This window comes from Cupressus sempervirens, chromosome 11, assembly GCF_028749045.1.
Source record: "Cupressus sempervirens isolate cs-2001-9-10 chromosome 11, ASM2874904v1, whole genome shotgun sequence".
Taxonomy (NCBI): Eukaryota; Viridiplantae; Streptophyta; class Pinopsida; order Cupressales; family Cupressaceae; genus Cupressus; species Cupressus sempervirens.
The window spans coordinates 443,604,877-443,676,965 of NC_143128.1; the positions used below are offsets into that span (position 1 = coordinate 443,604,877).

The 72,089-nt window shown below is 33.8% G+C and overlaps 1 pseudogene; it reads right to left on the reverse strand.

Moving 5' to 3' along the window:
- Positions 1-38,002: 38,002 nt before the first annotated feature.
- Positions 38,003-53,440, reverse strand: LOC149530332 (uncharacterized; annotated as a pseudogene).
- Between the last annotated feature and the right edge of the window lie 18,649 nt (positions 53,441-72,089).

Sequence of the window (72,089 nt, forward strand, 5' to 3'; positions counted from 1 at the left end):
ATCAAATCTATGAATAAATTAAGTCAAGCACCACACATGGGTTTCCAATTAGACATCTAACCATTAAAGAAAAGGATAACCAAAGTGATGTGATTAAGAAGCCAAGATAAAAGCTCAAGAATGTCTTCAATAAAATTAACAATAACTTGGGAATTTATGAGATAACTACCAACTCCAAATGTATATGTAGTAAGAATAAATATTTGTTGTCCAATGGTATTCCTTGCAAGAACTACAGATGCCAACGAAGGAAAAATTTTGATTGCATACCAAATAGATAAAGCATAGATCGGAACAAAATCAACTTTTCTTTTTGTTTACTTATCTACCTTGTAATTGTTCGATTCATTGGATCCCGAATAATCAAGAGAGAATTTGCACCTTAAGAAGTGTAAAACCAATATAAGTTGTGGAATAACATCATCTTTCTTCCATTGATTGCATGAAAAGAAAAACAATTGTAGCTAGTTCACTTTTTCTTGTCAATATTTGGCAAAGGTGAGTTTATTGAAATTTTTTATCTAGGAAGTCTTATGATGAAAGTCCATATTATGAAAAAGGGAAGAGCACTGATCAGGTCAATTATGCCTATAAATGATATGATATAGTAAAGGTGAATTGGTGCACTACCACAAAGGAGAAACAATTACATCATTTCTTCCACATGACAAATATTTATAAGATATGATTTAATTCAATGAATATAGAATTTTGGTTACTCGATGGGCATAAAAGTAGCACACAAGTGAAATCCCATTTCTCACCTATAAAGTTTCACTATTAGTCCAACACAAAGAAAGAAGTGCATGTGATTCTTAAGACTTAAATAGGATGATGAAATTCTGAAGTGTGTCTGTTAAAAATCACTGATATTAAGTCCTTAGGAATAACAAAAAAATCTAACTCAAGGTTAATAGATTTCTACTCCAAATATCTAATAATTCCCTTTATGAAAGATATGATGCATTATAACAAAAAAATTAGAATTTCGAAATTACATATGTTGACCTCATGTAAAGGGAAATAAGTATGAGAGCTACTGGAGATTCCACCTGCGAAAAATTCCACAAGCATGATAAACTCAGAGTTACAATAGAAGCCTATCCTGACTATATGTGATTACAATGAAAGCATAAGATATCTAAAGCTAACACAAGGAAACTAATAACAAGATCCTTGCACTAACCTAGATAAGGAGAGGACTCCATTTTCCACCTCGAATAGGAGCATAGACTTTAATTGTTGGCACTACTTTTCCATAGAGATAAGAATCATGGTAATTGAATAGGACATCCTACATCCCCAAGAAAAATGTACTAAAATAGTAAAATATAGTGCAGATTGGTTCAAGAAATACCTTATTTGCATGTATGATCTTATCCTTACTTTTTTTCTTTAGCATCAGAGACCTTTTAGGGTTAAAGTTGGGCTATTGTATCGATTCCTCTTCATTTTCAATGACTAGATAGCATTAACCACCAAGAGGTATAAGTAGAGTTTGGGAATGGGTGAATTTATTCTCAATAGAAGAATTATATCCCCTATCTTGGTCAACTACTGGATCATCAAAGGTTTGAACACATATTTCTAGTGGATTCCCATCCTCAAGGCTTCCATGTTTACTTCCGCCAAAAGAAAATCAAGTCAGGATTGCATATGTTGCACACAAACTATCTTTTATCTCAAATAAAATTTTCAATTATTGTGTGTGCGCATGTGTTTGTATGTGTGTATTTGTGTGTGTTTGTATGTATGTGTCAACTAATTAGGTAATGAGAGTTTATGTTCAATGTCATTTTCAAGAAATAATGAAAAGGTGGGGAGACATTGGAAACCAATAATGTTCATATGTGACATTAATTAGTATAATTCACAATCATCAATAAATTATGTGTTAACCATATTTTCCCTCCTGCCAAATATTTAAATTCAAATGATAAGTCCACCCAATGGTCACATTCCATATTTAAATATTCAAACGCCAAAAGGAAATACAAAATAAATTAAATAAAAACTTTATTATATTTCCATATAAGCCTAAATTTATTTCACAACCCCTACAACTTTCTCTAATGTCAAATCCTAGCAGATCTACAATGGTCATTTTCCTGTATTCTAACACTACTCAAACATTAAGTAATGTAGGGAAGTGACATTGTGTTGCGTGGACATGTGGGACCTATTTCCATTATGGGCCATAAGTAAGAAAGCTATCAGGATGATTTGGTGTACGACAGGTATTTCATTGGCTAAGGCATTGACATGGAGAATGAAGTTGGTTGCATGTTTTTGGGTTGTCAGATGTAAGAGGATCAACAATCATCACTTCCCAACTTTATGGAACCACTTGAACTTTATAGAATGTAGGGAAGTGAGGCCTCAACATGTGGATTTCATGCTTTCATCTCCCTTTTGGGCTGCAAAATAATCTTATCAGAATAGCTTAGTAGGTTGGTAGGTTTTGATTGGTCAAGATGTTGACTATGTAGTGAGGTGGGCTAGTTTATGTTTTTGGGCTATCAAATGTAAGAGGATCAACAATCATCACTTCCCCACTTTATGGAGCCACTTGAACTTTATAGAATGTAGGGAAGTGAGGCCTCAACATGTGAATTTCATGCTATCATCTCCCTTGTGGGCCGCAAAAGAATCTTGTCAGAATAGCTTAGCAGGTTGGTAGGTTTTGATTGGTCAAGATGTTGACTATGCAGTGAGGTGGGCTAGTTTATTTTATTGCCGTTAGATGCAGGAGGATCTACAATTGCCACTTTTTTGCATTTTGAAGATGCAACATCTTTATACAATATGGGAAAGTGAAAGTCCACCTTGTGTACACGACAAACCTAGTTTAGAAGATAACAACATAGTTAGCTACAGTGGTTAAGTTTTCACTGGTCATAGGGTTATGGACTTTTTATGTTTAAAAGATTTTAAGCAAAAACTGAGCGATCTATAGTTTAAAAAGTTGGTCATGGTTTTGTAGGATATTTTATGTTATGTCCCTTTAAGCTATGAAGCTGCGATCCAAGGTATTCTAGTTATCACTCGGTTGTTGTGGTTAGAAGGAAATGTTAATGGCAAGCTGTGATTGTGATAAGGCTATCAAACCCACAAAGACTATTGGTCCATGTGGCTCATCTTGGTTGTTTGACCTAGTTGACTGCTAACTTTTATTGATTTGTCGAGCTAGAAGCAAAGAAAGTGTCTTTTTTTTGCATAATCTAATCCCCATGATCGATTTCAACCACTCCCAAATAAATGCAGGGCTAGAAACAATGAAAGAGAAATTTACTATCCCTAATTTTATCCATCTACCCATTAGAGGCATTAATAGCACCATTTTTGTCTTCTTAGGGTGTTCTTTTGGCAAAATATTGGACTTTCATGCATCTGGATGTATACCAAGATTAGATTTTCTCCAGATTTGCATGATTGTTCTTTGCAACTTTAATTGTAGTGGTTTTACATGGCTTATTTATGAAGTTATCTTAATTATTCTTAAGCTATAAAAGAACAATTTGTAGTCTTTTGAAGGGACAAATCTTCTCTATTTTCTCTGATATTGCTCTGCAAGTTCACTATAAATTCCCTTTTCCCTTTGGACCTAATGACATTCTATCTTATCTCTTTCAACCATTGATGACTATAAAAATCCATTTGTCTCTCTCAATGTTTTGTAGCTGTTTGCAATTTGCATGATTGTATCTCTTTTGACCTATGAATGATATAAGTGAACTTTTCTCTTCCTTGTTTTATTCACTTTGGTTGTCTAATCTACATGTGATTGTTAGATTTAAACAAGTTTGAATCTATATACATTTAGTGTAATAATAGTTCAAGTGTGCATATATGGGAAAAGTTTGGTTTGAAAACTCTATTTTGGTGCATCACCTCCTTAGAATAGATTAGGTAGTTTACTTTCATGTACTCCTCCTCTCTTTTCCTCTCCAAGAGTAGTTGGGTGCACCCTGATAGAAAAGAAAGCCAATTTTCTCTGGAGAATCAACCTCATAGTTCAAGTCCCATAGCTTGGAGGTTATTTCTATGTTTCACAAGGTTGTCCTTAGGTAAAAACTTTGGACAAGGGTGCAAGATTTTGTGACAATAGTTTTTGGCACTACTGACAGGATTGATAGTAAAAGACTCCATAAAGTTTTCAGAACCTCCATTAGTCATACCACAATTTTTGGCATGCCTAGTAGGACAAGAAGATTCAACTACATAAGTCTGTTGGTTAGCCAATTGATCTAAATCCATTGAGAAATTGGGTGTTTTTCTCATTTTCATTAGCCTTTGGAGGCATTCAATCCAAAACCATGGTGACTTTGGTATACATCTTTTGGTTGCATATAGACATAGTGTTGGTATGTAAAGATCAAGCTTGATTTTTGTTTTTGTGTTTTCAAGAGTTTCTATGAGATTGTAGTTTTTATGAAGCTCTAAAAATGGACCCATTTCATCGAAATAGCTACTATTCCACTGACCCCCCCCCCCCCCCCCCCCCATCATGAAGAGGCTATTCCTCAGCCCTCATATTGCCAATTTCAATCTCAACCCCAAGTTGTTCATAGCCAATCTACTCAAATTTATTACTCTCCTTCTACCCCTACTCCTTCAATCCCAACATCCCCATATAAATATGTTAAGGATATAGTGTTGGAATTCCAAAGGAGTGTGGAGGCCAAGCTTCATGAACAAGATAAACATTTGTTGGCCTAGGATAGGTAGCTTGAGGAGATTAATGGGAAGCTTGATGAGGTTTCAAGATAATAAGAATTAGAGAGACAAAAGGAGGAGATGGCATACTAGGCCCATCTCCAAGAAGAAGAAGAAGAGAGGGAGAGACAAAGATATCTTGAGGAGAACCTTGCAAGGAAAGTTGTTGCAGCAAGAGAGGAGGAAATGAGGCTCTAGTTAGCTCAATTTCAAACCAAGGAAGCAAAGGTAGCCCCTTCTCCAAGGTTTTTTCATTCCAAGCTTCAAGAAGCCCCCCCCCCATTACAAGATTCTATTGTTGTAACTTCTCCACTCCTTGTGTGAGAAAGTTGGGTTAGTCACAAGCCCCCTAGACCTGTTACTATTTCTCTATTTCAAGATGAATTGGTTGTATGGAGTCCTGATGGTCCAAAATGGAGTTTTGGGAGAATGAAAACAAGCCCACAAAGCTTCCATGAGAGGAGTTGCAGCCTACTATGGAAAGCAAGGAGGTAGCTATTGAAAAGAAGGAAGAGGATCCAATCCTCTTATTTGAAGATCTTCCCTCCTTTGTTGAGGAAGAAGAATATAACAAGGTTGTTCCTCCCCTTAAGGAACAAATAATGTCTTTTCAGCCTTTCAAAAGAAACAAAGATTTACTACTAGACAAGGAAGAAGATCATTTGTTGCAGCAGATAGTCCTCCATGATGTGGAAGATGGAAAAGGGGGCCTCAAAGATAGCTTTTTCCTTGAGGAGGAACATGTTGATATGCATGAGGTTGTCCCTCAATCTATGCATATTTCTACAATAGAGCAAGAAGATTCTAATAATGAGACTTTTTGGGATGAGCTAGAGATGTTTTGTTCATCCTTGGACATGAAATAGTTCACCCCTTCATCAAATAATCATGAGTTGTAGTAGCAACAAGTGGAGAGTCACAACATACTAGTAGCTCCCAAGGAGGTGACTCATGAACACAATGAAGACAAGGTGGATATTATTTCCTCACAAGAAGAGGAGGAGGCACCTCCAAACTAGTAATATGCCACTATTGATGAGCACAATCAAGTGGTCAAAGATGTTCCTTCTAACTCTATACCATCAAGAGGCTTCCCTATAAGGAACCTAGCTCTACAAAAATGAAATTTGTCCCCAATCATGCTCACTCTAGAGTATGAGGGAGAATTCTACAAGGAAGAGAGAGCATGATTTTCTCAAGGCCAAGGTGTCCCAATGTTGGAGACTATTTTCATTGTTTTTAGCATTGGGAAGAAATTTTTTTACATGACAGTATGCTTGTCATGTTTGCTAATCTTTTCAATTGCCCTTATGCCAGGAAGGAAACATCAACTGGTGAGGAAGGCCATCTACTTCAACAAGCTACTCAATGGCTTTTTTTGATCTTATTTTTTGTAAATACTTGTACATAGTAGAGTAGTTTTTTCAATTCTTTCCTATTTTCCAAGAAGTGCACAAGCATAGGGTTTCTCTTTGTGAGATAGCCAAGTTTTGAGGTTATAGAGAAGACAAAGGTAGGGTTAGGGTTTCATAATGCATAAGATCCATGTTTTTCATGACTCTATAATCCAATTAATGCTTTAGGTCACTGGTCTTGTGCATAGTAGGCTTGCATCCCCTCTAAGTTGCCAGAAATGTTAACCATATTTTCCCTCCCACCAAATATTTAAATTCAACTGATAAGTTCACCCAACAATAAAATTCCATATTTAAATCTTAAAATGCTGAATGGAAGTAAAAAATAAATTAAATAAAAACCTTATTATATTTCCATATAAGCTTAAGTTTATTTCACGGCCCTCGCAACATTCTGTACTCTCAGATCTTGGCAGATCTATGACAGTCACTTTGCCATATTCTGCCATTGCTTGAACTTTAAGCAATTTTAGGAAGTGACATCATACTATGTGGACATGTGGGAACTATTTCTATTGTGGGCCACAAGTAGGAAAGCTTTCAGGATGAGTTGGTGTATGATAAAAATTTCATTGGCTAAGGTACTGACATGGAGAATGAAGTTGGTTACATGTTTTCAGGTTGTCACATGTAAGAAGATCAAGGATTGTTGCTTCCCTACTTTATGGAACTGCTCACACTTTAGAGAATGCAAGGAGGTAAGGACTTGACATGTGGATTTTATGATGTCATCTCCCTTGTGGGCTACAAAAGAAGCTTATCAAAATAACCTGGCAGGTCGACAGGTTTTGATTGGTCAAGATGCTAACTATGCAGTAAGGTGGGCCAGTTTATGTTTTCCCTATCAGATGCAAGAAGGTCTACGATTGTTTCTTTTTCACATTTTGAAGATGCAAGGTCTTTATACAATGTGGGAAAGTGAGAGTCCACCACATATATATGGTGGGCCCAGTTTAGAAGGTAACAATGTAGTTAGCCATGACGGTTAAGTCTTCATTGATCACAGGGTTGCAAACCTTTTATGTTTAAAAGATTTTTAAAAATGATTGAGTGATCTTCAATTTGAGAAGTTGATTGTAGTTTTACAAGATATTTAATGTTATGTCCCTTTAAGCTACGAATTTGCAATCCAAGGTATTCTAGTTATCACCTGGTCACCACGGTTAGAAGGAAATGTTAATGGCAAGCTAAGACTATGATAAGGTGGTCAAACTCACAAAGACTCTCTGAGGTGGTGAAAATAAATAATATTATTGGTCCACATGGCTCATCTTAGTTGTTTGACCTAGTTGTCTACTAACTTATGCTGAATTGTTGAGCCAAAAGCAAAGAAAGTTGTCTTTTTTCTGCACAATCTAATCCCCATGATTGATTTCAACCATTACCAAATGAATGTAGGGCTAGAAATAGTGAACGAGCACTCCATTGTCCCTCATTTTATCCATCTACCCACCATAGGCATTAATGGTACCATTTTTATGTCTTCTCAAGGTGTTCTTTTGGCAAAATATTAGATTTTCATACATCTGGATGTGTACCAAGATCAAATTTTCTCTAGATTTGCATGATTGTTCTCTACAACTTCAATTGTAGTAGTTGTATTTGGCTTCTTTTTGAAGTTATCTCAGTTATGCTTAAGCTATAGAATAACATTTTGTATTCTTTTGAATGGTTGGCTCTTCTCTATTTTCTATAATATTTCTCTACAAGTTCACTATAAATTCCCTTTACCCTTTGGATCTAGTGACACTCTATCTTATCTCTTTCAGCCATTGATGACTATGCAAGATCTATTTGCCTCTCTCAATGTTTTGTGGTTGTCTCCAATTTTGCATGATTGTATCTCTTTTGACCTATGAATGATATATAAGTGAACTCTTCTCTTCCTTGTGTTATTCACTTTGGTTGTCTGACGTGCATGTAATTGTTGGATTTAAACAAGTCTGAATCTATATATCTTTGGTGTCATAATAGTTCAATTGTGTATGTATGGGAAAAGGTTGGTTTGAAAACTCTATTTTGGTGCATCACCTCCATAGAATAGATTAAGTAGTTTACTTTCATGTTCTCCTCTCTTTTCCTCTCCAAGAGTAGTTAGGTGCACCCTGATAGCAAAGGAAGCCAGCCTTCTCTGGAGACTTAACCTCATCATTCAAGTCCCACAGTTTGGAGGTTATTTCCATGTTTCACTAGGTTTTTCTTAGGTTGTTGAGATGGAATAAATAAGTTAATAACCATCTAGAATAAATGCAATAGATTATTGTTAATCATGGTAGCTGAGAGTAGAGGGAGTGGTAGATATCCTTTGCACCATTGATTCCAAGCTATTGGCTCATCCAACATTTTCTTTTTGTTTGTGACTAATGTTCCCCTTATCTATCATTCTATTTCTCTTTCAAAGAACACTATATAGAGCTATTTTCATACTCTCCTCGCTGATTTCAAACCTTCCCATTCAAGGAATCCAATGATTTAAAAAACCCCTTAACAAAATAGACAACTTCAAAATTGCTCCTTAAAAATTAGTTGTTTCATACTGCTATTTCACTCAAGGTACTTTGAACATGACAACTCCATAATGAATCCTTTTGTCAATAAGTTTTCATTTTTTGGATCCTTACACATCATAATATGTCAACCACTGAAAGAAACAAATGTGACAGTAGAGGAGCAAAAATGATTTCCTTAGCTATGAAGAATTTCTTGGCAACATGGTCTCCCCAATTTACTAAAACTTGTTTCATGAATCTCAATGGCTTCTATTGAATATTGGTAAGGAAAAATATGTCTTAGAAAGTTAGGGAGGTAATAATTCTTAAATCGCTAATCTTATTTGCTGAAAATCCATATCTTGAAGTCTTGTACAAATGTGTTCCTTTGAATGATGTTTGATACCCTCCTAACACACAATTGAAAAGGCCCTAAGAGTTTAGTTAAAATTTGCTAAGTTTACAATTCTAGTGCAAAGATGGATATGTTGTGGGGTTTGGGGTATGTTGGTACAACAAAAAAAAATTCTTAGGTTCAGACAACAGGGTATATGTAATATAGGTTTATAATTTATTTTTTGAAAATGTGTAGAATTTATGTTAGCATGATACTTAAACATTACTCAATGATATTATGATAGCCATAAAGATAATTGTCTAAGTTTTCAATTTTGGTCTCCACTACCAGACCCTTTCATTGAAATCAAGTCTCTTATGTGATAGGACCAATAAATAATGGGGGCTTGGAGAGGAGACCACAATAAGTAGGAGGGATAAGAAAATTTCACCCACTTAAAAATCTTACCAAGAAATATTGTCATGATGTATTTAAGAAAATAGAGGATTCTATAGGCACATCTTATGTGCCTTTAGATACATCCTCAAGAGAGACAATATTAATTGTCATTTTCATCAAGCTTTAACAATTTTACTACTCTTGGACAAAAGATGGGTTGCAAAAACACTCCATTTAAAATTAAGTCCTTCAAGTGTTATTATGTATGGTTATTTTTTGATAAAACCAATCAATCAAATTCTTACCCTATAAAAGAAGAAGTTAGAGCTTTTTGAAGTGGTTAAGATTAGAATCAATAAATAAGGAACTAGTTTGACAATATAATATGTTGGAAAGTGGGAATGGAAGAGCCTTGAATATAAAGCTAGGAATAAGAAAGTTAGTAAACAAGTTCAGTCACTTTGTAAACCAAACACAAACCAATAACTTTGTAAAATTTATGCATTCATACCTCAAAAATATGTTTTTCTTCTATGCAACTATGTGCAAGAATTACTTTACACAATGGGTTGCATTTAGAAAGTAATATATTAGAAACCCTCTCTTTACCTTAAATTCATTATTTAAAGAGACTAAATTATACATTAGACTAATGGTGTTGAATGTTATTTTAGAGTACAAAACATATCAGACTAAAAGACATATGAAATAAGAAGGGTTGTTGCAACTAGTAGACCATGAGCTAGTGTTTAAATCAAGAGATTGTCATAATAATGACACAATTTCAAGTCACACAAGCATGTTGTGTCTATTATGTAGAAATGGAATACATCTTACCCTTGGGCATATTAAAAGAAACCCATTAGATGTGGTTTCTTTGAATTAAAGTGATTTATTTAAGGCACATTCCACTATACTAATGGTCCAATTACCTCATATTCAAGGTGCATCCAATCCTATTATTGTGTTATTCTCTCATGTGCCCCAAATTAACATAGACTAACTTATAGTATATTAGAGGTACTAAAGCCATCAAATTAGGAGATAGTTGAGTACATTTTCTTGCTAAAGGTCATTTCAAATAATTAAGCTAATCACCACTAGTGATTTAAGTACACCTCACTTCTTTCTTGTATCACTTTCATCTTAAGATCTGTCTCCTCCAAAAAAAATGGTACATTATATAAAGCATAGAAGGAGGATTCTCTTGTTGCATTGTACAAGGTAAAGAATATCCTTGATATCAGAACAAACAATGTCTTTTCTAGTGCCTAAGGTCCTTACCCTAGCTCTCATAGATTTGAGTAGGTGAAGTTTTGATGCAAGAGCATCCATGGTCTATAGGTTATCCAACATAAACCAAAAATATATATATTTATTTTCTAGCTTGGTATATATTTTTTTAAGGTTGTTAGTATTTAATAAGTGCCAAACATTTGTTAAAATAAATGGGCACATTTCATTTCAATATATTGCTCCTAGCATGATTGGATATTTAGTAGTACATTACATTTGGAATGAGGAAATTAAGCCTTCATTGGAATTTTTCAAGTTTAAGACATGTAGAAGTAATTTTAGTTGATTCCTTTTCACAAGTCAATGATTTAGCTCATGTGGTTGGCAAGTCAAATCATAAATCCTATTAACAATTTAATCTAGGCTATGAAAAAAGTTATGCTCTATATTCATAGATGCATATGATGAAGGACATCTTCTTGATGACTAAATAGAACATTAATTTTAGGATCCTAGAAAAGTTATCTAAAAGGCAAAGATCTAGTCAATACCTTGAGGATAAGATACAAGTGATCAACATGAGGTGGACTACTCATGTCATGTGATTTATTTATTAGATATGGCTATTCTATTAACATCCAAGGTATAGGTAAGAAGAAGTGAAACAAAAAACTATCAGATGAAGTTGTACCCCTTATCTCATGTATAGTGCTTTTGAAGGGTGTGGGAAAGATAATGTAGAATATGGATATTATAGAATTTGATATTCTCAAGAAGTTTGGGTGTACCTACGACTTGTGATTCAATTGTAGGAGAGGTAGATGCATGGGTGCATATAGATGAGTGTGTTATAGATTGGTGTTCAGAGAACTAATAATTCAGGAAAGTAAAATAGAAGATATTTTGGCTGGAAGTATTTGGTGTTTATTATTGTGGTGCACCACTTTAAATTGAGCTACATTTATAGAAATGAAGAGTTACAATCAGAATGTTACCAATTGGTTTATTGTAATGAGAGGGTTATACAAGCTATCACCAAAGTAGTGACTACAAAACTAGGAGGAAGAGTGAGTGTTTTTTTATAATAATTTGGTTCCTTTCATAGACGTGGTTGTCTTGAAGGAGAGTTGGCTATTATCTAGTACTGTAGTGAGATTGGAAGAATTTGGTGAAGTTTTAGCTGAAACATTGAATGATTTTAAAGATAAATAGATGGTGGTGGCTTCTTGTTAGTTATGGATCATTTATATATTTTTTAGGATCTAATAGAAGATATCTATATAGAATTATGGTTTAGAGGGTTCCTATAAAGCTTTTTGGAGCTAGGTTTAGAATTTTCAAGTATTTGGCTATGTAATTTAGAACATAGTCAAGTACTATGATCATACTATTCTAGGGTCTGGGCTAGTATGTGTCTAGGGGAAACATATAATTCTATCTTGATAGGATGATTAGGTATTTATTCATGATGTAACACTTATTTATATATTGACATAATGTTTAGGTCTATCAACATTTTACCTCAAGGAAAAGTATAGATCATGTTTCTCAATCACATATGCTAGTTTACTTCAAAGCCAAATTATAATGCACATCATACCTTATAAGAATCATAAAATCCCATTATCAAGATAATATTAAATCTTTGATGGTGATTCCAAATTATTTTCCATGTTTTCTTCATCCTTGAACTAATTTGGAAACAATTCACTACAAATATACTAACAATCAATAAGAACCTTATAGTTATATGAATCAAGATAAATTTCAAAAATACATGTGATTAGTTATAATCTTTTCAAGAGAAACCAATTTTAGTTGGAGGGAATCATCCTTCAAATGATGTTTAGGATTAACATTAGTTATTTATTTGGAGTAGGAACAAATAAATCAAGTTTATCCCAATTCATCAATGTATATACCTATGTGGATATGTCATATTAGTGTAATTAAAATAAATATATAGATGAAAGGTAATAGTACTCAATTGTCACATTTGAAAAAAAATTACAAATAATTGTTCAAGAACAAATTTGCAATTACCTTTTAATTTAGGATTCCTTCAAGTCTAGCAAATTGGTCATCATAATTTACGTTTTGAGAAATACCTAAAAAATTAATTATAAACATTATTAACATCATAGTACAATTGGTATCATGTTATGAACCATGTTAAGTCTATATAAAAGGGTGTTAAAATCCAAGTACAGTAAAAAAAGTTGAGAACATAGTGGCTTAAGTAATGGTGAATTCTAATTGCATATAGTCCATTGCAAAACAAGCCGTAGATTTCATCCACAAACTATGCATAAAACCTTGTTTTATCATATGATCCTAATTACTTTACACTAATCCAAAATACATATTATGAAAGAAATACAATGATACAAAAAAATGGATATTATAAAAACAATATAATATCAATAAAGGTCCACTATTTACTCATGATATAGAATAGGCCATATGGTATCTCAAATTAGAATTCTTAACTCATTAGTTCCTTAGCTCTTATAGGTAAAGTCCCCAATCACACAAAATAAGAAAATTGACAAATTTCCTAATGTGCACAAGCTAAAATAGATGTAAAATACAAATATAGATATGCCAAATCCAAGTGAAATTAAATTTGACAAGCAATATAAATTAGAAGATTATAAATACAACAAATATGCAATAAAAATCTTCCTTAAATTGAGATTTTTGAATTTTTCTCTCATCAAGAGTCCATTTCAAAATGGATTAGTCTAAATTGGGAGGGGGTGGTTGATTCTTTTATTTTAGATGGTGGGGAAGGAATTTTTTTTTCTACCTAAGAACAAAGCATTAAGGGAAAAAGTTGACAAATAGAAGGGTTAGTTTTTATTTGGGAGGGGTTGGTTATCCTGATATGGTTTCCAAATTTTATTCACTTTCAGCAGATGTTTTCATTTATCCCAACCTAGATTTCCCTTCCTTCATTACCTGTAGAATATTGGAATTTGGATATTCTCCAAGATATAGGTAACTCTTTGGGCATTTTCATGACGATTGACTTATGCTCCTTCAAAGAAAGACACCTTCTAGTCAGAATATGTATCCTTAAAGACCTTAGAAATAACTTTATTTCAAAGATCATTCTTAGATCCAAGTTTGGAGATCTAGCACAAATGTTACAAATTGACTCTCTAGACATAGTTAGTGATAAAAAAATCAACCTTGGTCACCTTTCCTTAGAATTTAGGGTAGAGTCAGATGGTTCACATAGATTTTTTTTAGACTTGTCCTCTCTCGCTTGTAAATTCTCATTGTTCCCAGAAGAGGAAAAATAATATGTTCCATCTCCAGTTGTGCAATATATGAATTAGGATATAGTTTTAGCCAATGATATTTCTTTGATGAATGAAGGTCAAGCCACTATTTTGGTGGAAAACCACTTAGAGGTAGACTATTCTATACAATCACTCCAAAATGATATTAAAGTCATCCCCAATCTCTGTATGGATAGGCCCTAGGAAACAACACCCTTTCATGTTGTCCACACCCTTTCCAATTTCTCTCATGCAAAAAAGTTAGAGAATCAATTGTGTCATAGTGCTAATCAGGGGAAGAGGGATTCAAAGGTTGTGGTTGATATGGGACTATTTTTGGATTAGACATTTTCCTCTCATCAAGATTTTGTGGTAGCAAATTCTGAGAATTTGGGAACCTTTTAATTCAATTCACCTGAAACTAGACATTTTGGTGAGGAAAAGTCTGATCACGTTAAAAAATCATCTCATGGAGCTTTCTCCCCTTCACCAAGACTTCCAAATTTGGCCATAATACATAGAGAGGCTCAAGCCCCTAAAGATGAGCAGGTTCTAGATATCAAAACTAGGATGGATCAGGTCACACAAATTTTCCTTCCACATTCTCCATCAATAATTGTTGAGTGTTAGTGACTAGGTGATAAGAATAGGTAGTAATCTTATTAATGGAAATGTGCCCCATCCCATACTTAAATCTTGGGAATCTATGATAATTGGTCTAGATATAGGACCTCTTACAACTTCTATATGAGGCCTCACTATTTCTCATAATGTGATTTCATCAAGCCTCTTAGATAAGCATCACATAAACCTTAACACTTAGGGTATTTTAGAGATAGACTTGGAAAATTTAATAGACAATTGTATTTTTGAAGTTTCTCATGAGAAAATTAATGAGATTGTTATAGACGTGTCTTTAGAATATAATGAGTTTTCAAATCATAGTTCAAATTTATTATCGCTAGAAGGAAAAGACAAGACATTTACTATTGAGTTTCCTCTATCTATCTCCCAGTCAGATGCATATTTTTCAAAAATTGGTGTTTTTTCTTTGGTAAAAAAAACTAGAGGTAAAAAATCTAGTTTTCATATAATCAAAGCTGAAATTACCTCAAGTGTTTAGCCCACTCTAAACTTTGAGTTGTCCCCAAGGAAATGCAAAGGGGCAACCACTGCCCAAATATCTAAGTGGATCAATATTAAAAGGAGATCAAATGGCTCTCCAAGATTTCAATGAGGATCTTAACCTAGAATGTTAGAGGATTAAATTCCTCTAACAAATCTCAACTTATTGAAGATCAAATCTTGATGAGTGGGAAAAACTTAGTGTTATTACAAGAAACAAAGTTAACATCAGAGTCAGGTGCAAAATAGTTCAATACATGTGCTTGGCCAAAGAAAGGGATCAAAATACTACAACAATGGACTACTTAATCTAGGATTGGACATCCCAAGTATTTCTAACCCAACTCATTTGGACTCATTTAATTTATCAACCAAGGATGTAAACTTGAAATGGTGTCTGCAAAGTATATGCTTCAAACTTCTCTCAACTTAAGAATTACTCTACGAAAATTCAAATGATTATGCTACAAGAAATCTATGCTAAAGCTAAGAATCAAATCTATTTCAACAAAACATGAAAATACAACTGAGAACTACTTCAACTGCCTATGCTACAAGAACAACCCACTAATTTTACTATCATGGCTACAAGAACAATAGTGTCTACTCTAGTTCTATGAACTGAAGGTAAATCCTATGCTAACTAATTAGTTCACTCTCTGTGTGGGCCCCCATAGAGAAGTGAAGTAGAACTACTTAGAGATGGAAACCTAAAATGATATTTTTATTCATAACAATAGTAAATGTACATATTGATAAATAGAAAGATTACATTTAGTACTCAAAAACTCAGAAAATTCTTCTTTCTACTAAAAGCCACTAATTAATTATCTCCCTAGAACACAGACTTCCAGTTATTTAAGCACAAACTAGCCTAGATTTTAGACTCCATTAACTACTAAAACAATGGATGACATTGAATATTACAATAGATGAATTAGATTTGGTGCCAAATGGAACATGAATTTAGGAGCTCACAACCCTTGGATTTCTCACTTTTACTCTTGTTTCCCTGAAAATAGGTACTAGCCATTATGGATGAAATGATTGGTGATGTGGAAGGTCATTAATGAAATCTACCACCATTTGCTTGGGTTGCTAACTCCACTTAGCTGATTTAACTTCACCTTTAAGTCTAAAAAATATTAGTGCCTACAAAATAATAACATACATAAAGAATAATTCAAAATATGTCATCTAAATTAGTTTACCCTATGTCACATTACTACAGGAGAACTACCCAACCTAGTTAAGGAAGAAAAACATCATTCTCACTTTTTTGTAATCAAATGACATATCATTTCATAGCATATTCATTTTAGTCTTGGAAAGTAATTATGCACACATCTATCTAAAATTATCATGTTCTTAAACATCAAAGTCTTTATAAAGTTTCCAAATTCAACTAAAAATGAAATGATAAAATAGACCATATTCTGGTCTCATCATTCCCCCCAACTGAAACTTTGACTTGTCCTCAAGAATTAATGAAAATTTTCACCCTTGCAGTCATCCTAAAATCTTAGGGAACAATTTGTCCTTTACCTCCAATAGTGTAGTTCTAATAAAAATGTTTAGTCTTTCTGTACCCTTCCCACCTGTGGAGCTCTTCTATCATATCAAATTTCTCTAAATTTTGCTTATTAGTAAGCATTGGGGACAATAGCAGTGGAGGCTAAAAAGGGATCTAATCAATTTTTCTTTGTTCCTGTAGCTTTATGTACCAGGGTGCTCAGTGAGTAGCCATGATAAGATTCAATGGAGAATGAGGTTCCTTCTTCTACAGGTCTTCACTCAATGCTATCTAGTGCCATTGCTTTCCTTGCTTTATTGTAGGAAGATTTGTTTTTGCCATAGCTATATATTCTTGATAGGCTGCCTCCCTTAAAGGAGAATTAATCTAGTTTCCATATTTTGATTGAGAAACTTTCAACCAATTATAGTATAGTGTTCTAGCATCCTTAGCTTCAAGCCTGAGAAAAAGTGGAATCTCATACTTTAATTCTCTGTACTAGTGGGTTTGGTTTTCTCTACTAACTTCATTTTAGATCTAAGATATCAATGCCCTAAGTTGAATATCACCCACATAAAGAAGAGGGTTCCAATCTCTATTGTTAGGGACTACTAAATTATGTAACAAGAGTTCACAGAGTAAATTTTTGATGGCTACATGGGCAATATGAAAAGCTTGGAAGAATATCTAAGGAGTATTCAATGTTAAAATTTTACCTTGCATTACACAGGTCATCTAATAATTGACAAATTGTTCTTTCAAAATGAGAGCATAAATAGGAAAAAGAGAGTGACAAGACATCAATTCAAAAATCATGGTAGTGACTTTTGTAAGTTTAGCACTTAATTGTTCAATATCTTCATCCCTTTCAATCAAATCTTGAGTTTGATTGAAGATGGTTTTGTCAAGGCTCTCTCTCTCTCTCTCTCTCTCTCTCTATTTTCCATTCTTCCCTCTCCTGAATTAACTGATTAGATAACTATGAAATAATACTTAACAATGAAACATTGGAACTAGGATGGTGAGTAACATGTGACATAGGTGAAGGACCGAGAGGAACAACTCGCTAGACTGTGGATGCTAAAGCATCAAGTCCTTGTGAAAGAATCTATTCAACAATAATGTTAACTACATCCAAATTTATTCCAATATCTTTTTCATGAAATTTTCCCCTCTGAAGAATAGGAGGAGAGTCTAAAACTCCAACAGATACATTTTTGTCATTGTTTGAGTCTATGCAAATGATGGGCGGCTAGACAGAGGATGTTCTTGCTGCTGTAGGCATACATTCTACACTTTCTTCATTTGAACCATCTTCAATGATGATCTTATTCTCATCAAAAGAGGATTGCTCCTTTTTAATAGTTACATTTTTAGACACAGGGGCTTAGCTCCTTTGAGTTCTATGCCCGAGGGGTACTTCTACTGCCTTTGAAGCTATAGGAAGTTCTAGAGATGTTTCCTATACATTTCCCTTCTTCTTATAAACCCTAGGAATTGTAGGAGAGTGAGTATTTGGGGAAAATTTAATTTTTCATTTACCCTTATCAGATGTTGGACCCAAACTAGAGGTAGAAGCTATAGGAGTGGAAATTGGGGTTCTTTGTGACCTCCTAGGTCTGAACGAGGAAGAACCTGGTGCTGGGTTTACAAGATTTTCCTAAGGTTCCTTTTCCTCCTTAATTTTCTTTTCAGGCTGCCTAACAGGGTTTTGCACATTGTTTGAAATAAAATCATTCCAAGATATCCCAAGTTGTTCCTTGAAGGCCTTTTCTATGATGAGCTTAATAAAAAAGTGGTGTGAAACATCTTTCAACATTCCTTTTTGCACTACAACAACTCTTTTTAACAAAACGTGATATATAAAATAAGGAACATTTAAAGGGCAATCATCATGTCTTAAGCAGCTCAAAAATTTGAAATGTGTGGCATGCAAATATGAATGTCTCCCCTCAGAAGTAAAACATCTAACAATAGAGACAACACATTGGTTAAATATTTTTGGTAAAGATGTGTAGATTGTACCTTTTTTTGGTCTATCTGAATTCATGGGTTTGTGTGCATTGTAAATTGGGATCTAGCCAAAACTGGGTCCAATGTGTTTGAAAAATCCTCTCCTACTAGAGATATATTCCATTATCTCAGCTATAATTTTAAGGTGAAAATAGAACCCTTATTCCTCTGACTATGGAAAAACTATCCCTCAACATCTATAAAAATTCTAAGGAAAGCTCCTCATTCCATGTAGACAATTTGAACATGTAATTCGTCCACACCCTAGCTTGAAATATAGGTAAACAAACTAGGTCTCCCAACAATGTTGCATGGTCATCTAGTTCTCTTCTTCTCAAATCCCCCCCATTGTTCTTCTAGAGTGATTACATGAGTAATTTAAAAAATGGAAAAGATTGGAACATGATGAGAAGACAAGTGATAGTAATTTTTAAGTAGCTGACATTTTAGCATTTACGATCACTTAATTCTGCATTAAGTACCTCAGCTAGAACTCATACTTTCTAGTTTGCAAAAATGTGTGACATAAAGGTAAATGTCACATCACATTATTCTTTTTATCTTGTGGTGGCATATAAAGAATAGCATGAACATTTAATGATCACAAAAAAAATGAATGAAATATAATACCCCTCCCCCCAACTAAATTAGGCAATAGCTTCTACAATTGCTAGTGACAAAGGTAACTAAAAGTAGAACAACACATTAAGAAAAAGATTTAACTTGAGTATGTGTACAAAAATTATAATTCATGTTGTCACATGATACCATTATGCAGGTTGATGAAGGATGAGGTGAGGTGGAAGAGAAGAAAGAGTGGAGTGAGGTGGAATTATTATGGAGAAAATACTTTCACTAGGAAAGTAGTTTATTATGATGAGTGAAATGTGCTTAGAGAGAGGATGACAAATGAGTGGGAAAATCATCTGTAGTTGTTACAGAAATTGTAGGATCAATAGATGGTTGGAATTGATGTAGGAACTCTTCATGACTAGATAACTTATGATAAAGTTTTAAGTAGTGTCCATTAACAAGCAGTTCAAGTGAACAAGATCAATGATAGAGAGCTGCACTGCACCATTCTCAAACACAGAAATAATTTCATAGGGTCCAAGCCAACACATTTATAATTTTCCTAGAGTTTGTTGATAATGGGAATCATATAGTAGGGTCCAGTCTCTAATAGAAAACTTCTTGTCATGGATGAGCTTATCATGCCATTTCTTTCACTGTTGTTGGATTATCTTAGTATTATTCAAGATAGATTTGTGGTATTCATCAAGGGAATTCAATTGAAATAACATATCTTCTTGGGCCTTTGAAAGATCATCATCCAATTCCAAAGTAGTTTTTAAAGTCTTGTGCTCAAATTTTATAGGCATGGAAGCAAATTTTCTATGAAGTAATTCAAATGGTGTAAATCTAGCGGTGCTCTTCCATGTAGTCCTATAAGCCCAAATTGCTTCAAGAAGTTGAGTAACCTAGTCCTACTTGTGAATAGCATATATTTTTGTGAGGATTGCTTCTATCTCTCTATTTTTTATTTCTACCTAACCATTAGCTTGAGGATGGTATGGCGAAGATATGCCATGATGGATCATTTACTTCTTCATGAGTTCTGCAATCAGGTCAGAAGTGAATTGAGCTCCTTGATCTATGAAAATTTCTCTAGGTACTCCAAATTTGGTAAATATGAATCTGTGACTTTGTGATCTTTGACATGTTTCATAGCTTGTGCTTCAACTCATTTAGTTGCATAACCAATACATACTAAGATGTATGATTTTCCATGAGAATAGGGTTCTATTGGATCGACAAAGTTAATATCCCACTTGTCAAAAGCGCGTGACTACCACCTATGATTGTAAGGGCATTTCATTAGATTTAGTGGGCCTTCCCATGTGTTGGCATTGATCACATCACCTTGTATACTTTGTTTCATCTTTGTGGAGAGTAGGCCAGTAATATCCAGTTGTCAAAATCTTGTAAGTTGTTCTCGTTGCTGCAAAATGACCCCCACATGGTTCATAATGACATGCCCGTAGGATGTCATAGGTTTCATCTTCCCTCACACATCGGTGAGTTACTTGATTTGGTCTAGTGTAGAACATCAACCGAGCTATTCATGAGAAATTGAAACTCTTCTCCACCAATAGATAGTGCTGCTTAGGTGAAAAGTGTGATGGTGTTCTTCCTATAGTGAGGTAATTTGCTATACCTAGGAACCATGGCTTATAGATTTCTATTGAAAATAGATGCTCATCAGGGAAGCTATCATCTATGGCTATAGGATCATCAAGTACTTGGAGTCTTGATAGAAAATTTGCTACTACATTGGCTTGACCTGGTTTATCTATTATCTTCACATTAAACTTCTACATGAGGAGTAGCCAACGTGCTAATCTACTGGAAATAATAGGTTTGTTCATAAAATGTTTTATAGTAGAGTGATCAATGTAGACAAAAATCTCATAGCTTATGATATAATGCCAAAACTTAGTAAGTGCATAAACAACAACAAGAAATTCTTTTCCAATGATAGTATAATTTAGCTTAGCACCTTGCAAATTCTTACTAATATAGTAAATGGCATGCTCAATAGTACCTTCTTTTTGTCCCAGAACTACTCCTAAAGTACTATCAGATGCATCAATATAAATGTGGAAAGGTAGCTTCCAATCAAGTCCTCTAAGAATAGGTATTATAGTCAAAACATCCTTCAATTTCTGGAATGTTGCTTCACATTCTTCTTTCCACTCAAATTCAGTTGTCTTCTTGAGTAAGTTTTACAAGGGGCAGCAAGCTTACTAAAGTCTTTGATGAACATCTTGTAGTAACCATGTCCAAGAAAGCTTCTGACATTTGTTTTCTTGGTTAGTGTTGGTATATTAGTAATTACAACAATCTTTGTAGGGTTCACTTGAATTCCAAAAGAGGAAAGGTAGTGGCCAAGAACAACTCCTTCTTCCATCATGAAATAACACTTCTTACTATTAAGAGAAAGGTTGTATTCTTGACATCTTTTTAGTACCTTCTCCAAGTTGGCATTAGCTTGTTCAAATGTGTCACCATAAGTGGTGAGATCATCCATATAGATCTCAACACAATCAGTAGCTATGTTAGAAAATATGCTAAGTATTGCTTATTGAAAAGTTGTAGGTGCATTATCTAATCCAAATGGTAAGATAGTATAAGAAAATGTTCCCCATGGATAGGTGAACATTGTCTTATCTTGATCTTCTGGAGAGATTTGGATTTGATTATATCCACTAAAACCATCTAGAAATGAAAAATATCTCCTTCCTACTAAGTTATCTAGTACTTGATCAATAAATAGCAGAGGAAAGTGATCCTTCTCAGTAGCTTTATTAAGCTCCTTGTAGTCTACACATACTCTCCATTTTCCTCCCTTCTTGGAACAATAACTAGAGGTGACACCCACTAGCTACTAGAAATAGGATAGATAAATCCAACACTAAGAAGTTTTTGTAACTCTACTTTGACTATAACTTTTAATGTCGGGTTTACTCTCCTCCGGGGTTGTCTCACTGGATTACATTTTGAGTTAATAAATATCCTATGTGTACAAAGACTAGGATCTAAACCCTTTATGTCAGTATAGTCCCATGTAAAGGCTTGCTGACTATCTTGCAATAGTTCAATGAGACTTGTCATCTGAGATGTAGTAAGGTCATTATTGATATTTAGTTCTTTTCCTGCAGCAATCTTAGCTCTCTTTACCTTGTCCATCATTATAACCTCTACTATTGATGGAGATTTAATTTCATGAGGTAATAATGTATGAAGACAATTAGGTTCTATAGGAGATTTAGGTACATCATGTTTAGGCAATATAGTTTGTAAGGATCTAGTAGAATTTTCAGAAGTGGGCTCCTCAGAATCATACTAATTAGTAAAGATTGCAGCCAATATATCATCTTCTTCTAAGATACAATAAATGAGTTTCTCTCAAGAATCATGAGTTGTTGAACATAATTAGCTTCTGAAAGATCATCACCAAGGTCTAGCCAAGAAACTTGGTCAAGATCTTGTTGTGGTTATGTAGGAGAGTACAGAGTTAACTTTTTAGTCTTGGCACCATCTGATATTATCATTTTTCTTGATCAACATGCAATGCATGCATTTTTAGTGGCCAACCAATGTCTTCCTAAGATTAATGGATATCCTCCGAGGGTGCCTCTAGGTGATATCACAACAAAGGCTGAAAGAAAATCTAGGGAATCAAAGGTTACAATGATATCTTCTATCATGCCATTAGGCTTGACAATTGAGTTGACTGCTAACTAAAGTATTGTAGGAGCATTCCTTAATCCAGTAATGCTAAGTCTTATCAAGACTTCTCTAGTTATGACATTAATTAACACTCCTAAATCAATCAAAACATTATGAATTTGGATATCATTTATGTGTATGGTAACCACAGGACTGCCTAGGGTAGAATACTTAGGCGTTAAGGCTTTACTCAACATTAAATCGGAAAGTTGTCCCAACACATGGATAGTAGGAGGATCCTTTTTCTTTCTACTATACTACTTGACACATGCTTCCTTTAAAGCTTTATTATAAATGGGAATCTCCTTAAATGCATCCAATAAGGGAATCGAGATAGTCATTTTCTTAAGCTAGTCTAGGATATTAGTTTCTATAGGATTTGGTTTGGATGGAGCTATAGGAGAAAACCTTTGTGGATATGGAGGAGTAGATGCTTGTACAAATGGGGGAATTAGCGCATCAATTGGTTGACTTGTTGGAACATTTTCAGTATGAGTGATCTCAATTATTATAGGTTCTTTGGGTGTAGGAATCTTAGTTTTTAACCTTAGATAAATATCATTTATCTGCAAAGAATAAGCCTATTGCTTATTGTTGGGATTTGGTGCTGGTTGACCAGGAAGTTGTGGCTGTCTTTGTGGGCTAGCATTGGTTGTAGGAGGCAAAGGCATTAGGGCTTGTTGCAAAGGCGAAGGCATCGGGGCTTGCTGCTAAGGTGGTTGGCTAGACCCCCATTGAGGTGGTTGCTACCAATTCCCCTAATATAGAGGTTGTTGGTTAAGGCCCCACTGAGGATACTTGTTATTTTTTGAGTCTATTGATTATATTTTTGGGGATACTAAGGTAGTTTTTGGTAGGCTTAGTTTTACTATGCCTACTAGTTAGGCCAATTATTGTTCTAATTCTATCCTTGAGGGGTAGAATTTTGAGGAATAGTGCCTTACCACTGATTATTATTATAACCAAAATTATTTAGAGGGTCTTGAGGCATACCTTGTCTCTAATCCCATGGTCATCTTTGAGAAACATAAATCACTTCTCCTATATCCTAATCAATTGCTTTGAACTCAATGAGCATTAGATGTGCATTCACAGCTGCAACGGTCTTGCATGTGCAGTTCTTCTTCCTTTCTCTGCAACAAGAGCAAAATTTAGTCAGCATAGCATCAACTTCATCCTTTTTCCTTTAGGCTTGCATGGTATCCAAATAAGTATTGACATCATTAATGATATCTTGTTTGAAGTCAGATAGTAAGTTAGATAACTCCATCTTAGATACTCCTGACCCACCATTGGTCTTATGTGGTAGGCTCCTTAGTCCTCTACCTTTCTTCACAGTAGCTCATGAATAGTTTTGACATATCTCCTTGATTTTACTCCAAGTACTTTGTGTACCATCTCCTCCATCCATTAGGTCCAAGGCTTTCGTGCTTTCTTCTTGCACACCTCTTAGAAAAAGATACTTTTTAGATTCTTCATTTAAGTTATGATGTGTATTCCACTGCACATTGAACAAGAATCTAGAAACATATTCTTCCAAGGTTTCACCCTCCTTCAATGAAAGTTTAAAAATGTCATCCCCCTTCATATCTTGACCTCTACAATATTGTTTATATTTTTGAAGAAAAAGATTATTCATTTTAGTCCAGTTCACTACAACATTTGCACCTAACCCCATGAACCATCTTAGAGAAGCCTCATTCAGAGTAGAGGGAAATAACTTCAACTTATGGGCATCACTTATGTAGTCATAGATCCTACAGAGAATATCAAACTCAAAGAGAAAGGTTTTAGGGTCTTTTGTAATAAAGCCATAGAATTTTGGAAGGGCAGCAGTAGGTATGTTCTTCAAATTTTGATTCCCTTTCTAAGGTGGAATAGGAAAAGGAAAGGTAGCCATAGCCATTCTTGGAGGAAGAGATGGTGCTTGATATATAACAATGGCTAGTGGATTATCTTGATATGCTGGCTCAACAAAAAGTTCATTCAAGTGGAGTGATTCTTCTGAAGATGAAGAAGGTATTTCAGCTTGAATATCAACAAATAAATTTTCAAAAGGTTCATCTTTGTCATTCTCTCTTTGGGGTTCATCTAGTTCAAGATAAAAATCATTGGATGGTTCTTCTTGATTATCATGAGGAAGGAATCTCCCAAGGTGATCTCTTCTTCTATGTATAACATGCTTTTTTAACACTAAACTCTATTCTACAAGGAATAAAAATGCAACTACAAAGATTGGTTTAAATTAACACCATCCCTGACAATGACATCAAAAATTCTTATCCAAAGAAATGGATCAAAATACTATAGCAATGCACTACTTAATCTAGGATTAGAGATCCTGAGTGATTCTAACCCAACTCATTTGGACTCATTTAATTTATCAACCAAGGACATAAACTTGAAATAGTGTCTGCAAAGTATAGGAAGGAAACTCTGTAGTTAAGCGCGCTCAGGCTGGAGTAGTACTGGGATGGGTGACCTCCCGGGAAGTCCCGATGCTTCACCCCTATGAGCATCACCTAGATCCAATGAGTGCTAAGTGTTCCATTTATTCTCATGAGAGATGGATTCGTGTTGAATCACTACTCATGAAACATGGGTCAATGAGTTTGACTCAAAATCACGCAGTTAAATCCTGATATTCACATCACAATTTGACTTGCTGTGGAAATTATCTCCTACTTATCAATTGATGAGCTTAAGGGGCTTTCTAATAAATGGTTCATAAGGCACAACACTTGGTGAAGGTTTTGCAAATGGGGTTGCAAGCTTTGGGTTTAACTATGGAGGAAACTCTGTAGTTAAGCGTGCTCAGGCTGGAGTAGTACTGGGATGGGTGACCTCCCGGGAAGTCCCGGTGCTTCACCCCTGTGAGCATCACCTAGATCCAATGAGTGCTAAGTGTTCCATTTATTCTCATGAGAGATGGATTCGTGTTGAATCACTACTCATGAAACATGGGTCAATGAGTTTGACTCAAAATCACACAGTTAAATCCTGATATTCACATCACAATTTGACTTGCTGTGGAAATTATCTCCTACTTATCAATTGATGAGCTTAAGGGGCTTTCTAATAAATGGTTCATAAGGCACAACACTTGGTGAAGGTTTTGCAAATGGGGTTGCAAGCTTTGGGTTTAACTATGGAGGAAACTCTGTAGTTAAGCACGCTCAGGCTGGAGTAGTACTGGGATGGGTGACCTCTCGGGAAGTTTCGGTGCTTCACCCCTGTGAGCATCACCTAGATCCAATGAGTGCTAAGTGTTCCATTTATTCTCATGAGAGATGGATTCGTGTTGAATCACTACTCATGAAACATGGGTCAATGAGTTTGACTCAAAATCACACAGTTAAATCCTGATATTCACATCACAATTTGACTTGCTGTGGAAATTATCTCCTACTTATCAATTGATGAGCTTAAGGGGCTTTCTAATAAATGGTTCATAAGGCACAACACTTGGTGAAGGTTTTGCAAATGGGGTTGCAAGCTTTGGGTTTAACTATGGAGGAAACTCTGTAGTTAAGCGCGCTCAGGCTGGAGTAGTACTGGGATGGGTGACCTCCCAGGAAGTCTCGGTGCTTCACCCCTGTGAGCATCACCTAGATCCAATGAGTGCTAAGTGTTCCATTTATTCTCATGAGAGATGGATTCGTGTTGAATCACTACTCATGAAACATGGGTCAATGAGTTTGACTCAAAATCACACAGTTAAATCCTGATATTCACATCACAAAGTATATCCTTTAAACTTCTCTCAACTTAAGAAATACTCTACAAAAATTCAAATGATTATGCTATAGGAAATCTACACTAAAGCTGAGAATCAAATCTATTTCAACAAAGTATGAAAATATAGCTGAGAACTACTTCAACTGCCTATGTTGTAGGAACAACCCACTAATTCTGCTATCAGTGGCTGCAAGAACAACAAAGTCTATTCTAGTTCTACGAGCTAAAGGTAAATTGTATGCTACCTAATTAGTTCACTCCCTATGTGGGCCCCCACATAGAAGTGAAGTGGAACTACTCAAAGATGGAAACTTAAAATGATTTTTTATTCATAACAATAGTAAATGTACATATTGATAAATGAAAAGATTACATTCAATACTCAAAAACTCAAAAAAAAATTCTTTCTACTAAAAACCACTAATTAATTTTTGTTGGATACAATTGATTAATTGTGTGTTGTCCTTGATGTTACACAAATGTCATATCAGTTGACAAATAGTGCATGCCAAGCTCACTTGGTTAATGAAGATAGTTTTCCTAGTCTACCGAGCATTCCTGAGTTTACTCTATACAGAAGGTAGTTTATCGAGCTCACTCAAGCGTTGAAGGAAGTTAAGCTAAAAGGAATGTTAACTGAGCTCACTTAGTTAATGAAGGGAAATTTGAACAAAGTCAATGCTAACCAAGTTCACTTAGTTTTCAAAAGAATTTATCGAGCTCACTCAAGCATTGAAGGAAGGTAAGCTAAAAAGAATGTTAACTGAGCTCACTCAGTTAATGAAGGGAAAGTTGAACAGAGTCAATGCTAACCAAGTTCACTTAGTTTTCAAAGGAATTTTGTAACTTCATAGTGTTAACCGAGCTTTTGTTGGTTAACACAAGAAATCACTTTGGAATCAATTTCTACCGAGCTGGGTTGGCTACCAAAGGATTTTTCTTTTTTTGGCATATAAAGCGTAATTATTTTACCTATTGATTCTAGTCGACTAAGGTGATGAATATTGGGTATTTTAATTTGTATTTGAACCAACTTGACAATCTAAAAGGTATAAATAAAAGGTCAATTTGTGATTTCGAGCATGAGTAAAGATGTGTGCAAGTTGAATGATTTGAAAAGAGATAAGAAGAGGAAGCAAACTTGAAGGATAAGTAGGTATCCTTGTGGAGTAGAAAAGTGTTATTCAATCAAGAAGGATCAAGTATGAACCAACACAAAGATCTGTAATCAGCAATTCACTTGCATCACAATTAGGTCATTTCATTGTTACTCTCTAACCATTGTAGCAATGATCTAAAATCTCTTAACAAAGTTGGTTTAACAACCATTTGTAAATCCTCTAATAAGGTGGAAATTCATTTGAATTCTTTCAAGACCTTTTGCAAGGCCACTCCTAATAGGGTGATTAAATCCTTTAATAGGGTCACACCTAATAGTGTATTTTGTAACCTTTAATAGTGTTGGCTCCTAATAGGGCTCACTTCAGAAGAGTGAAAAATAGTAACTAGTTACATTTGTGGTTTTTCCCAAATTGGATTGCCACATTAAATCCTAGTGTCTCATGTGTTCATGTTATTTCTTTCATGCTTGCAAGTAATTACTGATAACATCTTAATATTCATTAAATTAATTCACACTCTACATTTACCGAGTTCCAACAATTTCTCTGTGTTTATCGAGTAACAACAATAATTTGTTTTATCAGTCTAAATTTTATAGTTGACATCTAAGGGATCTAGGATATATTTTAGTGGTAACTGATTCACCCCCCTCTCAATTACTCATCTTATATTTACAACAATTGGTATTAGAGCTTTGGTGCTTTCAGAGAAGGTTTCAAGGACATAAGCTAATAAAGATTAGGATGTCTTACAAGAGAGAGATTCTAAAGCTAAATAGAGATAACTTTGTAGCACGACAAGGACTTATGAGGCTCATCTGGCTACCATCAATGATTCAAGATGCAAATATCTTGATGAAGAATATAAAACTCTCACTAGAATATTATTAGTTGATGACATTGCTGAGAAGAAGAAACATAACATCATGATTATTGACATTGCATCTGCTCTTAGTTATGCTAAATTTGAAGTCAAAGACTATAAAACTACTTTTGATATGTGCAACAAGCTAAAATAAATCTATGGAGGAGATTAAAATGTAAGAAGAGTCAAAGCTGAATTCATAAGAAGACATAGATCTAGATGAATTCATCAGATTCATTTGAATTCATCTAGTTTATAGATTCATAAGGAACTCAATAGATTCATTTGAACTCATCTAGTTTCATTTGAATTCATTAGATTCATTTGAATTCATCTAGTTTCAGCATTGAATTCAAAGATGAAGAGTCAATGCTGAAACTAGAAATCTGAGGAGATGAATTCATTTGAGATGAATTCAACAATCTTTGCATTGAAAGAGGAATCAAAAGACAAATATCAGCCTGTGGTACTCCTGAGTAGAATGGAATAGCTAAAAGAAGACATAGATCCATCATGGATTGTGCAAGGACACTAATGATTGAGAAAAATGTTGCTATCAAATACTGGAAGGAAGCTACCAACACTGCAGTTCATACTTTGAATTGAGTTCAGTTGAAGAACTCAAACAAAACTCCCTACGAACTATGGTATGGCTACAAACCCAATGTAAGTTACTCGAAAGTATTTGGTAGCAAATGTTGTATCTTAAAAGAATCAAGAAAAGGAAAATTTGATGTAAAAGGTGATGAAAGTATATTTCTAGGATATTCCTGCAGAAGTAAAGCATAAAAATGTCTAAATTTGTTTACTCACAAAATCATAGAAAGTGCACATGTGAGAATTGATGAGTTTGATGAGTAGACAAAAGATTTGTCTACTATGAACCTGATACACTACCAAACACATTTGAAAAAAAGGAGACTTCATCTCCCAATATGACCAAATTTCCATCAGCTATTGAGTTATAGGAAGTTCAAATTGAGTTACAGGGACCCAAGTCACATTCAGAGTCTATCGAGTTAGTGCATACTGAATCTAAAGAACTTGAGCTATAGACATAAGGACCCAAGCTAGAAGTTGAAATTCAAAATAAAGATAGTGTAGTTCATTCAAAAGCCAAAGAATCTTTATTGGCTAAATATGTTAGAAGGCATCATGCACCTAATCAAATCATTAGAGATAAATTTGATGGAACAATGCCAAGAAGAAAACTAAAAGGTACATGTTTACTTGCTGAATTTGAACCTAGAAGTGTTAAAGATGCATTAGAAAAAGAAAGTTTGATCAAGGTGATGAATGAAGAAATAGAATACATAAAAAATAACAAAACTTGGACTCTTGTACCTAGGCCCAAAGACAAAAATGTGATTGGTACAAAATGGGTATTCAGAAATAAGCTGAATGAAGATGGAAAAGTGTCAAGAAACAAAGCAAGATTGGTATGTAAAGGATATTATCAAGAAAAGGTATTGATTACGTTAAAATTTTTGCCCCCATTGCAAGATTAGAAGGTGTTAGGACTTTATTGGTTTATGCAGCTTATAGAGGATTCAAAGTATATCGGATGGATGTTAAATCTACATTCTTAAATGGAGTTCTCGATGAAGAAGTCTACATTGAGCAACCAGAAGGTTTTGTTGATCTAGAAAAAAGGGACATGGTCTGCAAATTACACAAAGCCCTATATGGTCTGAAACAAGCTCCTAGAGCCTGGTATGAAAGACTACATAACTACTTGATATAGATTGGTTTTCAAAGAACAAATGATAACAAAAACCTATACATCAAGGAACGACTAGACAAGAAGATTGTATTGGTAGAAATATTTGTGGATGACACTCTATTCACAGGAAATGATGATTTATGCAAAGCATTTTTAGAAAAAATGAATAAGGAATTTGAGATGTCCATGTTTGGAGAAATAAATTTCTTTGTTGGGTTGCAGATACAATAGAATAGAAATGGTATCTATATCACTCAATCTAAGTACATCAAAGAGATACTCAAGAAATTTGGAATGGAAGATTCAAAACTAGTTGGAACCCCCATGTGTACTAGACTCAAGCTTACATAGGATGATGACTCCAAAGAAGTAGATCAGACCTTATACAGTTCAATGATTGGGAAACTATAGTATGTGGTACATACAAGGCTTGACATTGCCTTAGCAGTTGGGATAGTGGCAAGATTCTTAGCTAAACCTAGAGAAAACCACATGATGGCAATAAAAAGAATCTTAAGATATTTGAAAGGCACTAAAGACTATGGCTTATGCTACAAAATTGGAGGAAACCTTGACTTAAAAGTATTTACTGATGCTGATTGGGCAAGAAATCTTGATGACAAAAAAAGCACTCGTGTTGGAGCATTTTTTCTTGGTTAAAGGCTAGTATCTTGGACAAGTAAGAAGCAAAACTACACATCTCAATCTACAAAAAAAGCTAAATATGTAGCAATAGCAGTGAATTGTTCTAACATTGTTTGGTTCAAAGAATTATTGGAAGGAATGAAAGTTGAAATTAAAGATCCAATAGTGATGTATTGTGATAACACCAGTGCAATCAACATATCAAAGAATCCAGTGATGCACTCCAAAACAAAGCACATTGCTATCAAATATCAATTTTTAAGAGAATTAGTACAATACAAAGAAATTAGATTGGAATATGTACATACAAAAGAATAAATTATAGATATATTCACAAAGCCTTTACCTAAGGATACATTCTTGCATCTAAGAGGTAAGTTAGGGGTCATTCCCCTATTTGAAGCTCACTAATTAAATTTTAGTGATGCATCAACAAAAACCAAGTTGAAGACCAATCAGTTGATGCAGTAGTGAAAAAGGACATATTATAGTTGAATTTGTACTCAAGGTACATTGGCACTAATCATAATTATCTTTGGCATGTGTTGTCAAAGAGGGAGAAGTCTCCTATCATATCTTTCTAAAATTTTGCAGTTCCTTCATAGAGGGAGAACACTATAAGAGAAGTTTTCTACACAAAATCAAAGAGGGAGAAACTTTTTGATAGAGGGAGTCTTGTTCTCAAGTTTTCATTGTGCTATGACATGTTGTGTTTCCATCAATGCCAAAGAGGGAGATTGTTGGATACAATTGATTAATTGTGTGTTGTCCTTGATGTTACACAAATGTCATATCAACTGACAGACAATGCATACTAAGCTCACTTGGTTAATGAAGATAGTTTTCTTAGTCTACCGAGTGTTCTTGAGTTTACTCTATACAAAAGGTAGTTTCTACCAAGCTCACTCAGGCATTGAAGGAAGTTAAGCTAAAAAGAGTGTTAACTGAGCTCACTTGATTAACGAAGGGAAAGTTGAATAGAGTCAGTGCTAACCGAGTTCACTCAGTTACCAAAGGAATTTTGTAAGTTTGCAGTGTTAATTGAGCTTCTATAGGTTAATACAAGAAATTGCTTCAGAATTAGTTTTTATCGAGCTGGGTTGGCTACCAAAGGATTTTTCTTATTTTGGCATATAAAGCTTAATTATTTTACCTATTGATTCTAACTAAATGAGGAGATGCATATTGGCTATTCTAATTTTTATTTGAGCCAAGTTGACAATTTGAAAGGTATAAGTAAAAGGTCAAGTTGTGATTTCAAGCATGAGTAAAAATATGTGCAAGTTGAATGAGTTGAAAAGAGATAAGAAGAGGAAGCAAAATTGAAGGATAAGAAGGTATCCTTGTGGAGCAGAAAAGTGTTATTCGATTAGGAAGGATCAAGTATGAACTAGAGCAGAGATCTGTAATCAACAATTCAGTTGCATCACAATTAGGTCATTTCATTGTTACTCTCTAATCATTGTAGCAGTGATCTAAAATCTCTTAATAGAGTTGGTTTAACAACCATTTGTAAATCCTCTAACATGGTGGCAATTCCATTGAATTGTTTCAAGACCTTTTGCAAGGCCACTCCTAATAGGGTGATTAAATCATTTAACAAGGTCACACCTAATAGTGTGTTTTGTAACCTTTAATAGGGTTGGCTCCTAACAGGGCTCACTTTGGAAGAGTGAAAAACAATAACTAGTTACATTGGTGGTTTTTCCCAAATTGGGTTTCCACGTTAAATCCTAGTGTCTCATGCATTCATGTTATTTCTTTCATTCTTGCAAGTAATTACTGATAACATCTTAAGATTCACTAAAGTAATTCAAACTCTACATTTACTGAGTTACATCAATTTCTGTGTGTTTACCGAGTAATAATAGTAATCTATTTTATCAGTCTGAATTTTATAGTTGACATCTAAGGGATTTGGGATATATTTTAGTGGTAATTGATTCACCCCCCCAGTTACTCTTCTTATATTTCCAACAATTATCTCCTTGGAACATAGACTTCCAGTTATTTAAGCACAAACTAGCACAAACTAGGAACATAATTCCTAGATTTTAGACTCCACAAACTACTGAAACAATGGACGACATTGAATATTAAAATAGATGAATTAACTTTTGCACCAAATGGAATAGGAATTTAGGAGCTCACGACCCTTGGATTTCTTTCTTTGACTCTCATTTCCTTGAAAATAGGTATTGGATATTATGGATGAAATAGTTGGTGATGTGGAAGGTCATTAACAAAATCTACCACTATTTGCTTTGGTTGTTGACTCTACTTAGCTAAGTTGACTTCACCTTTAAGTTTGAAAAATATTAGTATCTCCAAAGTAATAACATACATCAAGACTAATTCAAAATATGTCATCTAAATTAGTTTACCCTATGTCACAATGTTGTTGGAGAACTACCCAACCTAGCTAAGGAAGAAAAACATCATTGTCACTATTATGTAGTCAAATGACATATCATTTCATAGCATATTCATTTTAGTCTTGGAAAGTAATTATGCACACATCTATCTAAAATTATCATGTTCTTAAACATCAAAGTCTTTAGAAAGTTTGAAAATTCAACTAAAAATGAAATGATAAAATAGACCATGTTCTAGTCTCATCAACATGGAAAAATTGGTCTTATCTTATATCTCCCTTGACAGGAGCTTTAGGTGGTCTATCAATATTGTGGCAAGATAGAAAGTGTGATGTTCAATTGGTAAGTTCAAAGGATAATTGGATGGTTGGGAATGTTTTTTGTTTTGATCTTGGTTTCACAATTATAAATGTGTATGGTCCAACTTTAATTATTAATAAACACGGATTTTGGGGAGCCCTATTAAATATTTTGTACAATATTTTGAGGGATCAAAAAGTAATTTTGGGGGGCAATTTCAATGCCACTCTTGGCCTATAGGACAAATTTGGAGGCAACATTTCTTCTCCTAAAGTCATTCAAGCCTTCAAGGACTTCATGGATAGTAATGCCTTGACTTATTGTTTCCCCTTCAATGGTATAATTTTAAAACAACTTGGACAAATATGTGGAAGGGGTCACAATATACTGGGGTTAGATTAGACAGATTTTTACTAAATTTAAACTGGGTGTTACAACATGGGTCTAGTACCTCTAACATCCTTTCTTATTCAAGATAGGACCATTTCCTTGTAGATTTAGTAATTTATACAAGTGTGAAGGGCTTTAAACCAATATCTTATTTCAAATTCTAAAAAATGTGGTTCTCAAATCCAATTTTTTAAAACTTCTCCATTAGTGGTGGGATGACAAACCCTTTTTCAAGGGTTCTAGGATGTTTCAACTATCCAAGGGACTAGTTTATATGAAAGCTAAAATTAAGGAATGGAATGAATGCTCTTTGAGAAATATGTTTATAGAGAAACAAAAGTTACAACAACTTAATCATTGGAATGACCAAATTATCAAGTAGGGTTTAAAAGAGGTTATTTAAAGAGGAATTATAGATCAATTAGGGGATTATCTCTTTTTAACATCCTAATGTTCTCTCTATAAATTAATCTATGATCCATCATTAGGATGTTATAGAGAGAACATAATTCTATTTTTTCTCTAACATTCTTATGATGGATCATGGAGTGAGATGCTTGTTGAAGAAAAAAATCATACAATCAAATCCAAAAGTAATTAAATCACATTTTATTTCCCAATATGACCTAAAGTGAACCATTACAACCTAACAAGCATTTATTAACAAATATAAGAGTATAAACATTTATTGTTCTTCCAAGATATCATCTTTCATTCAAGGCAAATTTAGAAAAGGGATGAAAGACAATATTAAAAAAATTGGTCAAAGGCAAATACAATTTACATGAATAGATTTATGGCAAATATTATTAATATATAATTAGCCATATCAAAAGTTGCAACTCAACTTAAAGAATGATCATAAACCAAGAAACTAGGATATGATACAAACTAAACTAGATATACTCCTCAATGCTCTATGTTTGCGAGCTATGTATTGTTGCTTGGAATGTAAGTCTTTGCCAACATAAAAAGGGGAAAAAAAAAGTACTCCCATTCGAGGATTTCTAGCTTCTTAAAAGCCATTATCTAGTAAACCATGACTTCCAAGATAAGGGACATGAACACCATTTCTTTAAAAAAAAAAATTCTTTAAGCCATTAAATTGGGACTCAAGTGGAAGCTCTTTGTGGCTAAAAGTCACATCGTGATCATCATCCACAATATATCCATGACCTCTCAGTAGCCATCTTATTACAAGGAGGACTTCAACTCCAATAGGTACCCATATATGGATTCTATGGATATTGATTCCAACCTCAACACCAAGATTAAATAAAGCTCTATTACAAAATTGTGTACTTGAATTATGAAATACAACATCACTATCTAGCTACTACAAAAATATTTCTACAACATCAATATCTTTAGTCACAATGAAATATGTGTGGGCACTCACATGTTCATATATGTAATATATGACTACATAAACATCTTTAACTATCTCCAAAGTACATGCCATAGAACTATATTCATGATGGAGGGAAGCACTTGGAATTTGTAGATATTACCAACTCTTGGACCACTATAGAGTTTTATACATGCAATCTGTAATGCTAAAATGAACTCACCAAAATGCCTTATTTTAAGTAGTAGTCCCAACATAAATATTGGACTTGAATCCTTTGCTAATTAGCCAGATATGGATCCACTTTGCCTTGTCTAGATCTCCCATATGAGAAAATAAACATACTACATTGGAAAAAGTGAACCAACTCAGTTTGATGCCAGATTTATGCATTTCAAAAATATTTTTATGGTTTTCAAGTCATAGCCATTCTTGGCAAATGTTGATATCAAAGTCTTAGATTGAAAAATCTCTATAAGGAACCTTGTCAAATAGTTTGCTGAAATATTCAAATCCAAAGTTTCCACACATGTTTAACAGAGCACAAACCATAGTTGAATCAGATTTAAAGCCAGATCTAATCGCCCAAGGATGCATAGACTTACCTTGCAACAAAATTTTGATTAGACCATAAGGCCTGAGCCCACTAGTAAGGAACAAAAAATTTAACCAAAAATTGGATCAAGATAGAAAATGTTCCTTATTAGGATTGAAGCAATCTTAAAGATCATGTCTTACAAACCAAATAGAAATTATTTATTTGTCATTCATCAAGATTTTTTTGAACTCCCCATTCAGAATTCTAATATGAAGGAAAACAAATAATGCAAATGTTTGTATTTAAGCATTTGAAATAGATTACCAAAATCTAGATCCATAATATCCTCAACAACTATATGATTATTTTACCAACATTATTTTAGCACAACACAACAACTCCAGAGAGCAAGGCTCATTTCAAATTTTAAGTATGAGGTAAAGGATCAAGAAAAATTACATGTGCAACTATTTACTTTGCTATCAAAATTATACATTACCCTTGTTTTGGAAAAAAAATCAAAATTGTCATTCTTAAAAAGTCGAGAATAATCATTTTTAGACTATTTAAGGCCAAAGGATAAATGAAAGTAGAAATTTGTGTTGATGTTGGAAAATATGAGGGAATATGGTACTTGTTACAAAAAGATTTAATAAGTTTGGAATCACTTTCACGAGATGGTTTTCTAATTATGGGTAGAAATATTATAATTAATTTTTAAACAATAGAAGTTCTGAGTGAAACCCTTCCAATTTGCACAAAGATGTTGAAATGTTAGTGTTCTTACAAAGAAATACATTCACATTTTTTCTAGTGTTTTTATTTTAATTTATCTACATCAATATTCTTTCAACACATGGTAAGTGTTTTTGTTAGTCTGTAAGAATAGTCACCATAACTCATCCAATACTTGCCATAAAAAATTTGTAACTTTACCTTGAAAAATATTAGTACAGTAACAAATTAGGAGTACCTATAATATGTTATTTTCATTGTTAGTTTCTCTTCTACAAAAAGATGAAAGTAGAAATTTGTGTTGATGTTGGAAAATATGAGGGAATATGGTACTTGTTACAAAAAGATTTAATAAGTCTGGAATCACTTTCACGAGATGGTTTTCTAATTATGGGTAGAAATATTATAATTAATTTTTAAACAATAGAAGTTTTGAGTGAAACCCTTCCAATTTGCACAAAGATGTTGAAATGTTAGTGTTCTTACAAAGAAATACATTCACATTTTTTCTAGTGTTTTTATTTTAATTTATCTACATCAACATTCTTTCACCGCATGGTAAGTGTTTTTGTTAGTCTGGCAGAATACTCACCATAACTCATCCAATACTTGCCATAAAAAATTTGTAACTTTACCTTGAAAAATATTAGTACAGTAACAAATTAGGAGTACCTATAATATGTTATTTTCATTGTTAGTTTCTCTTCTAGCCACCTTGGAAATGTTATATATACTCCTTGATTGACTAATTGGAACCCAAAGTGTACTGATATATTCTTAGGTTTCGATCTTCCATCACCTGTAACATTTAGTAGATATACTATGAGAGAATAAGTAGGATTTTATAGGTAACTTGCATATTGTATTATGTTCTCATATATATGTTGTGATACTTCTTGGAATGATCAATCTCCTACTTCTCTATAGTAGGTTATGTTGAAAAAAGTTTGGTTAGATATCCTCAATCCTCCTAATAATTCCATTAATGAGTAGTGAGCAAGATATGTTCTAGCCAAGTAGCCATGCTTAAGATAGCCTCTACATCTAAGTAGCTCCCTCAAATTCACTACTATTTCATCCACAACTTTTTTTTTTCAAATAAATATTCACAAAGATACTAGCATAGTGCAGACCCAAGGTATGTGGGATAGTGATAAAAGTTGACCCTACCTTGTAGATGGCACAAATTTAGATCACATATTGAATTATAACACTGTCTTGAAACCCAAAAAATTAAAGTGGTTTCCAAACTCCTAAAAATGAAACCTAATTGTTTTCTCTATATCTTTCAAGCTTCATGAGTTTCCTAAGGTGTACTAATTTTTTGGACCTAAAGACTACAAGATAGGTGTTATATACAAGATAAATTTCTGATGGATACAACATTTCTTAACATCATTTTCAAAAATAGTAATTGCACACATATATGACTAATGTACATCCAAGGCCACAGGCATAATCCATGGCAACTTGTACACTTGTATCTACTACACTAGGCTTTCCTATGCACCAAGTTGAGCTAATTGTGGGTGTTGATGGAGTGTTGGGTGTCATTGGAGTGGTAGGGGATGTGAATAGTGTTTTCATAGGAGCTATAGAAGTGGTGGGCATTGTGATTGGTGTAATAACAAGAGTTGTTATTGGTGGCATTGTTGTGACTATTGAATTTGTGGGTGTGGTGACATGAGAAGTGACATGTGTAGTTAAAGTAGTCTCCCCAATCAAAGAAGAATTCATTTGTGTATCATTCCTTGCAATGGTGGATTTTATGTCTAAAATTTCTCTCAAAGTAGAGGGAAACTATTATAGTCTACCTAACTCTTTACGTGGAGAACAGTTCAAAGACCTCATTTTACAAGCACTCCAAGCATGTTTGTGCTATTGAAACCTTGAATAGGGACTTGAACCCAAATATCCTTGGTGATTAAAATGTATTCTTTAGAAGAGCTTAAACAAAGAATGTCTATGGCTACACAAATATCTAGATATTAGAGAAAAGTCATCTCATTGGTAGAAGAAGTTACTAACAAATTATTGAGGTCTCCATTATGGGAAAAGATTTGGTTACTGATTGTATTCACTAGTAGGAAGGATAAAGTTTTAGAGATAAAATCAAGAAGTGACAAAATTAGAAACTCCTTTAAATCCTTGGTGGAAGTGGATGTACACCTTGAAAAATGGAATTTGAAGTAGAGAAGATGAGATGGTTGTCATAATCTTGACATGTACATCTAGACCTACATTAGAAAGTGAAGAATAAATGGATTTCATAGTGGACACTAGTAATTTTTTAGATTAAGGAAAAAATAGGTTTTGAAGGGACCCAAACCCTTTAACAAAAGTTAAAGATCAACATTAAGCAACACCAAGTTTTATAAGGACCTGAAACCTAAAGTTTACCAAAAAAATACAATAAAACCAATTTCTATAGGGACCTAAAATTGTAAGAGTAATCCAAGTAGAAAAAACATCTAGGATTTACAAGGACTTGGAACCTAAAGTTTAAAAAAAAATTTGGAAATAAAAGTAAACCTATAAATCAACATGAACCAGCAACCAATACACCAATGACCATGACTGACACCTACAACAACTCTTTTATGATATCCTTAACTTCCTTACCTACCTCTACAATACTCTACATAATATCAACCATGTCAGAGTTAGGAACCTCAGATGCCTCAGTAATATTTTTCCTCATACTCTACCTAGTTCTCTTACCTAGTCCTCTTGAACTCTTCACACTAACAACATTTGGAGACATAATCTCCTCATTGATTTTCTTTCCCAAACTAGCCATCGCAACACATAAAATGGAAGTAACTAGATCTATCCTCTACCCACTATCCTTAATTAATTGATGGAGTTCTAGCTCATACTCCTTAAGTTTTCTAGGAATGTTACCAAATTTTTTTTCTAGATGGGCTCTCATATCATGTTCATGATCCAACTCTTTCTGAATATCCCTGACTTTTTTCTTAAGCACCATTATCTCATTGTATAGCCAAGAATCACCTTGAAGGGACACCTTGACATTGAGCTTGGTAGTGTGAAGGAAAGATAACTTCACCTAATGAGTCTCATCCCTACACCCATCATCTATTCTATTCATAGAGTCAATAGTGGTATTCTTATTCTCCTTTTTATTGACCTAGAGCTTAATGTTTGCATCCTATTTCTCATTAGGCTCATCTTTATTTTCCTTACTAAGGCCATGCTCTTTCATGACAAAGACTTTACCCTTTAGTATCCATGTTCATTTTCTCCTAATTGGAATTCCTTTTAGAAGGAGAAGGGTGATCACTGTGTTTCCCCTCTTCATCCCCTAAAGCTTCCAACCTTGCATTTGACTCAATTTTCCTATATTTAATATCCTCCACATAATCCTTTTTGGTAGACATGCCTCTACTCCCATAGTAACCATCCAAGTTTGAATTGAGGTCCCCCATTTCTATTTTAGGATCATCTTTAGTAGACTTTTCAAAATTTGTAACTTCCTCCACATTTTTCTTTTTAATCTTCCTTTTATTTCCCTTTTTGGTACTCTTTCTATCACTAGTACCCTCCTCACTTTTAACCTTAAATTAATTTGAGTGAAGTTAATTACTAGTCACTTTCTATTTTTTCTCCACAACTATAGAGGGGTTAACAACCTTATTTTTGCAGTATTTTTCAATAAGTAAAATTAAACCCTCATGGAGCATAGGATGTGACTCCTTCTTGTGGGCTTGGAGACTTTGAATCAAAGAGTATTTCAAATAAAATGGGAAAGAGACTCTATATTTGTACCTAAAATTATTTAAGAACACAAAATGAAACTTGTGGACTCTCTTAGATCTACCACCAAGGATGAAATACTTGAAATCATGATAAAAAATCCTTCCAAATAACCTTAATTTGGCTCAAGTCATATAATTCACTACTCTTCTCTAGCCTTTTCTCCTCTTAATCATTTTTTGGGAATTTCTAGGAGGAAATATTCAAAATTCTAGTCTCCTTTCTAAATTTAAGTCCCTCCATTGGAAGACCTATAATCTCTGTGATAAATTCTTCATATAGTTTCATAGTAACCCCATGCAGTGTAACCCTATCTTCTATACAATTTTTGAAAAAAGAAACTCTATAATTAGGGGCTTAGACCCATGAATTTTCTTAATATATGTCGTTACTTTCCCATTTTGTAGTATATCCCATATAGCCAAATTTGCCTTCCATTCCTTGCAATTATTCAACTCTTGCTTTCTTGGTTCCCCTCCCATCTTGTATTCAACTCTGCACCTACAACTACTTTGAGAAGTGAAAATCAACAAGAAAAGTAAAGTGTATTTAATTTCCAAGAAAATTTTAATCCTGCATATGTGCCAAGTACAATCCATAATTGCACAAAGGTAACTCCTTGGGATACACAAAAAATCTGCCATAAACCCATCACTTCCCCTCATAAATTCCTCAATCTTGAATGATATTTCCTTTGATAGCATGTTTTTTTTCATAATTAAGAATTTCCATTGGCTCAACTTTCTTTCTTAGGTCATCTTACCATCTCAACTTTGTTTCCCTTTAGACTGCTTGATTCATAATCTAGTCAATGGCTTTGTTTCCCTCACAAAAAATATGAGAAATAAAAACATTATTAGAATTTTTCATAAGGTCTTTTATTTCCATTAAACTTCCCTCAATACTCCACATTATCAATCTCTTATTATTCAACATGTTAATAGTATTAAGAAAACCTCCTTCCAACCATAAATTCTGAAATCTAGATTCCACAACCATCCTTGTAGTGAACAAAGTAGTTGTAGCCTCAACTTTATGACTAGTGGACTTGCGTATAGGTATTGCAATAGCATCCACTACCCTACTATAGTGGTCTCTCAAAATACCCCCACATCCTACTTTTCTAGGATTCCCTTTAGTTGAACCATCAAAATTACCTCTAATCCAACCCAAAGATGGAGATTTCCACTTTACATACTGTCTCTGGTCATCCTATTTTATCTAATTACCTTTACCATTCATAGGATTACTTATTTGGGTAGTATCAAACATTTTCCTCTAATATTTGAAGTTCTCTTTGATGGTTCTAATAATATTTTGCCCCAAAACCCAATCAAGAGTTTCCTTGTTTTTGAAAATTCTATTATTTCTCTTTTTCTAGATACCCCACCAAAGATGAGGAAGATAAATCTTCCAAAGAAAACCAATATCAACATCCTTTTTGGGTGATCTGATTTAGGACCTATAAGTTTATGGCTTAATCCTAACAATTAGCTATAATTTCCTGATCCATGCAGTAAATGTGTGGTTATGTATCTTAAACTATTGAAATTACAGAGAAGAGGATTAACAAACTAATTCATAGGAATTTTAACCAATTATGTAAAGTTAAATTAATGCTTTTACCAAAGAAAATTAATGTAATCAGAAATGCAATAAGAAAAACACATAACAAATTGATAGAAATTAAAATGAGAGGCAAACATAGTTTGATCTTAGAGTTTTCCTTGTCAGGACTACGACTCCAGGTCCAACTCCAATTGCTGGACTGATCTGATTAACTCCAAATCAAGTACAATGTGTTACAAATTCAACCCCTTGTAGAACAACATCATCACACTGCTCCGTTGTTTAGGATTGAAAACACGTCCTCCAGATTTTCTCTCTCCTTCAAGATTTAATTTCAAAATCCTCAGTATTTCATTAGCAAAACACTCCTTTAGATTTTCCTTATCAAATTTGCATAAGTTCCTCACAACTAAATGCCTATCAATTCTCCATCAATTCTATGTTTTTAAAAATGACTCTATCCCCCCTTTTTATATAAAAAAAATTGCCTAAAATGGCCTATAACCATCTTTTAAAAAAATAGGGTATTTAACAAATTTAAATTCATAATTACCCCCTTGCCCATTTACATTTTGGCATTATTAGCATTTTGGGGGTTGAAACATTTTAACAAATAAAAAATAACCCCTATTTTAAATGGGTTGAGGACTAATTGTTACAACTTAAATATATTTTAAGCTGCATATACTTTAGAAAGCATGCGTGGTGCAACAACTAAACAAATTTTACCTGACCGCAGGGTCAGGGGTTCAACCCCTGCTGGCAGCCCCTTTTACTATCTTGGTGGCAATCTAAAGTTGAAATAGAAATTTTGACGTGTAGTTATTAACAATGATCAGTGGCCTAATTGGCCACCATCCCTTTTAGGCTGGCAGTGGTCATAGGGTCAAACCGGCCACCAACCAGACTATTCCATGTCAATGTGCCACGTTGACATGCTGAATTGAATGCCACATTAGCTGCCAAATCATCACCAAGGTGGGGTGCCAAATGGGCTTCCTTCCATACACGTGGCACCAAATTTTTTGGCTTTGTACAGTGCCATGTGTCAATCATTGATTGGTCAATACACATTTTTTCCATGTGCTCATGCTGACATCATTGGACAGTCAACTAGGGCATTTGATCAACTAAACTTTGACTAAGCATAACTTTCATGTATGAGCTCTGATTTTGACAAAACAAACATTTCTAGAAAGCTCTCAACGATACCTTCATTTTGATGCTAACTTTGACCAATTTTGGAGAGTTCAAAAATTTTCCTTTCTAATAGCCTTTGACCAAGGTTTGACCAACCTTTGACTGGCCATATCTTGAGCATATAGACTCCTTTTTTAACTGTTTGAGTTACGTTCAATTCAAAATTTTGAGGACTTCAATCTGGTACTGATTGACTGAATCAAAATTTTGGAGATACTTCAAAATTCAGTGAAAATATCCTCCAGATCAAGCCTCCACACTAAAAAGAAGCTTTTAGACCTCTTAAAGTTTATTTTTACATAGAATGCAAATGAGGGCATGTTCGCCTCACTTGTCTAGTATCATCTATCCAAACCACTGGACTTCTGAATATCTGAACCATCAAACACATTATGAAGAATGACATGCACTATTAATACAAACAACCATACATCCACTAGTTTCCACTATTACATCCATCATCCACATAGTACCAACTAGTAGAAATAGAAGCAAAAAACTAAAATAACTGATCAAATGGAAAAAGTATCACCTTTCTAGATCCCCTACATAGGAACACCATTAAAAAATGAATTGTTCAAATCCTCTTTTACCATCACTGGCTGAAGACTTGATTTTGCTAGCACCTGCTTTGCACTAGCTGTTGCAGACATGAGAGTTAGTTTATTGCTTGCATTTACAATCATTTTCAAATGTCCTATATTTACAATTGATCCTTCATTCTTTATGCGATGAGCTCTTATAATGTATTCGATTCCATCTTTAAACAAATGATACTTATTATGTTCCCTATAGAAGATAGCTTTCCTATCATATAAATATGGGCTACCCAACACAATCCCATAGATATCAAGTGGAACTACATCAAATTCAACCCCATCTATGAATTTAGATGATATTGAAAATCTTAACTTACATTTCTTAGTAACTTATAATCTATTATCATTGCACACCCAACCTAAAGGATAAGGTTTCTTATGTGGCTTAGCTTCCAATCCCAACTATTTAACAATTTCTTCTGAAATCAAATCAACTTGGGACCCACTATCTACCAATGTGTCAATTGGTGTTCTTTGAAATTACCCTTATATGAAAAAGTTTAGACCTTTTACTATCTTCAAGAACAACATGACTTCTAGAAGTAGAAGCATATGAAACATTGGTGGTAGAATCAACAAAAGATTTTCCTTTCAAACCACAACCGATATTGTTGTTTCATCACTAGAATCTGATCCAATATCCTAAACAATAGTTTTAGACTTTTTCTTACCCTTACAATCCTTAAACCACTTTGGTTTCAATTCTGGATGCAATTTCCAACACTTTTCTTCTACATGTCCTTTCTTTTGACAATGTGAACAAGTAGGCTTGTCACCTTCCTCTTTCTTCACTATGGCTTCCTTCTTTCCTTTCTTGATGCTATCAGGGGGAGCAAATTCTTTCTTAGAATTAAAACTCATGTTTCCTCCACCTACTTTAATATGAGTTGCTTGAACACATACTTCATCAAAGTTAGAAGGACTAAACATCAATATTGTATGCTTCAAACATGAATGCATTCCACCTATATACTTTAACGAAGTATGTTGCATGTAAAGAGGAATTCCAAGAGCTAATGCCTTCTTCCTAAACACCTATGTATACTCTTGTACTGATTGCCCTTTACCTTGCCTTAGATTTTGCCAATCCATAATGACTTGTTGCATATAACCCAAAGGATAAAATTGTTTCTTTAAAGTAGAAGTAAATTCATACCAAGATGAAATGATTTTACCATGTGTAGCAAGATCATCCTAGATCCGACTCTCCCATCAGACTAATGCGGTACCTCCCATTCTGAGAGTAGCTAGCTAGATTTTGGAAGAATCATCCAAAATCTTCTGAACCCTGCAGTACACTTCAATCTACTTAAGCCTATTATCTAGTTTCTCTGCATCCAATTCACCACTATATACAGTCAAATCAAACTTAACATCCAATTTTAACAAAGGCACATTAACATGCTTAGGTTTCTTTGAAGAATAAGTAAACAAAGAGGATGAAGAAGACGAAGCTGAAGAAGATGGGGATAGAGGTTCAGGAGGGTCACTACCACCTCCTACTCCTTTACCTTTCACATCTTCTGATGAGGATTTTGCTTCCTCCTTCTTCTTAGCTTTATTCTCTTTCCTCAAATGTTGTTCATGTCTCTCTTGGAGAAGAATGTCAACTAAATCCTTTAACTCTATAAAAGATCTCTAGAATGCTTCAGCATCAAACTTGGGAACATGTTGTTCAAATGCCATCTCTGATTGAGGAAAAGTCCTTCTTTTCCCAATTTCTGGATTGAATTCTTCAAGTTCACCTTCTCCTTTTTAAAATCTCAACTTGGTTAACACTCATCACCTGTAATTTCTCTATAAAAATAGGCTTTGATACCAAACTTGATTTGACTTAGGACCTATAAGTTTATGGCTTAACCCTAACTATCAGATATAATTTCCTGATCCATGTAGTAAATGTGTGGTTATGTATCTTAAACCATTGAAATTACAAAGAAGAGGATTAACAAACTGATTCAAAGGAATTTTAACCAATTATGTAAAGTTAAACTAATGCTTTTACCAAAGCACATTAATGTAATCAGAAATGTAGTAAGAACAACACATTACAAGTTGAGAAAAAGTAAAATGAGAGATAAGAGGGAAACATAGTTTGATCTCAGAGTTTTCCCCATGAGGACTACAACTCTGGGTCCAGCTCCAACTGGTGGACCAATCTGATTAACTCCAAATCAAGTACAATGTGTTACAAATTCAATCCCTCGTAGAACAATAGCATCACACTACTCTGTTGTTTAGGATTGAAAACACATCCTCTAGATTTTCTCTCTCCTCTAGGATTTAAGTTCAAAATCCTTAGTATTTCATCAAAAAAATGTTCCTTTACATTTTCCTTATCAAATTTGCATCAGTTCCTCACAACTAAATGCCTATCAATTCTCCATCAATTCTATGTTTTTGAAAATGACTCTATCCCCCCTTTTTATACCAAAAAAATTGCCTAAAATGGCCTATAACTATCTTTTACAAAAATAGGGCATTTAACAAATCTAAATTCATAATTACCCCCTTGCCCATTTACATTTTGGCATTATTAGCATTTTGGGGGTTGAAATTTTTTAACAAATAACAAATAACCCCTATTTTAAATGGGTGGCAGGCTGATTGTTACAACTTAAATATATTTTAAGCCACATATACTTTAGAAAGTGTGCATGGCACAACGGCCAAACAAATTTTACCCGACTTTCGGGTCAGGGGTTCAACCCCTGCCGGTGGCTCCTTTAACTATCTTGGTGGCATTCTAAAGTTGAAATAGAAATTTTGACATGTAGTTATTAACAATGATCGGTGACCTAATGGCCATCATCCCTTTTAGGCCAACAGTGGTCATGGGGTCGAATCCGACCACTAGCCAGACTGTTCCATGTCAATGTGCCATGTTGCCATGCCAAATTGAATGCCACATCAGTTGCCAAATCATCACCAAGGTGGGGTGCCACGTGGGCTTCCTGCCATAGACGTGGCACCAAATTTTTTATCTCCATATAGTGCCATGTGTCAATCATTGATTGGCCGATACACATTTTTGCCACATCATCATGTTGACATCATCATATGGTCAACTAGGGCATTTGGTCAACTAAACTTTGACTGAGCATAACTTTCATGTAGGAGCTCTAATTTTGACGAAACAAATCTTTCTGGAAAACTCTCGACAAGACCTTCATTTTGATGCTAACTTTGACCAATTTTGGAGAGTTCAAAATTTTGCCTTTCTGATAGCCTTTGACCATGGTTTGACCAACCTTTGAATGGCCATATGTTGAGCATACATACTCCTTTTTTTCCCATTCGAGTTGCATTAGATTCAGAATTTTGAGGACTTCAATCTAGTATTGATTGTTGGAGTTTTGGAGATACTTTAAAATTCAGTGAAAATATCCTCCAAATCAGTGGGATGTGTCCAACTCTAAAAGCATTGATCAATGTTATCGTGTTGAACCCATTCAATAGTCTAGTAGTGAAGGAGATGACTCTAGACATTTTGGCTAAACCTGTAGTTTAAAAAGAGGTGATTTCTATCTTTAAAATACACCTTGCAAAGTGATGTTATTGCCTCTTTTGTCATTGATTCATGACCAACTTTTATAGAAACTTTATAATAGTATTGGGTTTGAATATCATGAAATTTGTCTTCTACCACAATGTTACATGGAATTACAATTTTATAGTATCCTCTCTTTCCTTATGGTTATCACCCACTATCACCTAAATCCCTGTCCTAGATAAAAAATTTCTAAAATAATAGAATTGAAATCCATAAGACTAACTTGACATATGTCATGTTCCTTGAGCAGATGTACCAACTTCTTTGGGGATAAACATGTGATTATCTCTTGGATCATATATTTACACTCAAATAGAGGTTCCTGCTAAATCACATAGAACACAAGTGTTATTTATCTAGTGCAAAATAGAGAAAATTATGACCAATAAAAACTTGTGAGAACTAATGGTGCATTCATATAATCTTCTATGTTGACTATGGAAATGAAGGATCCCTTGCAAGTGACATGAAGGAAAGAAAGATGAGCTTTGTCCCTATCTTGTGAAACCCCTTTGGTTGCATGCTTGGAACACTTTCCCCCTTGTATTTCTTAGTGACATCACCTCCTCATTCTAGGTGAAACTACCATTGAGATAGAGCTCAAAATACCCATTGAAAGGGAATTGGGAACTTGCATAAGAAATCTCAATTTCATGCAACCTTAGATTATCCATTGAAAGAAAATTATGATCAACATATAAGAATAAAAAACTCTTTATGGCTAAATGTTTGAAGAGGCAAACCCATTGTGCATCATATTTTTTTGAAGAATAGTTTCAATGGAATCTAATTATTTAACATCAATAGATATATAGATCACATACACACACATATGTTGTATTATTACTCATATCAAATATAGATATGATCTAATTTGAATAAAGATCTTTTTAATAATATGTAGCAATGCCTGAATCGGGTCTCATACTTACTATGATAAAATCTCATCAAAGAAACCTATGATACTATGAAATCTCATCAATGATGATATCCACCACTATTCGGATAAAGTGCTATCACCATATAATAGTGTATGTTCAAGGTTGTGATTGAGACTACATAATATGTATTGTACCCAAGTAAAGAATATTATTCATATGAAATATTGCCCCGAGTTTATCAGCCATTAACAATAAACCAATTTGGTTATGGATAGTCATGTCCATTTAGGGACATGATCCTATGTGGCACATACCATGTAGAGTCATGTCTCTATGTTGACATGACTCATGACATCTTATTTATATTGATTGTGTTGCTTGAGAAAACATATCAATACAATACATATTACTATCTCTTGCATCTACAATTAGATTGGTTATACTCTAGTTCATTACTATTAGATATTTATAGAAGATCACTTAGGTAATATTATGTACAGATAATTTTGATCATTCCCATACTTAGATAAGTATTATAAAGACTAATAATAATCTGCATATATATCACAGAGATAAAGGTCAGTTTTTCTACCATAAGATCTCATATTCCTTAACATATTTGTGGCTTGCAACACAATTCCATGGAGTTGGCTTCATCTTGGAGGTGTATTGGGATACATAGATGAGATCTACAGGGTTTAGAAAGATAAATTTTAGCTGTAATAGAGGCACATATAGAGCTGCAATTTGGTATTCTTTATATACTAGACATGTAGTACCCATTTCATATTTTGTATCAAGTTGGAGATGTTGTAATGATGCTAGTATGTTGATTTGCTGACTATTGGTGTCTTTCATGCACTTTTCTTCTTGTATGAGGCTTGAAAATGGTCGATCATTACACACTTTTTAAGGTATTTAGGTGAACATTTGTATATTATTATTATTGCATTGAACAAATTATCTAACATATTTATACATCTCACAATTTGTAAAACTTGAAAAAAATTGCAAATCACCTCTAGATTGAAAATAACATAGAGCTTCCATTATTGCATGTTGTATGAAAAAAGTATTTCAAAAGAAAAGAAAAAAGAATATTGTTATAATACATAATTGCAAATCACCTTCATATGTAGAAAATAGACTTGATCTGAAGTAGAGATATATTAATCTTTGTGGTTCAAAAAAAGACTAATTTTATCTTATTTTGGGGTAAGAATTATATCACTTACCATATTTTATTTTATTTCATTTGGCTTTGTGAATTTAGGGCAACGTATAAGGCATTCTAGAAAGGGGGAATTATAGATAGTACCTTCAAACTCCACTAAGAGATGTTCAAGGGTCCTAAGCTTCCTCCTTTCACTATATCTCACATGAATATGTCCAATGGAACTAGGGTTATTACAAATGTCCCTACATGAAACAAAGCATTGGGGATAAGTGGCTAATCATGGTGTTGGTAGGTAGGAAGTAAGCACATGGCTATAGGCGGGATGGGAGATCTGCACATTTTTTGTATAAATTGTATGAAAAATTTGGCTTAGAATCTGTCTACTTTTTTGTATATAGGCCCATAATTGTTTGAAACTATGGTTGTTATTACTTCATTCAATTTTTGAATTGACAAGTATATTGATATGCAATAATTTGTATATATAGCTTATATTATGTATTGAAAAAATTATCAAGTGAGGGCCTCGATAAAAATCTCTCCACTTAAACATATAAATAAACTTTTATAATAACTTATACCAATTATAACCAAGGCTTACATAATTTTGGATGAGAAATTGGAGACCAAGTTGGGTGGGTGAATATGTTGTGTTAAGGTATACTAGAAAAAATTGAGATGAAAGAATATGGGTTCAATTTAGAAAAGGATTTCAAAATACAATGTCGACATCTGTCTCAACAACAATAACAAAGCACTTGAATGATACCAGATACCACAATGGAGTTAAAAAGGTTGAGGTAATTGCCAAAGAGGGTCACTTCAAAAAATGAAATTTGTGGGAGGTAGTGCAAATTTGTAAAAATCAAAATAACCTGAATAGTGACAAGAAATTCAACTTAAGTAGCTCATGAAATCCCATCATCCTTGAATGTAGGTCAGCTTGCAAAAAGAAGAAAGAATTATCTAATGTAACTATAATACCCCTTTTTTAGCCAATGTTGAGGATAGGTTATTAACCCATCATTATGAACCTCATAGGCTAATGTTATGGATAGGGAGTCTTAGTTGGTTGAATTCAGGTTTGTGCTTTGTTTGAGTCAAATGACACACTTACTATTTATAGTAAGTGTTTATTTTTTAAAATTCAAAGTTTCTATCTTTAGGAGGGAACTTGGATAATTTGATTTTTGTGTAGAGCTATGGTAACATTGTTATAGTTTCTATATTATGTAATCTAGTAGCATGGGTTTGTTGCAACAACTAGTTTTGAACTCTTTGAAGAATACCAGTAAACATCATTTCCTACACAAATTTTGCAACAAGTGTAGTTTCCATTAGGGTGCAACATAGATAAAAATGGAAATTATAAGAATTGAACTAATTAGGATTGTGCCAAAAAAATATGGGAAGCTCTTCCAATATATCTGGAAACTTGCCCCTCATCTTTTGTGCCAAATGACTTGCAGTCTGTGAAGTCGAAATCTCTCGTCAATGTTACCTCAAAAATTGTAGAGTGCATTATGCATGTTGTTTAAGTCACTCTTTTTTAACTATAAATGAATTTGATAATGGATGTGATGTACAATCTCAACAAAAAATATTTTAAACTTGCAACAATATGTCAATGAACAATGTAAGACTAACCAATAGAAGTAAGAAGTTAACCACCATCCCCCTCTACAAGGAGAAATTCAAGGTTCAATCATGAAAATGAGATTCTCTAAACATCTAAAACTAGAGGATCTAATGATTTATTACAACAGCTTGCAACCTAAGGATAGAAAATTATGTTCCTAATTCAATACAAAAAAGAGAAGGAAAAGGAAACCCTACCTTGTCATCAGCATTGTCAAATCCTCCAAACTCACTACATTCCTTGTCATATTACCTAACATAATTTTTGAGATCCTTAAGTGGAAGTTTCACTTGTACCAGCATCAAATAGTTGGTCTGATTGTGGGAAGTGTGAGTCCCCAATATAATTTTTTGAATATAATAGTCTTTGTCTAGAAGTCAGTGCACCATAAGTGAGGGTCATTCTGGGGTGTGTGTGATCACTAGATCATATAAAAATGACACACTTTTCTTCCAATTTCATACTCCTTCACCAAGAATCCTTCCAATCCTCTTGAGATTCATCTTTGTCTTTCACCATTATGAAGTAGAGACGAGAAAATAGTGCCATTTTGTTCTACATGCCAACCAAAGATGAAGAGATCTATGAATTTTTTTTTAATGCATACAAACATATTTGTAATTTTTGGTATTTTATTTTAAAATATTAAGACAAGGTTTGTGCTTGTCATTGCTAATAAAAACTTCAAAAGATTTTGGAGGTAAATATTAAAAAAATAATTTGTCAAAATCGTGTTCCAAATGTGAGGAAGAAAAAGAGGTCCAACCTCTTATTCATATTTATAGAATGTGTAAAGATTTAATTTGGAGCCTAAGTAAGTTTTTTTATAGAGGTAAAATGTTTAATTCTTAAGATAATGTAAACTAGCAATTGTACTTAGTTATGTAATGTGATGTTAAATAGGTAGTGAAGGTTAATTAGTATGATATTTGGTAAATGATGTTATTAAATATATTTTATAAAAATTAACATTTATATTTATTAAATATAGTTTTAAATATTAGTATAAATTAATAATTCTTTTAATTATGAATATTGAAATAAACTGTAATGTGATGTTAAATAGGTAGTGGAGGTTAATTAGTATGACATTTAGTAAATGATGTTATTAAATATATTTTATAAAAAATAACATTTATATTTATTAAATATAGTTTTAACTATTAGTATAAATTAATAATTCTTTTAATTATGAATATTGAAATAAACAATTAAGAATTTAAATACATAATATAAATGGAATAGAATTAAATTAAGAATAAATTATCAATGTATCATTTATTGATGTACCTCTTCGAGTAAAACTACATCAGTTTGCAATATTGATCAAAGAATCCAAAATGGTGAATAAAATATCCTAAGCCATTTAACAAACCACCATGTATTTGAGAAGATGCAATGTGAAACCACAATCACTATGAGAAAGTGAAGGTCTGAGGGTTATAAATGAGTTCAAGAAAATAAAATAAACACAATACATTAATAAATATACCTTAGCAAAAATGAAGAGAGAAATTACAAATGACTAATTATTAGTGACTAATTATCCAATTACTTATTTAGTCATTCATTTGGTAGTGTATTTAGTCACTTGTGTTTAAATGAATAATTATCTAGTAACTTATTTACCTAGTGATCAAATTAGTCACTTATTTAGTTACATATGCCTATAAAATATGAAGAAATGGTGGAATGTAATTAGTTTTAGTCACATGAGAAAACATTTTAGTGGTGTAACTAAATGTTTTAGTCACATATTTTCCAAAATGTATTGGTGAATCTGTCAAGGAAAAGATAACCAATCTACATATCAACCATATTTTCTTCATCCATTCAAAAACCTAAATCAAATGAACCTCAACAAACCAATCAACATGCTCACTTCTAGGAATAAACTGAACATAATGCTTCACCAATAATTCATGCAATTGATCATAACTAACAAGAATAACATCCTCAAACATGAAATCTAAATCAACTACATCATGTAACTCCAAAGCTAGATCAACAAAATATAAGCCCAAATCCACAATAATAGCAACATGAAAATGCTCAACCATATCAACCATGAGAGAATCTTCATGAAAAATGTATAGATCTAAATTAGTAGTATCATGTACATCCTCACACACATCAACATCCAACTCCACATAGGTATTAATGTCCATGTCATAAATAGTAGAATCTCTAACCATATAAGAAACAACATGTAAATCCAAAACCATATTCACATTAGCAACAATATGGAAATCCAGATCAACTAGATCAATAGTAACTTGTATATCCCCTATCATCTTAACAACAACATATAAATTCAAATCCATATCAACAACCATAAGAAAATTCTCATCCATATGTAAGATCTCATAATAAAAAATCTCATTTCTCACAACAAGATGATTTACAACATCTAACTCATTGCCCACAACAACCTGATTATCCATCTATGTTCTCTGCAATTTCCATGTCAGGTCCAACCAATTGATCATGAAAATAGATCTCCATCCTAGTATCAACAAGGTTAGGAATTTAGTAAGCTTGGTTATCTCAACAACAACCACAAGTTTCTCTAAAGGTTTCATATTAGATTCCACAAATTGATCAACAAAGCCAACCACACATGCCTCTTTAACTTTAGTGAATTCATCATTTACCTCTTTTTCAATAGAAAAGTGTCTTCTCCTCTGAAGAATCTTCTTAACTAGCCATACAACCTTTTTTAATAATTGGTAGACTCCAACTCCAATAATCTCTATAAAAATTAACTATCCTTTCCCTGATTTGATTAATTAAATCAACTTCCAACTGAGAAAACTTCTTAGTTATCTTCATCTCCACCACATCATAGATATTTGAAATCATCCTAGGGTCCAATATTCTTGGAGGCATCTTCCAAGATCTTCAAAAATACTCTACAAAAAATATCTAGTAGTCACCAACTAGATCAAACCTCCACATCCAAGCTTTGCAACCAAAACAATCCATCTAAGAGTCCTCTACAATTATAAGTTAGAACCAAGATCTAGGACCTCACAGCAAAGAGATCTAGGGCTTGATAGATAATTAGTCCTTGACACATCCAACACAAGATAAAATTATTTTCTAGATCCACAAGATAAACTAGCACCATAAGATCAACGAGCTCTACAAGATCAACCAACACCACAAGATCAACCAACACCAATACCACTTGGCACAGTGCAAGATAAAAGAATCTCCAAAGGAGATATCCTAGCCCCAAAAAAATTAACCACCTAATAGAATGTAAACAATAAATATAGATTAGATCCACAATAATGTCAATTCTCATAATATTTACATCCAACATGCCAGACTGTAAGGCCTTCCAAGTTACAGTCAAATACATTAGCAATTACTATAACTATTCTACAAGACCTCACAAGATCCAAAATCTAGCTAGATCAAATCCACAATCTAGTAGAAAACCCCAAGAAGAATCTCAACTTGTACTTGCAAGACATTGAGAAACCTTCTTATTTCCCAAGCCCACACTTAACTACTAGCTCTACAAAACTTTGGTCCTCTCATCTACTTCATATTCCTCATATTGGATGAGTCATTCAAGATATCATAAGACTCCCTAGTTATACTAAACCAAGCCATAGGATGACCTAGAAAATTACATAAAATAAACACTCACATATTAGATACACCCTCAAGCCATAAGTTGGCTTGGAATTAAATACATGAAATAACTAAAAACTTAGGACAAGCCCCAAGTTTATAATGCATAACTAACTCAAATGACATCATGGAAGTTTGCACCATTAAGCATAGGTCCACATTCCATCCTACAATCCAAAATCCAAGAGTGCACACACCATTTCCCTTAGATCAAAGATCATGAACACAATCTACAAAGTCTATCTAGGAAACATGAAAACACTACCAACAACTACCAAAAAGGGCTCTAATTCCAAGATGATTACTCCAAACTTTATACCCACATAGGATAAGGTCCACCAATATGCCTCAAACACATCCCCGACCATACAAACCATAAGGTCCATAAAATCCAAGCTTGATGCTCATGTATCAAGATGAGTTACATGTATGTAAAGGTCTTAAGGAAATCCATGTGAGGATGTGATTCTTTCCTCTAACCTTTTATGAAGTTTAGACTTTGTCTCTATTATGTGACTAGAGAAAAAAAGGTAAGTGGGATCATCGGTCTCTTCTAGTTCTTTGTGTCAAGCATATAGGTCTTGAAATGCTTGAATGACATGTAAGGACTCATGATAATCTAGACTTGGTTGAGATTTAAAGAAAAAGTTTCAAAACCCACAGTGGTAGATAGAAAGATAAGTATGAAGGAGGCTAGAAGAAGCTAATAAGGTGTCACAAGATAACTTAATGTCCAAACTAGAGAGGTAGAGTGTTCACTCGCCAAGATAGAGAGATAGATTAAAGTCACTTGTCAAGCAAAGTGTCCAAGACATTTATGACACCGATGATTCAAACCAAGAGCTAGGCAAGAAGCCAAATAGCCAAATAGCCAAATAGATAGAGCAAGTAGAGTGACAAGTGAAAAACCTTCCCAATCAAATAGTGTATTCAATAGATCAAGGTAACCATTTCAAAAAAAAGGAGTTCCTAGTATGCTTACATAGACCATGAAGATGGAAAAGACCAAGAGTGCTAAGGCCAAAGAGCCATTTTAAGCAAGTTCAAACACTAGGGACATAGCAAAGAAAAGTTAAATGATGAAAATCCTATAGAAAAGGAACACAAGAAAAATGTTTAAGCTTGATGTTTTTATTTGGAGAAAAATGTTTTGGACTTTCTTTGAGTTTTTGACCTTTTTTTTTTTTAAATTGTGTTTTCGAAATTTTATGTTATTTTAAAATAAGTTTTTTGAATAAAAACACACAATGAAAGCATGAAAAGAGAAAATTCTGAATGCTTAATTTGGTGGATGTTTCCTCTCTTTTTTTGAATTGGGGAAGGTTTTAAGCATTCAAACACATCAAACACACCAACAACCTATTCAGGTTTCTACAATGATGCACAAGCTCAGCTAGGCAATATCCTTGATATATGTAAGGTACATGAGGCCCAAATCCATAGATGAAAGACATTAATGTCAAACAAATAGGAGGATATGGTAACCCAACTCCACCTTCATTTTCCAAAGGTATAAAGCTTTTGGGGCTTAGCCAATATTTGCAATATTGCTACTTCCAAGAGGCTCGTCTTTAGATTCAAGCCTCACTATTTATACTCTAGTGGAACACTAGAGTTGAGGTCACCCCCTAGAGTGATCACTTCTCTAGGAAGACCCCCTAAAGTAAAAAAACAAGATCCTTTATTTATGTTACCCTAAAACTCCTTAACAAGGATGCAAGAAGAAAACATAAGTAAGAAAATCTTGGGGATTAAAAGAAAAAGGGTTTATTTTAAGCCCAAATCCAAGTGCAAATGATTGATTTTAAGCTATATTTTTAGTGGTGGGAAATTTAGCAATATGGTTAGATAAATTTTTTAAGAGTTTTCATTTATGGAAACATGTATTCAACATTTCATTTATGCAATTAGAATTATAAAATTGTCTAAGTGTTAGACAATTTGTAGCAGCACAAAGATAGAAGTGATATTTACAGACAACTCATTGAGAGTTAGCTTATGCATAATTGAGGAAAGCTCTATGATAGTATCATGATGACATGTTCTAGCACACATATATGTACAGATAGTACAACACAAATTATGATTGAAATACTAGTATGGGTATTTGATAGAGAAAACAAAGCATAGCAGATAATTGGGTGGTATGACTTAAGGAGTTATTCTGGTAACAAAATAATTACTAATTCATGATGAGCCAACTTTGTGGATGTTAATCCATAAGTTATTTTATATTATGTCAAGTGTGTGAACACATGAAAGCTGTTTGGGTAGAGATTTACTAAATATACAAGGTATAAGTAAAGATCTTATCTTGCAAAGATAAGTGTGTGACATATGTGTGATCTGTATGATATGTGTGATTGATGTGAAGTTGATTAGATGATATGTGAACTATGTGATGCAAGATCTAATGTATGATTAAAGAAAGTGTCAATTATAGTAGTTAGAAATTATTGTATGTATATCTATTCTTGTGAAGAACTTCATTGTATAAATGCATGTTAGGGTAGTGGGATCTTCTTGCATACATTGTATTTGATCTACCAACTCCTAATAGAGTTAAAGAAAGTACTAATAGGGTTGAAGCTTCTAACAAGGCCTAGTCCTCTAACAAGGACTTGAGAAACTGTACGTACTTCATAGACTCTTAATAGGGTCAATATCCTTAACAAGATTCTTTTGTTTAGTGGATCATCTAGTGGGTATCATCGCCACCAGGGTTTTCCCTTGGCCAAGGTTTCCCTAGTTAACAAATAATGGCGTTATGAGTTCTCTATGTGCATGATTATATTTACTATTCAGCATTGTTAGTTTAATTTCATATGCAAATTATGAAGTAATTAAAATATTCAATTGTGCACTAAAGTTTGTAGAATATTGATTTACCCCCCACCCACTCCTAGTATTATCTATTTCTAACAGGGAAGACACACCAAACAAGTTGAAAAAAAAAGAAATGATATTTACAATTAAAAGGAAGAAAATTATAATTATTTATAATGAAAATAAAAAGGTTTGGAGTGTGTGCACCTTGATTTCACACTTTCCAAATTTGTTTCCATTTTTTGCTCCTTGGATCTCCAAGTTGCTTTCACAAACTTCAATCAAGCACATGAAATCATGAAGAAATATGATAATTAAAGGAAATTAAATTGAAATATTTGGTTCAATAAAAAATGAGAACTCATATCATACATTGGACCATGTGCAAATAAAGTGCAAGCTTATCAACAAATTCCCTTCTTTTCTTTTTTTCTTTTTTCACCTAGCCAACAAGATTTGATTTGTATGCAAGGATTTTGACCCCAAAAATAAAAATTATAAAGAAGAGACCTATAATAAAAATCAATGTTCTTTCCAAAAAAGAAAGGATGTCAGGAATATCTTTTAATTTGTGCACTAGGGGCCCTTTTTTGCAAATAGGTCAATTTTTCCAAATCAAGTTTTTCAACCATTTTATTGAATCAAAATTCAAAACACAAAGAACTAACCCCTTGTCTAATTAAAAGGCCTTTTTGAAAATGTAAATTTTTCTCAAAAAATCATTGATTTGCACTCAAAAACATTTTTTCATGAAAAACAAAGATAAACTTATAACTCATGTGAATCAGCTCCAAAAAATCTAAATTTTGGTGTGAGTCATATTTGATCTATCGTCAACCTAAAAAAATAAATTTAAATTAAACATAAATCCATTTAGAAGATATGACCAAATCTTTCAAAACATAGGGTTTTTTCCTTCAACTCAATCTGCACAAATGTTAGCCTTAAAACTAAAGTAAGAATCATATAAAACCAATTTATTAGATCTAATAAGTGGCTATGAAAATAAAAAATGATAAATGCAAGAAAAGTAAGATACAAAAATTAAAAATTGCAACAAAATGAGATTAAAAATTGGTTCTAGCCCCATGACGGGTGCCAAAAATGTATGTCAAAAGTGTGGACATAGTTCTATAAACCATTATACTTGAGAATACCCATGATGAAGAGAAAGAGTAGAGGGAATAATGCCAATATCAAAGAATCAATTGTGGAAGCAATGCAAATGCAAGCTATTCTAAATGAGATGCTAGAGCTAACAAAGAGAGTAACACAATCCTCCTAGTTAAGATATGTAAGCTAATCAATGCATAAAGGAAAATAAGCTAGAAAGTATGTCATAATGCAAGTAGAATAAAGACTAGCCAAGAGTTCAAGAATACTCCAAGTGCTTCAAATTCTCCAAAAGCTATAAGAAAACCTACAACATAATGTTAGCATAAAACAAATGATATGAGAGAGTGAGCTGAGAGCCTTCTTTTAAAGATAAATAGATAGTAGAGATTAAGAGGAAAGATCAAGGGTGGAGAATGAACCTTGAGTGAACCATATACACAAGAATCTCACCTAAGAAAAATCAATGGATATGTTTAAGAGGAAAAAGATTGTGAAGGAGAAAAAAATAATTTTTTTTTGAAAATAAAAATTCCTCACATAGAAAAGTGTGCCCCTCATGTGAGACAAAAATGCCCTTTCTTTTATTTTTAAAATAAGAATAATGCTTTTCATGTGCACACTTAGGATAAGTGGGACTTGGGGAATTTTATTTAATAAAAAGGGAGCAATTTCTTTCAAATAAATAAGAGACTTAGGATAACATGGCCAAACCATTGCTTATAATCAAACAAAACAAAAAAGTGATGATTTGATCAAGAATAAGTAATGGATAAATTTAAAAAATGCTAGAAAGGGGGATGATAGTCTAGATGATCATTTTTAGGTGATTACACTATTTATACTATCATTATAGGAAAACTTTTCATGTGGTAATACTTGATCTCAAACTCGTCTGTACTCTTTAGTCAAAAGCCTTAATAGGTTGCACATGCCTCTTTTAATGAGCTCTATTTGGCCATTTTTCTGAGGGTGATAGGAAAATCCAAATGAGAGGAAAGTTCTTAGCCTTTTCCAAAAGGTCTTCCAGAAAAAGCCCATAAATTTGACATCTTCATCAGAGACTACACTAATAGGTAGTCCATGAATTTTGACCATATTCTTGAAGAAAAAATGGGCAATGTAGCTAGCATCATGTGTTGTCTTGTAGGGAATAATGAGGCTCATTTTACAAAACCTGTCAAAAACTAGAAAGATGCTATAAAAAACAGTGTTAGTCCTTGGTAAGAAAATAATAAAATCCATGCTTATACATTCCCATGGTCTATGGGAATAGGAAATAGTTGAAAAATACTAGCATTTGAGGTTGTTCCCTTAGCCTTTTGAAAAAAAATACAATGCTCCACATATCTTATAACACCCTTATGCATCCTATGTCAATAATAGAACCTTTGGACTAATTTAAGTAATTTGTCCAAACCAAAATACACACTAAGCCTACCATTATGCTTTTCTTGATTGGGATTTTCTCTCATGGATCCTCTAGGCATACCCAATTCACCTCCTTTGAAGAAAACTCCATTTCATAAAGTATAGTTTACATATTGGCTATGAAAATTATTATTATACACTCATTTTGTGCACTTCTCTAAACCCTTCTATCCAAGGTATCCCATAGATTAGAACACTTGAATGTCGAATTAGAGCTCCATAGTTATGGAGTGAAAGAGCCTTAATATAAGCATGGAGTGAGCTCTCAAATGAGCCTTAAAGATAAAACCCTCGCTATTAAACCATGAAATGGGAGGTTCTTGAGACAACAACAAGAATGCTAGTGTCAAAAGATCTTTGAAGATACAATGCAAGAAATGAGGCTAGACTAAGATAAAATGCACAATGCAACTAGATTAAGCAAGATGAACATGTTACAACCATTGCTAATTAGAATATGTGAGATATGGTATAAAAAATGAAATTAAGCTATGCTAGATGAATCTAAGCTAAGATGGAGTATGCAAGAATGAGACAAGAAGTAAGAAGTTCTCCATAAGTGCTCTCAAGAAAATGTGTCAAGAAACCTACAACATAACAGTACTAAAAAAATGGATCCTTAGAGAGGGAGAGAGTTCTCTCTTTTAAAGGTATATATATGGTTGAGATCAAGATCAAGAAGTTGATAATCAAGGGTGGGAGTTGAATTTTGGCACGATCCATGTGCAAGATCAAGTCAACCAATGAGAAGGAGTTGACTTTTCATGTGAGACAAAGTCTTTTCTTTTAATTTATAAATAGGAAAAAGACTTTATGTGTGCACATTTATGGGTTAGAAGAATGGGGTATTTTATTTAATTAAAAGGGGAAATCTTTTTTCTATCAAATAAGGACTTAGGATAATATAGTCAAACTATAGGGTAAAATCAAATAAATTAGTTTTTAGCAATTTGGTCTAGGCAAATGATTAAATAATTTAGCCAAAATGTTAAGAAGGGGGGCTAATAGTCTAGATGACCATTTTTAGGTGATTGCATTTTCCCCTCTTTGAATAATGTGTGATTGATCCAGGAACACATGATGTCAAAGATTACAAAAGCCAAGTAGCGAGCAATAGATAGAGAGATTTGATTTCAAAGAACAAAATGTAGAATGAGATAGCAAGTCTCAAATGCATAGCTTGTAGAAACATTACTAAATACTAGGATAAAGAGATAATATCATAACTCAAGAACAATACTAATATCAAGAAAATTAGATAGATCGAGAGAAAATGAAGGAATCAAGCATATGATCTTGAGAAATAGATAGTTATAGCAAGCAAGCAATGATAGAAAATTGGGTCAAATCAAGTAGAAAGATGAATTAGAAGTGGATGAGGTGATTTGAAGAGGTACAAAGTGTAGAAATTATGAGGATATGAAAAAATGAAGATGCCCTAGCGAAGATTTGAAGATTAGACCTCAAAAGGTCAGCTAACTTCATAGAATAAGGTAGAATTTTGAAAATAAATTTTGACTATCAAGATGAACTTAGATTTCAATTTCAATCCCAAAAATGGATCTAGGATGTCAAAAATAGCCAGGGGTGCAATTTTTGCAAAATTTTGAGGAGTTTGAAAAATGAGTCAAAATGAGGTCAGAGGACTATATAAGGGGTCCAATGGTCATTTTCAATTCATTTGTATTTTGTGATTTTGGAGAGCTCTTGAGTGATTTGGAGAGAAATCATGGCTCTCACAGACATTCTAACAGACATGCACTATTTTAAGAGCAACCAGTTGCACAATCTGCCACTCGAGTATGAGGCCCCAATGAGTATTCAAAAATTTTCTTCTTTTTTGAGCCATTATATACATTTTAACACATTTAAAAAAAAAATTTGATATTTTTTGAAAAAATTTCATGTGATACTTTAAAAGTATCGCAAAACTACTTTGAGAAGTATTGTGTGATACTTCTATTACCCAAATTGTATTTTATGCTTTGCAAATGTTTATTAGATCAAGTATGCCCAAATGTTAGACAACATAGTGTGAAATATCATATGAAAGGAAAGTATCATACAAGGACTATAAAAAGTATCGTGTGATACTTAATCAGAAAAAAAGTATCAACTGCATGTTATGAAAATGATCAAATAGGTTATTATTAAGCTTTTTTGAATTTTTAGTATGAAATTTTGCATGTGTGAGCACTGCTTTCTATCATTTTGATCTATTTATGATGCCACTTGATCTATTACCCACTGTTACTAACATTTTGGTGTTTTCTTGACTCGATTATGTTGATTATCTTTCTTGCACTTTTGATTAGAGTCTGTAAGGTGGTGGGGTTGGGTATCCTCCATCATCTTGAGGATGATGAGAAGGCTACTATAGATAGTATGATATTCATGTGGTTTCTATGAATGCCCCATATACATGCAAACCATACATTATTATCTACTTTAGCTAAGAAGTGGTATTATAAGAATAAAACCTTCCATTTGTCTACTGGTGAGGCCACCATCACTCTGGAAGATGTATATCACATCCTTCATGTGCCATGCCATGAAGATACTATAAGTATGATTGTCATATTTTGATCCTCACATTTTTTAAGTTTCTTCTATCCATATAAGGTGTGCTGATGTGAGTTTGATTATTTCACAAGTTTATTATGATCAAACCTTGATACGGGAGAGGTTGGTAGTGCAACATATATTCAAGGATGTCAGCATCCTAGACCACCACATGAGTTGGCAGAGGCTCATAGATGAGTTTGGAGACAAATATCAATTATCCTACCTCATTTGTTCACTGGTTTCCTAGGTGCTTGTCACCGACAAGGGCCAAAAGGGATTCCCTCTAGGTTGAGGTCAACTAGTTATAGACCTAATAGGTCAATCAAGATAGATGGCATGGGGACCCATCATCATAGAAAACATGTATCATGAGCTTCATGATATCGTATATTGAGATGGTTGAACTTGAGCATGTGGCAAAAAGCTAGTGTAGATATGGGCTTGGGAGCATATTGCAATTATATTGCCACATGTGTAGTCATGGGAGTGGAGTGAGCCATTCATCTACTAGTACATAGGGTTCATCCATTAGAGCCATAGTGAGGATGTTACAAGCTACCAACATTTATTTGTTGAGCTTACCACTTTTTTTCTTGTGGCCATATCAATAGTGTCATAGATGGTTAGACACATGGGAGCTTGAGTACACATAATACAATCAACCACTGGTGGGGAGATACATAGATATAGTGGAGCAGTTTGTTATCAGCCAAGTCTAGAGATAGTTTGAACATAGATAGGTGATCTCAATGGATACCACCACATACTCCCACTTTCATGGAGAGGAGGACCAGGGATGGCTACCTATGTTAGGCTATTAGAAAAAAATGAGGTATACATCAACATTAATATGAGAGCCTTGGGAATACCACTCATATTTGGATAATGTGGGGGATTATTTGACCTACTTTTATGAGATGCAAAGTCATCCTTTCTCTAGATTCACATAGCTAGATGCACCACATGTAGCAAAAAGATAGGAGGTAGATAACAGAGATGGCAGAGGAGGAAGAGATAGGGGTAAGAGGTGGATGGAGGTTGGAGCAATTCTTGACCTATCGGGGTGAGATGAATGTGGGCCAAAGCTGCTAGAGAGGAGGAGAGTGAGAAGGAGGAGGGAGAGGAGCATCCATTGAGATGTAGGAGATTTGAGTGAGTAGAGCCATGATAGGAGCATCCTACTTGGGGTGGAGGAGAGGATAATCAAGATGCTTGGATTTGGGCCCTATAGGTAGAGCTATAGCTGGCATAGATTACCATAGCCATGCAAGACTAAAAACTCATAGATGAGTGAGCATAGAGTGAGGATCTCTACAGGGAGTGAGATGCTACAAGGTGGGAGTTAGAGAATCATGGAGTGCAAGATGATTACTATTATGTTTCATATAAAGGTGTGGTGTCACTAGGATAGGGACTACATGACTACTTGGAGTGGGAAGGGAGATTAGAGGTTGTGGTACAACTACTAGATAGGAGACATGCTCCACCTCCACAACAGCCACTAACCTAGGAGAGTGGGAGTCAACCCTAGAGTTAGAAGTAGGTCTAGGATGATGTCCTTGTGATATTTTGCTGTACCATATGTATTTTTGAGACATTTATATAGATTTTATATCCCATATTATATATGTTCTTTGACACACTTGATATATATTAAATACTAGATTTGATCGATGTATTTATGTATGTGTATCATTTTTATGCTCATGTGATATGATGTTTTAGCTTCTTCTCATGTTTATGTATGCTTAGTTTTATGTTCATGTTTATATGCTCATGGATCTCTCTCATAGATAATTTTAGCTCTCATGTATATGAGTAGACTCATGTTTTGAAATGTGATACTTGGATAGATTAGATGTGATGATTAGATTAACCCCTTGTGATGATAGGTATAGAAGAAGAAATAAAGTGGACATGATCGATTAGAGAATGAAAGACATGGTTAAAAGAAAAGTGAGAAGGGATGAATATAGTTAGCTAATGTGTCCATAAAAAGATAAAGAAAGAGCTCTCCCCATATGAAGAATGCAAGACTAAGCTAGAATGTACCTATGGTGCAAACTAGTATGCAAAATAGTTTACTTGCAAGGAAAAGAAAACATTTAGACTCTAATTTGATCATTGAGCATTATTAGTGATATTGAAAGATCATACAATCATCACTTATATAAATATGATCTATGTTGGATATAAATGTGGGAATCCAACCTAAGCATTGAAGACATGTAGGTCTAGATGAATAATGTAGTTAGATTTCCTAAGTTTTGTTTAGCAAGATTACACATGTATCAAGGCATAAGTGCCATGATAATCCTCAAGTGCTATCTTTTGGAAAAATAGTTAAGGATGATATATTGTAGGTCCAAAGTGTCAAGTAGGACAAGCACAAATTCTCTCAACACCTTAGACTAACAAGGTATAACCACAAGTAGGAAACAAGTAAAACATGCCCCATGCTCCTAGTCTTCTAGTCCATGACATCCTCAAAAAACTATTAGGGAGGGATTACTCAATAAATAAATCATCATAAAAAATACACAAAGAAGAAAAAGTTCATCATAATTCAAAAAGTTTAATATTTAAGTGTGCTTGTGTAAGTCACATAGCCATTTCTTCAAGACTCACATTTCATAGTGAGAAATATCGTAGCATCCTAGACTGTAGGTAAGGCATCCAAAAAGTATTGAAAAGCACTAGATGTCAAGGGGGGTAGTGTTGGGAAAAACTACTTGGCATGAGTTGCCAAAGAAACCCTAATGCAGAAGAAGACCCTGATAAGCTAAGTATTCATGCCCTCGAGATGAGGACAGGAGACAATTCCAAGCTAGGAAATGTGTTTTGGAGTGAATGAGTGAGACTGATAGACATAGGTGCAAGGGTCTCAAGTAGCACCTATTTCTAGGTTTTCATCACTTGGCATATTTTTTTAGGACTTTTTACAAAAACAAAATTGTATTTTCAAATTTTTTTTTGGCAATACATCAAAGCACCTTTTGCTAGGTTTTCACTAGGATGATCATTTTTTTTTCTAGACATTTTATAATTTTTAGGAATTTCTTAGGATCATAAGATATATATAGAAAGTTGAGACCAAAGAGCCTTAGGCATAGACCTTTTTTAGATGTAGAATGTTGATAGGTCAAAAAGTTGTTCCCCTTCAAGTAGAGAGTTGATATGCACTAGATCCAAATGTTGTTGTAACGATGTAAGGACCCAACCAATTAAGCTGAAATTTTCCTTTTTGTTCTCTATTTTGTTGATTCTTGGGGTTCTCTTGAAGAATAAGTTCACCCACCTAGAATTCTCGAGGATGGACCTTTTTTTTTTTTGCAAGTAGTAGTTTTTTGATAATCCCTCGCGTAGTCAAAAGCAACCTTGTGATGCTCATCAAGGGTTTCTAGCTCATGTATCCTCATAGCTCTATGGTCTTCAATAGTTATTAATCCATGTAGAAAGACTCGAAGTGAAGGAATCTTGACATCTAAGGGTAGGACAACCTCAAAAACATTCTAATGAAAAGGGAGTAGCTCCTGTAGGAGTGCATATAGTGGTCCTATAATCCCATAGTGTCAAACTAATTTGAAGGTATCAATCTCTACCTAATTTTTTGGACGATTTTGTGTAAGATCTTGAGTAGTGTTTTGTTAGAGGCCTCATCTTGGTTGCTCCCTTGGGGATAGTATATTGAGGACCAATGTTTTTTTATTTTTAATTTCTTACAAAGTTTCTTAAGGTCCTTATTTTTGAATTTTCATCCATTATTTGTAACAATGGATGATGGGATGCCGTAGTGATAAATAATGTGGTTGAGAATAAACAAGGCAACATGTTTTCTAGTAGCAAAAGATAAAAGAAAAAAATCAACACATTTTGTGAAGTATTTAGTTGTTGTATTAATAAATTTGTGCCCACTAGAAAAACTTGGATAAATCTTTCTAATCAAATCAAAGGACCATTGCTGAAAAGGCCAATATGTAATAGAAGGTTTAAGCTCACATGTAGGAGCATGAATTAGGTTACTGTGTAGTTGACATTACTTGAAAGATTTGGCATATCTAATGGTGTCAGTATGCATGGTTGGCCAATAATATCCCACCCTATGTGTTTTTCAAGCAAGTGCAAGGCCATTAGAGCATGTCTTTCATATGTTGTCATGGACTTTGGCCAATGCCTTTTCAGACTCTTCTAGTTCTAGACACCTATGAAGCATTTCATCTAGACCCTTACTATACAAATCACCAAAGACAAGGGTGTAGTAACATGCATTTTGGATAAGTTTGTATTTTTGGTTACATGTGATATTTTTAGGAATTATCTGATCATGTAGGTAGGAGAGAATGGTCACATAACGTAAGGAGTCATGATCAACAATAGTGTAGATCACATAATTGTTGGTCATATGTGGGGTGACATAATTATTCCACTAGGAACTCAAAACATTATTCATGTTCTTCTAAATAAAGAATAGATGCTAGAGTGGCCATAGAATATTTAGCCTTATTTTATTGCCTAGGAATTTGTTGGAATGTCACAAATGTGAATTAGTTTCATAAGGCATCAATCAATTTCTTATATGGTATAAGCTTTTCATCTTTGGTTTGACAACCATTATTAACTTGGTTAATAACAAGCTGAGAGTATCCATAGATGTGTAGCTCTATAATCCTCCATTCTACAAAAATTTTATTCCCATTAGTTAAGGCTTCATACTTTTCTATATTGTTATTGCATGGAAATGAGAGATTATAGGATAGGGATTGTATACCCATGAGGGGTGACAAACATGATACTTACACTAGCTCCTTTCTAGGTGTGAGAGTCATCAAAGGAAATCTTCCATGTTTTTGAAGTGACATACATGATGGAAGCATCATGAAATTTAATCTGCATAGGAGTGGTATCTTGCAATGAAAAATCAATAAGTTGATCAGCTATGGTGGTGCAAGAGCACTTAGGTAAGGCTATCTAATAACATAGGGTTTCTAGTTGAGTTTTGGCTTGTATTAGCCTTAGCCAATCCACTAGTGAAATAAATGGGAATAAAGAGTCCTAGAGTAGCACTTAGCCATTAAGAGTTCTAATTGGGTCTTCATTACTACCTAGTCATCCAAAGTTGCTACGTAATGTTCAAATTGTTGTCATTAATTCTAAGAATGACAATTGTGCATCAAGAGGACTAGATTAGTCCAATAAGGAGTGGAATTATTTTTTCATGTCATAAGTGACATATATAGGATATTTTTATGGTTTCATGGGGTTTGGACCAAGTTTGACCTAACTAGGACAAAAATTGTAAAGTTGTTTGACAATTTTGCAAAATTGCAAAAGTTGTCATGACAACTTTTATTGCAAAAAGTGCAACTTTGATTAGATGGTTGTATAACCACCTCTATGTTGTTTGATCAAGTGTGATATATCTATATAGGGCCTCCCTTGACTTGTAACAAGGGTTGGATGGCATTTTGGAATAATTTTGTATAACGAGAAAGAATATCTTAGTGTTAATATTACCACAGTATAAGATTACTTCTTCTTGAGGGTATTGGCTAGATTAATTCTATATGATACCTTGTTCATATTTTGGTAGATAATATTAACTAGTTCTATGTGTGATTAGATAGGTTTTAGAATCCATTTATTTTCCTTTTTGTAAATATTTTGGTTTGTGCATTATTGTTGTCCTGAACTAGGCAGTTTGTGAAAATGGTGTCATAACTCACCTTTCCACCATGGAATCCATACGGTACCTTGGAATGTGTGAGGTGATTCCTTTAGCATAATCATGCAAGATCTTGGCCCTAGAAAGAAACTTTGGCCATTTTGTAGTGATGCCCTAGGCAAGCCAAGTGAGCATGGTTAGGGATCACAAAGTTTTAAATAACATTGAATGGGGTTGACTATAATGAATACCTTAGTCTAAGTGGATGGGGAGAAGGACATGAGAGTGGAGAAGTCTTGTGCCAAAGGAGACCTCATGGTGACATGCCTAGAAAAGTATTTGACCAAACCCTTATGAATATTGTTAGCAAATTTGAAAACCCTTGATTGTAGGCCTAAAATCAACGTCCCACTGTATGGATAGGTTGGGGAAGTGAGACTAGGTAAATCTCAAAGGTCTTCCTAAAGTGTATCATAATATGAACTTATTTTTCCATTTCATTCAGCCTTTTTCCTAAGTTTGAACTTACTTTTCCATTTCATTCAACCTTTTTCCTAAGTTAAGTGTCAAAATTTGAGTTTAGAGGCCTAATTCCGTGTAGCCATTCTAGGTCTAAATTGGAGCAATTTCTTGGAATTGATAAAGATTTCAATGGATTTTTGGAAGATGAGTATTGGAATTAACTCAAAACCATAGGGTCAATCCTAGTTCTCCCTATTGAGTGGATTGTGACCATGGGTGGGTGTTTAGTGTAAATGAGCCAGTGAGGCATCTAAGGAGTAGTGATTGGTTGATGCTAAGTTTTACATTGGTGTGGACAAGTTGAAAGAGGAAGGACTTAGGAGTGTGATCCTCCCAAGTTAGGGTTAGTCCAAGAACCTTGAAAAGCCAGAGAAGAGGCCTAGAGTAGACCCTAGGAGAAGTTAGGGTTAATGAACAAGACATGTCCTTACATAAGAGTGGTATTAGAGCCCCTAAAGATTTTTTTATTGTGGATAGATGTTTCAAGCTACTAAAGAGTCAATAGGTGAAAAAAACATGGTGGATAATGTAGAGCTAGCCAAAGAGATGGGTCACCAAAAGGAGAAGAACAAAATCCTTGAAGAAGGTCTAGAAGAAATGAATACTAAGCTAGAATAAGTTCTTGAAGCAACCAAGAATAAATATGAAGAAGGTAGAAGTAGTGAAAAAGTAAAGGAAAAGATCGATGAGGAGGACATCACAGCTAAACTAAACCATCCATTGAATGAAGAGACATTCTTAAAGGCCATCAAAGTATTAGGAGAAAAAGACCTAGAAGGAAGTCCATTTTTTAGTAGAAAGATGGATGATGATATAGTGATGGAGTGGATTGAGGGGTTGTAGAATCATTTTGAATGTGAAGGTGTCATCGAGGCATGAAAGGTGAAGGTTTCCAAATCAATATAGAGGATCAACATTGACATGGCGGAAATACTTGCAAGATGAAAGGATTAGTATGAGAAAGAAGCCTCTAGTTAATTGGAATGCTATCGTAAGAAAAGTGAAAGAGAACTATCTACCAAAAGATTATGAGGTACAATTGTATAGAAAGAGGAAAGGAAAAAAGTAAAAATACTTAGAGGTAGCCCCTTACAAAAAGGAATTTCAAAAAGTATACCTTAGGTCCAAGATTCAAGAAGAGGAACCTGTTAATGTAGCAAGATACTTGGATGGACTCAAGTGGAGCATCCAAGAAGAGCTAAGCCTATGGACCCCTACAACTATTAAAAATTGTCATTAATCAACTAGCACATAAGGTGGACAAAAATAACATGAAGGGAGATTAAAAATTCAAAGGAAGTGTTATAAGAAGAGACCAAAGATGGCATAGAGGTGTATACCAAAGTAGAGGCAATGATCAGAGAAGCCAAGGTGAGTCTAAACTAGTAGACCAATGTAGTGAAAATACTCCAAGAGAGTGTTATTCAAGAGGAAGAGGCAATCAAGGAGACTCAAATAGAGGAAGAGATAAAGGTAGGAGAAACTCATATTTTTCAAGTATGAAGTGTTATATTTGTGGTCAATTGGCCCACCCTACCTATAGATGCCCTAACAAGCCTACTTCTTCAAGTGGTGATAAAAGGGTTTCCTATGCTCATGAGGACACTATGAGTTATAAGGTATCTGAGGTAGATCACATTGAGTAAAAGAGGGGATAGATCTTAATTTTCAAGGTAATTTTGATTAGATGACTAGCCAAGGATGAACCCAAGCATAGAAGAGCCTTGTTTAGAATTCGGTGCAAGATTTTGGGCAAGTTGTGTAAAGTGATTGTGGATCTAGGTTCCACAGACAACATCATATAAGAAGAAATAGTGGAGAAGATCAAGTTAGTAAAGGTACCTCATGTTAAACCTTAAAAGGTTATTGTTAGAAATAGATAATACTATAGTGGCGGGGGGGGGGGGGGGAGGGGGTGAATCAGTATTCTACAAACTTTTGCCCACAACTAAATATTGTTAATCAATTTATAAATTGTATATTAAAGTAAACCAACAATTTTGAACAGTAAATATAACCATACACATAAAGAACTCATAAAACCATTATTTTTTAACTAGGGAAACCCTAACCAAGGGAAAACCCTAGTGGGGATGATACCCACTAGATGATTCACTAAGCAATATGATCTAGTTAAGGATATTGACCTTGTTAGGAGTCTATGAAGTACATGTAGTGTCTCAAGTTCTTGTTAGAGGACTAGGTCTTGTTAGAAGCCTCAACCCTATTAGGAGTTGGTAGATCAATTACAATGTATGCAAGAAGAGCCCACTAACCTAACATGCAACTTATACAATTCAATTCCTTCACAGAATAGATATACATACAATACTTGCTTGTTGCTATAATTCACACTTGCTTTGACCTTTACTTCAAATTTCACATCACATGAGCCTTGAAAATGGTTCTCAAAATAGTTTTTATGTCACATCTAATCATGAAACTTCCATAGTATCTGTGCATCACATCTACTCATTGCGCAACACACTTACCCACTATTTGTGCAACATAAGATCATTACTTATACTTTGTACATTCATAGATTGTTGCTCACTCAACTTCCATGTCTTCAACACTTGATATAATATAAAATAATATACACATAGTTGACTTAACATGAATTAGTAATTATTTTGTAATCAAAATAATTCCTAAATTTGTACAAGTCTATTTTCTACTATGCTTTGTTATGCACTTTTAACTACCAGCATAATTAAACTTATTGTAACTTGCAAGATACTGATCATACACAAATACACATTGGTACATGTCATCAAGAAAAAGTCATGAACCCTCCTCAACTATGCACAAACTTAACTCTCTGTGCATCATCCATACTGTTAAGATCAGTACATTGTACTCATGCAAACTGTCTAGTACTTAGATAATTTTGTCTCTAAATGCTAAATGAAATGATGATTATATGTTTCCATAAATGAAAAAAACCAATGCTTCTAACTAACTATATTTTTGAGAATCTCCCCCTTTTGAATTTATGGCAACATTTGGGAAAATTGGCTAAGTCCCAAAAATGATGTCATACACAACAAAAAACAAAACAAAATAACTATACTCAATTGCCTTCAAAACATAAGAATTTTATTCATGTTTTAATGGATCATTATATTCATTGTCACTCCTTTAAATTGATACATACATAAGCTCCCCCTTACATATATTTATTGATTTATACAATTTTCTCTACATAATACCCCCCTTTGACATTAATGGAAAAGGTGTCAGAACGAAAACTATATCTCAAAACTTGTTGTCTTCTATTGATTAGGTCATCATTTTGGGTATGTAATCTGAAAAATCAATCTTCATCC